A 72089-nucleotide genomic window follows, 5' to 3' on the forward strand; every position below is an offset into this window, starting at 1 on the left:
CTCTTGTATTTCCTGCGTGCATGCCTCCCCAAATCTGCAGGTTTATGCGCTTAACGACAGATCCCGTGGTTTAAAGACGCTGGAACACATCTCTCGCCAAATTTTTTTTTGCTAAAAATTGGAGATCCCACCGAGCCCTGGAAAGTGCTCTGATACCACTTGTTATGCTCTTAACCTACAAAGTAATACCCAAACATAGAATATGCGAAGAAAAGATACCCAGAACACAGAATATGTGAAGAAAAGATACCGAGAACACAGAATAACAATGATTTTATTATTCAGAGAGAAATGTTCACAGGCCTCTTCGAGGGGGCAACCTCCAATAGAGCAGAGCTCGATTACAAAAACAAGACACGATACTCCTCGCAGGGAGTCTCTATCCTTTATATATCACTCATGCATGCAATACCACGGGCCAATACCGTGGGTTTTATTAATACCATCTATCTAATACTACCGCCCATTTGTAACTAACTGTGGTCCCGTCATTATTTGCGGGTTAACCACTTACAAATATTAATATGGGCTTTATTGATTCTTGACTAGGACGTGATCCCATGACATAAATAAGGGGGTTAGGGTGGGACCCTAACACGACTTGTGTACTACTCCCTTTGGCGGTTTTATTGTCAATTCAGGAATGATGGGTGGTGCAACTTTTGTCGAAGTTGTTGTCGAACTACTAGGTTGATCTTTATCCTTGTTGTTCGACAGCTGTGGATTCCCATAATCTTTGTTCCTTGTCGATATCAAAGCATCATTTTTCTGTTTTGAAACCGACAACATCAGCACTTGAGACGGGGAAGCATTTTCACTTTCAACTAGATTTGTTCCTGGATTTGGAAACGGATCAGTTAACACTGCGGAGGTTTTCGAATTCTTGAAGAATTTTTTAACCTCAGCTCTGTGTGGACAATTTGCGGTCCAATGATCCTCATCGCATATAAGGCATGGATTTTTTGGTTTCCTATCTCCAGGAGGGTTTGAAGAAGATTTTTCAGGTGATGATTCCTCCTGTTTCTTCTTCTTCCCTTTGCCTTTCTTCTTGCTCCCTGGTTGTTTGGTTTCTTTTCCTTTATCTGTCGATACGGAATTTACTTCCGAAGCAAGAAATTCATCTTTTGCATTTTGACTTGAAATCTTATGGACCTTTTTAGATGTAGCCTTTGTCGATTTCATGTCTGTTGTGCCAATCACGCCATCGCCGACATGAGAGTCATTGTTCGATTTAGGAGGAGGAGGAATTGAGAATTCTGGTCTAGGGGCGTCAGGTATTTTATCGTAGAGCGTGCCGGACTGAGTGTAAATCAAGTCCAGATATTGTGCACGAGAGATAACTTGCTCTTCTGTTACGACTCCTCCCTTTGCCACATCTTCCGTGATGGAAGGCAGTAATGACTTGATAAACCATTCAGCTAAGAGCTGATCAGGGACATATGTTTTTACCATTCTACGACGACATCGCCACTCATGTATATGATCAGATATGTGAGTGGCCGTTGTCTGCTTAAAGTTGGTAAGAAGTTCCGTTCCCGTTTCGTACCTTATTGGTAACTGAAAATGGGTTAAAAAGTTTGTGGCTAAGGTACTGAAGTTGTCGAACGAAGCTCTAGGCAATTCGATGTACCATTTTGCCGTCGGACCCGTTAACGTCCTCTGAAAGAGGCGAAGTCTTATCGAATCATCATTTAGGGTGTTTGATGAACACCATAGATGAAAGGTCATCACGTGATTCGATGGATCTTCACCCGGATTTCCATTAAATTTAGGAATATCTGATGGAAGTTTATGCGGAATCGCTGGCCACCAAGGGGCGTAAGCGATTGGATCGTTTGTTAACCGATTTAAATTAGGTAACTCTAAAGTTGCCACAAAGGGTAACTGCTGATTCAGGTTAGGTGAAGCATACCCAGGATAAGATGGGATTGCCTGAGTAGTTGGTCTTTGCATACCAGCATAATGCATTTGATGCTGGTATGTTTGGTAAGGTTGGTGGGCATGACCATTGTAAAATGGTTGATTTTGACCGTTTTGAATGTACGACTGTCCACTATTAGCAAAGATTTGTTGCTCAGAACCTTGGTATACTTGCTGGAATTGCGGTTGTTGGTATTGTACTAGCCATGGTTGTGAAGCCATGTGTTGTTGACCGATACTAACAGTTTGACCAAGATGAGGGGTAATTGTACCCGTCTGAACCTGTGTCATTCCACCAGTCGGCGATTGTGGTTGAGTCGCAGGGTCAAGGGGCTGTTGCATTACAACCTGAGAAACCTGAGGTTGGCATACAACAGGCATCGCTTGGACTTGCGACACCGTCACAATAGCTGGCGTAGTTGGGATATTTGACATAGGTAAGCATTGTTGCATTGAGTATACAACTCTTGGTTGTTGAGGTAGTATAGGTACCCAACCTCTTGACGTAATTCCAGTATAACCGGAATGTGGTTGTGAACTCCCGTATGGATATCCTCTCGGAGGGGATAATGAAAGGGTATACTGCCCCCCATATGGTGGTAATCCAGAACTCAAGGGAATTGTTTGCCCTTGGGGGCCGGACTGCCCAAATTGACCTCCAAATGGATCAACTTGTTGAGACTCAACATAAGAGTTTCCGGATATTATTCCGGATGAACAAACATGAACAGACCATACTGTTGAAATAGCCCCTGAGTGGACTCCTTCTAGCGGTTGAGAGCTAGTTGGGACAGATGGTATACTGACGAAAATTGTCGGAGTGATAGCAGGGATTTCTATCGTCGCTGTGTCAGACGACACAGTCCTAGATGTTGACGGTTGTTCAAACATTTGTAGTCTATCCAAAAGATTACCTAGCGATTCTATAGGAGCTTCCACTGGTGGTAGACTAACTTTTGATGAAGAAGGATATAGAGTGACCCCGACTCCAAATTGCATTGGAGCACTTGTTTGAGGATCTTCTACAATTTCTTCTATGGCAATCAGACCAGGTGGAAAGGGAACACCGTCCGGTCCGTAGAATATTTCTGGTACCAAAGAAGGTGTGAAATCGGCAACGACAGATGTTTGAAGAGCAAGACTCTCTGAACCAGTTGTAGATGGAATTGGTTCGGTAACACAAGTGTTTACTCTCAGACTAGGATCAATATCATTGTCCTTCTGTGGCTGCTGAACTTCTTCTGTAGAGGCAGGGATTCCAGAAATGTTTGGAGTAACCAGAGTATCTGATGTCGTTGGAACACTTGTTCTAACTTTAATAGGAGATTTGGAACCGGTTAAACGAGTTCGCTTTGTCCGTACTGGCTTCGATTCCGGAGACAAAGACGGTTGACTCGTAAGCCTCCGTGAACGACGGGGTTTCAATTGACTTTCTTCCATGATTGCGGATTACTCGATCAACTAAAATAAAGGGGAAGTATGTTTCCGATTTAAATGAATTTTAGACGCTTTGACACAACTGGTTTTTTTAGTTTTTAAGAGTCAAGAAAAAACAAAAGATGACTCTAGTCTCCTTCGATTTTTAATGAGCCTGGAGTGACAAGTGCTCAGATGGACCTTTTCCGTTAAGGAGTCTGAAAAGGAACGAAAGGGACTGCTCTGGAAGTCTAGGTAGAGGGAGTACCAAACCAATCGCAAAACTACAGAATACTTTTTACGGTACGGCAGTCAATCTTCCTGAATGCTGTGTTCAGTGCATTGCGATCGATAGGGCGGCAGACACGGCTTCCTATGGATAAAGGATTTAAGCCTATAGGGGTCTCCCAAAATATACTCGATGGTACGTGGGAGCACAAGTCCGTACTGGAACTTATCGTCTCAAAGTGGAGGAATCACCCAACCATCAGTGAGAACAACAGTTACCAGGCTTTACAACGCCGGAATACGTCTCTAGCCTAGACCTCTAAATGTTGTGCGTTAAGTTCCAAAGCGTTGTTAGATTCATTGAATTTATTTTAAGTTGATCTTGCTTATGAAGTTTGCCTTTCGGGTTCACCATGAGATGTAGATGTAATTCCTAAAATGCAACCTAAAGATGATAAACAAACTTTTTATTTCTTTTGTGCAATGAAAATCCTAGCTACTAAGGAAAAGAAAGACAGAACCTTTTCACAAAGAGCAAAGAGCACACTGTAAATGCACTTTCATAAATCAAGCCAAACAGACTGTCTATATGCAAATGCACATGCATGTATTTCCTTTCGACTTTCTTAGTATATGGATGCTAAAAAGAAAGTTGATGCACAAATCTGAATTTCTTTTCAAGCGACAAACATAAACAAGTTTCTTTTCGAAATCAAAAAATGGAGACGATCACAACACCTTACGATTTTGAAATGAATACTTGTTCTTGACACTAGAAAATTACAAATTCAGACCAAAAGCAATAGTAACAGGATAACCGACCATCAATAGCAATAAAACTCTTTCCTACGATTGAAATCAACACTTGCGACAGATTCAAATCAAAGGACGACAGTACGACTATGCTACTTTTGCAAAGGAGAACTGTAAATGACTCAACAAACACACAAAAAAATATACAGTTCTTTTGTACAAAGGAGGCGGAATAACAGCAAGGAAAAGTAGTTTTAGACAGACATATACTGACCACAGGCAGCAAAATTCAGGAATAGAACTGGAAAGGATGATCCACAGAAGCCACAACTGCACAGAGCTAGTCTGATCAGCGCACCTGTAATACAGGGATTCTGAAATGCAGCACAGGTTGTCCCTTCGAGAAGTGCGCTGAAATTCAGAATCTCTAAACAGTACCTGCACTGGGCCAGAAACGAGACTCTGTTCGGGTTCCGAGTTACAGTTTGCAGTTCAGTTCTTGGTTTTTGGCCGAGTAAAAAGCAATAAGTAATGCAACAATCAGGGGTAGATCTAAGGAGGATCTAAGAGCTATCACAAGGGCAGTCAGACAGTTTGTGAATCAGTTGTTTAAATCATAAACAGATCCAGTGAATGGATTAAAGCAGCAATTATCTACTTTGCATTCATTATGGAAAATGCAGTTCGAATGCTACTTGTAAGTTTATAAAACAAACAACAAAGAATGATAAACAAACAAACTACTTCCTCCCCAGCGGAGTCACCATTTTGTTACAGGGAAAAGTGTCTATATAAAACTGCTCTATCCCACTAAGGTGTGACAGTTGCCTTAGAAACAAACAGAGAAAAACTACTTTTGTTTTTCCTTTATGAATTATAGATAGAGAGGAACAGAAATACCAACCTTTGTCTTGCACTAATCCTTCGATTCGATCCCTCTCTTCTTTGATAGTCCTCAGCTACCTGCTCCCTTGCACGCCCAGCTTCACAAAGTACCTGTACGATCACAGAAGCACAACACTATACAAAGACATGGATCTATATTCATAAACAACTTAGGATCAGATTTAAATTGACCATACAAATGTAACAAGCATCAATGATACAAAAGCATGGAGGAAAACTCAAATAGCTTTTATTGATAAACAAGAAAAGATCCAGGAGGAGTTACAACCAATTTTTCTGACCCGGCATCAACCTCCCAGCAAAGAATCCCATCTTCACCTCAAACAAAGCATAGATCACCCAACAATCTGATGTTTTCCTCTAGAAACCAACAACAATTCCTTACAATATGCAAAATTCCAGCCTCTGGATCTCTGGGATGAGGGATCCATATATAGATATCTGTAAGGGGGATGAGTCAGCTTGTGATTTGATTAGTGTCTTCTCTCTGTCAGTTCTTGCTTCCACTTGGAGACTGAGGGCCTCTTACTCATCCTTGGTCGAATTCAGTGAGGCAAGTGTCACAGGGGAAGATTCTGGAAGCTTCCATTGCCTTTCCACCTCACGGAATGACACTGCCATTTGTCATTTCTCACCCATCGCACCCCACAGAAGGGACTTTTGAAATGCAATGCACCCTCACAGTGTATTGAGGTGAGATGCAACACACTTAGCCAATGGAGCAGCTGCAATGATCCTGTTTTAACCAATTCTGAGCAGTTTCTGGTGGAGAACTTCTGGGAGAAGCTGTAATTTGTTGACCTTGTTCCTTTAGGGGTTAGAAAAACACTTTTAGGGACTTAGGAGCCCTTGGTTTATGGATATTTCATGCTTGGAGTTGTAGGGCACAAAAATGTCTATAACAACAGAGCTGCAAAATTGTTTTTCAGCTACAGAATTGTTGTTCAGCTGCAGAATTTGGCAGTTTCTATAGTTAAAATCCTGAACAGACAGTTAAGTACACACAACTATGAATTTTTGTTATGAACAAATACCCAATCCAATCTTCAAATTAATCAATACCTCTTCCAGAGAAATTAGCAAATAGAACAATTTTTTATTAAAAAGGAAAGTTAATTCTGATCTGCTTATTTTTACATGTAAACCTTCTTTGGTTGAATAGTGGCAGAGAGATTTCCAGTTGTTGATTCCGTAGCCTTGTTTGTTGTTCTTGTCTGTACTTGTACACAATGATTGTTATGAAGGCGTAAACCACGATTCTGGTAAAATACAAATAACTGACAATAATGTAAAATTACCTAAAAAAGGGTCAGTTTTTCCAAGTTCCTAACTGCCTTCTTATCAGTCTTGAATGCTTCATGGAGATTCTTGATCGACCAAAAAATTGGAAGAATGATTGCACAGCAGCAGATAATATCTATAAGCAAAAATGCCTTCTCCCATGTAAATCAATCTTTTTTAGAAGGTCCAGTCTCAAAGATAACTATGATTGTAATGTTGGAGATTGTTGATAGGCTTCTTGGTAAGAATTGTGTTGTGGTTTTGAAATATTAGCCTTTACCTTACTATCTCCCTCTCCAATCTCAATGTTACTGAGACTATCAACACAAGCCTGAGCTTCTCCATGAGTAGAAAAATGAACAAAACCGAAGTCTTTACACTTGGCAGAGGCCATGTTCTTCAATAATTGAACTTTCTCAATTTGATCAAATTTCTTGAGTTCCTCTTTAACTCACTCTTCATCCCAAGATGCGGGCAATCCATCAAGGAATACAGACTTAACCTGTGCCATTTGTTCCTCATCAGGCTGAATGGAAGAATCAACAAATGCAATCTTTTCACTCTTGTCACATCTCGCTTTTGAAGATGCTTGTACGCAGTCATAGCACATTGGTGATTTTTGAAATCCAAGAAATATGGTATTTCTCAGTATCTCTGTGGTGGATCTAACTCCTGTAGATCTGGAAAATCAAATCCGTTGCATGGCCGCAACTGAAGCTTGTACATTTAATTGAAAACTGTTTTTCTCATGCAATCTCGCAAATAAGGCTCCAGAGAACCCCGAAAATATCTCAATTGGTTACGAATTTTGAGGAAATCGCCCATGCTAAACATAATCCACACTGTTTTGAAAAAAACCCATGTTTTATTTTTCTGAGATTCATTTTCATTTGGTCACCAAGCGTTTTAAAAATGACATTTTAAAAGCTGTTACGCATTCTGGCAAATGCTCATGTAACAAAATCACTTGCTGGATCTTTCATGTCCACCACCAAGCATGGATAAGGAGTGCATTAAATGAGGAACCATTAGAGATCTAAGTAATCTTGATAAGTATCAGGAAAATTTATTTGGTCAAAATAAGAAGAGGGATTTTGTATACCTTCCAGAGTGGAATTAAATAATGGTTGTTGCTTCTCCTACAAGAAAATTGCCAACCTCAAGCTGCTCTGGATTTCTTCTTTTTCTGAAATGGGTTTTGAAAATGATGATGGCTTGGAATAGTTGGAATCAGTATGCAATCTTGAAATTAAGTCTGTTGAATTGCAATTTTTCCAATGGTGGTTGATGGAGAAAATTGGGTTGAATGTTGTATTCTGCACTAGAGCCTTGAGGGTACTACCACTGAAAGGGGTGGTTGAGTTTTGGAAGAAATCTAGGTTCCAGAAATATATATTGGAATTCATGGGAACCGTGTTGTAGCTTGTTGTTGAAGGTCCCACTTTTTTCAAATGGTCAGAAGATAGTTTGCTCTCTTCAGTGCCACTATGATCGATTGAAGTTGAGGTAGGATTATTCTCTATCACCTTTTCATCAATGGTTTCCATTGGTACATCATTGGAGCTTTCCTTCTGCTCTTTCTCTAATTTCTAGCACTAATATTTTTGTTGTATATTCGACAGTGAACCCAATCGTCCAATCTTAAGCTGACTTTCTTCCTTGTTTGATGGACGAGGAGCTATAATTGGATTCAGAATTTGGAAAATATAGGGAAATTTCCAAAGGATTTGGCTTCACATACAAGAAAATGAATGGCAAAAAAATTTAGGGAGAACTAAGAAATACGTCAAATGCCCAACAACAAATAAAAATTTCATCCCCATTATATAAGAATTCTAATCCCCAATTTGAAGCAAGATTTATATATATGTTTTTATTATGACGAATTTAGATTTTTATTTTTGAGCTAATGCACTTGATTTTCTTTATAGGCCACACAAGAACCTTCTTTAGTTTGTCAATTCTTTTGGGAATGAAAAACAGAGAAGAGAATTGATTTCAGAATTTTCATCTTTCCTTATTCAATTTTATTATTATTATTATTTTTTTATTTATTGAAAATCTAACATTATTTTATTTTTTTTAAATCAAAACATGTTTTTTTATTGAAATTATTTTTGTGAGGTTAATGAAAAAAAATGCAAGAAAATAAATACAAATCAAGAACTTAAAAAAGCTTGATTTTATTTTTCCTAATTTATCTAGATTTTTTTTATTTTTTTATTTTTTTAAGTATATGAATGTTTCCAATGGATGCCCACGGGGCTTTGGATTGACAGTGAATGGGTGTACTATTAAGGCACTCCTTGCGATAGGTCACTGGTTCAAATCGCCCGTGGGTAATTACCTACCAAAAAAAAATGTTTCCAATGGATCCATTTACGGATTAGAATTTCTAGAATGTTCATATCCAAATTTGCAAAATGTACCTGATTGTGCATAAGGACATGAAAAATAGTTTTAACCTTTAGATTTGCCGCAAAGGTCTCTTGAAGAACGCATGAATGTCATCGTGCAATCACGTTTCGATACCATTCCTCAATTTAGTCCTTGTGCTCCAAAGAATGTTTGATTTGAATTCTAGATCCTTTGTCCATAAATGGTTAGTATCGAAATGATTTATATTTGTTTTTATAAAAATGATATGAAGCTAAATTATTTATGCATCTACATGCTTTAATCATTCATCTAGGAACAAAACTGAAAAATGAACTCTAGACTGAAAGCTAGTTCCTATGGACACGTCCCCAACAATGATGCCAAAATTTGAGGCAAATTATTTACCTATCATTTAATTTTCAACCCGTGGGTTTCATAAAACTTGTGAAACATGCGTGCACTATATATGTTAGAAATTAACTTTCAATTTAGATCAATATAACTATGAAACCAAATAATGACAAACCAAATTCACCTATTCTAATTCAACAATCAAGTCAAAAGAAATTATAATACAACACACAAAATTGAAATCTTAATCTATCACACTTGCAGGAATTGAAATCCTAATCTACCACACTTGCAGGAATGAAATCTTAATCTACGACACTTGATATGAAAATGGGGCACTTAGGCTTCTTGTCTAACTTACAAGAACCTTTTCCACTTCCAAAGCTTAAATGTTCCCAAGTCTTATTGATTAACCGATGTGGAATTAAAAGTGCTTGAAAATATAGGTGTATGGTGGTATTTGTTCCTTTAACTAATTATATGCTTTAAATTTTGTTGTCGTGTTGTACGTTGATGTGCTTAAACTAATACATAAATACATATAATAGTAAATAATGCAGCAGTAAACAAACACATAAGACAACAATTTAATTTGGAGTTCACCCAAAACTCTCAAGCTACATCTCCTTGAGCTCTAGTCAACTTGACTGGGCTCTTTGGGACTATGGCAGGTCATTTTTACAAGCTCTTAGCTCAAATCCATTGTTTTACATAGGAACAATGGGCTTAGAACACCCTCTCTCCCTAGCTCTTGAATCTCTCGGCTTTTTGGCTCTCGGCTCTCACTCTTGCTCTTGGCTCTAGCTCTTGGCTCTAACTCTAACTCTGGCTCTTTAGCTTTGGCTTCTTTGACCCTCTGCAATTTACATCCCTCTGGCTTTCCACTTGAACTCCAAGTGACTCCCTTGGTTGCTCTGCGCATTCGCTTTTTCTCCCTCGGCCTCCTTTTGCTTTTGCCTTTTGCTTTCTATGATCCTGCTCTCAATTGAGCTCTTTCAGACCTTTGCGCTGCCTGATTATGCTTGGTTTCAGCAACAACTCCACCAACCCCCTTCTATCTCTAACATTCATGGCTTTTGAGCCAACTCGTGTTGTCTGTTCATTTCCTCTTCTCGGGCTCTTTGGCTTCCGGCCTCTGTCTACTTGAATCCCCTTCTAAGCGTTAGCAATCATTACATAACGTCTTCAGGGAAGGTGGCCACCTGTTTTGCAATGGAATGGGTCATCAATGCCCTTGAAATCCCAAAAATGGTTGTTTTCTGTTTACATAGAGAAACACTACAAAACACGAAAAAATCCGCCAAAACACTGTTCATCAGACTTCAAATATTCATAAATTCGCACTATATTCCTATCGGGTCTACCTTTATATCGTGATCGCATCTCCACCATTGATCTGAGGGATCTTGATCCAACGACTGAGATTCATTTTGGGCGGCTCATTCGTACGGGGGTTAACCGCCCAAAAATGGTGGTTTTATCTCTCCACGTGTCGTTCAGTGGATGGGATCGGGCGGAGCACGGTCAAAACCGCTCACTGCCTACGACCCACTCGAAATCCTGCTTGTTTCGTAGTTTCCCTTTGTATTTTAAAAATGCATTAAAACATAGGAAAGTCCCATAAAAATGGATTTAGACGGACTTGAAATATTATATATTTTCATTCACAAACCCTTTCGGGTTCGGTTTTCATTGCAGCAGCGATTCCCTTCGTATTTCGTTTAATAAATGAAATACGCGAAAATACATAAAACCTATCATTTGACAGATCTCAGATTTTATGGAATATCGTTTATAGCTCCATCAGGTCTGGCTATTGCATCGCGCATATATATATCTATATATATATATATATATGTATATATATATATATATATATATATATATATATATATATATATATATATATGTATATATATATATATGTATATATATATATATATATATATATATATATGTATATATATATATATATATATATAGATATAGATATATATATAGATATATATAGCCCCGCTCCTCTATGTAGCTCCGATGTGATATTGCGATGCGACTTGTCGCAATCGCATATCGCATAAGCCCGGGGTCTTTCCATATGGTATGGCCTATGCCAATGCCGATTGCGATCCACCGATATCGGTGATCGTGATATCGCATCGGCCCGGTCCTATCATATGTCTGCCTCCGATATCCTCCACTTGCCACCACCAATTGCGATATGCCGATCGGATCTAGACCGTTGATCGGCCAGATCTGACGGCTCCTGTGCATTGTGCCTTTGACTGCCGATAAGCCTGTTTTCCACTATTTCTTCATGTTTTTGCCTCCCAATAGTGTTATCCACCTTTTTTAAAGGTTCTCCCTTTGCGCTAGTTTTTGGATTTTTGAAGACTTAGAGGGTTTTTAGGACCCATTTTTAGGGGATTTTGCCCTTTTTTTTAAGGATAAAGGGCAGCTTCATTTTATGATAACTTCCGCATCCTAAGTCCATTTTTTCCCATTCAAGTTGCACAGAATGAGACGATCTATGCAATGGGGCTAGTTCCAGGAACTTCCTTGGACTTTCATTTTTCCTCTGTGAGGAACACTTAGACTTAGGAGTCTATCCAATATCCGTTTTGGATCATGCCTTCCCACTAAAAGAACTTTTGGTCTCCAAAAGACTGATATACTAATCTGAAAAGTAAAAGAGAGTGACTCACCCTCTTATTTCAACCTCCCTACACTTTGCCTTGCATAGTGCCTCTGAACCAAAGTTTCTGACCACTTCCCTTCTTGGATGGGCTGGTCTTCCTGGGAAGAGTTGTCTTCCTCCTTGCCTTCCTGCAGAACCTCTGTTGAAATGGTCATAGAAGGTGGTTTGAACTTCTTTGCCTTCATCATTGATCCAAGGTGGCTCAAACAAATGTGAATTACACCTACTCCACAAAAATTTCACTTGTACCTATTTGACAAGCTGTCAACAACAACTGTTAACAACAACAAAAATACAGACAACAATTGGATGGTCTAACTCCTACTTCATCAAAAGAAACAGATTTCACATCTTGTGAACACCTCCATGCCTTACATATGCATACAAATGATGGACTAGGTAACAAGCCTACAAAGCATGCCTTTCAGAGAAATGACCCTTCAAGTCAAGCATGTAGAAAAAGACTAGTTGACTCTTTTTCAAAAGATGAAACACTTCATTATTACCTCCATCTTGGAGACCAATCAACTTTTTCCAAGTTAATATTGCATTACATGCATGTTTACAACAAAGTAATCAACCCTTCAAGTTAATTACAGATACATGTTCAAATACAAGGAAAACATCAACATCCTTGTGTTCATACACATCATGCTTATGCATGCATTTCATCCTTCAAATTTCACTTAAGCACACCGTACTTTCGAAGTTGAAATGAAATATAATGTTGCAAAAACAAAGTGAGTCTCCTACTCAACCTTTTTCCATTCACCTTCTTGGTAGAAACCTGCAACTTGCATCTCGTCAACCAGAAATGAAAATAGATGCATCAATAAACATGCAACCTTAATTTGAAAAGAACTCTAGCCATTTATTACCAATCCATTTCAAAGGTCCTCCCTTTGTCTGCACATCAGCATCAACATGTGAATCATCCTGAGACACATCAATCATGGAAACTTCCTTTCCATTTCAGCCATCTTCTCTTTCCACCTTCTTCAACTTTTGTGGAAGCATTGTTGGATTCAGAGTCCAACACCTTTCAGCAAGATGCCCTTGCTTATGGCAATAAGTGCAGCACATGTGCATCCTCTTGACAACATGATTTTCCTTGTCCAATGGACCTTTGGCTTTTTGCTTCTTTTCCTTCAAAAGTTTCCTGTATGTGGCCATTCTCTTCCAACATCTAGAAACATGATGGTTATCCAAACCACAAAAGGAACACGCAATTCTTTTCCCATGCTTATGTGGAAATTTACCATGCTTTGCAAAATCAAAAGGAATATGTTTAGAACCAGATTTATACCTACCTCTTTCACCTTTATTTCCTTCATGAGGAGGTGAAGCAAATGAAGAAGTGGCTCCCTTTGGAACCCCATCAATCTATTCAAGGTTGTTAGAGTCTCCCCAACTATCTGGTTCAAGTGTGTGATTCTGAACACTTGCATCTTGCAAATGATGTTTCAAGCTACTGCATTCCTCCTTAATACAACCTTCACACTCTTGCAGATCTGTAATGTAACTTGTTATTGGAGCTGTTTCAATGGCCTTCATGGAAGCTTTGGAACTTTCTCCATAAGCTTGTCCATAGCCAAGACCCAAATACTTAGGCCTTTCCTTAACCATTATTGGTTCAACAATACGTTGTGCATGCTTTACCAAGCCCTTTCCTTCATAGCCCATCTTGGACATTAGCTTGGAACCTATGCCTCTAGTATGTTTTTCAAAATAACCAATATAAGTATTCTCAGAAGAGTTTGAAGACAAACCGGAATGGTTTACCTCTTCTTCAAGCTAATACTTGACCAAGGCTTCTTTGGCAATAAATTGTTGTGACTCTAACTCATGCATCCCCTTTAGGTTCATATTTGCAATATGAAGTTGCCTCTCCATTTCCTGTAGTCTGTCAGAAAGCAACTGCTTCTCTTCCTTCATGGAATTCAACTGCTCTCTAAGTATGTTGCTCTTTCTTCCATCCTCATACATTTCTCTCACCTTGTCCATCATGATGAACAAGTCTTGCTTCATGTCTCCATCAAAGAGTCTTGTGATGGAGAAAGAATTTGAGGATACACTTGAGGAAGTTGTCATTATGCCAATGAACAAAGAACTTCAAACAAGATTAATAAGGAGCTTAATTAAGCAATGTTTTGCAGTAAACCTCTTGTTCTTTCGAGATTGCTTTGAGGTCCTCTGGTATAGAAGAATGCCTTCAGCCCTTCTCCCTAATTGTCCTTCCTGGACTGTACTATCAATAGCTTTCCCTTCACCTCTGCAAACTCAGAAAATATTCAGTATGCAAACAAGCATACAATCAACCTCTGACTGTTTAAACACTTTTTAGACAAGCAACCTTTGCTCTGTCAATCAAGCATTCTGATATAACCTCCTTTGAAGGTGGGTTTAATCAAACTTAGCCTCCAATACCACCTGATTTGAAAATGGGGCACTTAGGCTTCTTGTCTAACTTACAAGAACCTTTCCCACTTCCAAAGCTTAAATGTTCCCAAGTCTTATTGGTTAACCAATGCGGAATTAAAAATGCCTGAAAATATAGGTGTATGCTGGTATTTTTTTTTAACTGATTATATGCTTTAAATTTTGTTGTTGTTCTGTAAGTTGATGTGCTTAAACTGATACATAAATACATATAATAGTAAATAATTTAGCAATAAACAAACACATAAGACAACAATTTAATTTGGAGTTCACCAAAAACTCTCGAGCTACATCTCCTTGAGATCTAGTCAACTTGACTAGGGTCTCTGGGATTATGGCAGGTCCTTTTTATAAGCTCTTGTCTCAACTCCACTGTTTTACACAGGAGCAATGAGCTCAGAACACCATCTCTCCCTGGCTCTTGAAGCTCCCGGCTTTCTTGCTCTTGGCTCTCACTCTAGATCTTGGCTCTGGCTCCTAGCTCTAGCTCTGGCTCTGGTTCTTTAGCTCTGGATTCTTTGTCCCTCTATAATTTACAGCCCTCTAGCTTTCCACTTGAACTCCAAGTGACTCCCTTGGCTGCTCTGAGCATTCGCTTTTTCTCCCTCGGTCTCTTTTTTCTTCTACCTTTTTCTTTCTACGCTCCTGCTCTCAATTGAGCTCTTTCAAACCTCTGCACTGCTTGCTTATGCTTGGTTTTAGAAACAACTCCAGCAACTGCCTTCTATCTCTAACATTCATGGCTTTTAAGCCAACTCGTGTTGTCTGTTCGTTTCCTCTTCTCAGGCTCTCTAGCTTCCGACCTCTGTCGACTCGAATCCCCTTCTCAGTGTTATCAATCATTGCATAACGTCTTCAGGGAAGGTGGCCACCTTTTCTGCAACGGAATGGGTCATCGATGCCGTTGAAATCCCATAATGGTCATTTTCTATTTACACAGAGAAACACTGCAAAACACGGAAAAATCCACCAAAACATTGTTCATCGGACTTCAAATATTCATAAATCCGCACTATATTCCTATTGGGTCTGCCTTTATATCGTGATCACATCTCCACCATTGATTTGAGGGATCTTGATCCAATGGCTGAGATTCATTTCGGGCGGCTCATTCGTACGGGGGTTAACCGCCTGAAAAGGGTGGTTTTCTCTCTCCACGTGTCGTTCAGTGGATGGGATCAGGCAGAGCACGGTCAAAACCACTTACTGCCTACAGCCCGCCCTAAATCCTGCTTGTTTCGTAGTTTCCCTTTGTATTTTAAAAATACATTAAAACATTGGAAAATCCTGTAAAAATGGCTTTAGACGGACTTGAAATATTATATATTTTCATTCACAAACCCTTTCGGGTCTGGTTTTCATCGCATCAGCGCTTCCCTTCGTATTTCGTTTAATAAATGAAATACACGAAAATACATAGAAACTGCCATTTGATGGATCTCAAATTTTATGGAATATCATTTATAGCTCTATCAGGTCCGGCTATCGCATCGCACATATCTAGATATATATATATATATATATATATATATATATATATATATATATATATATATATATGTATGTATGTATGTATGTATATAGCCCTTCTCCTCTATGTAGCTCCGATGTGATTTTGCGATGCGACTTGTCGCAATCACATATCACATAAGCTCGAGGTCTTTCCATATGGTATGGCCTATGCTAGCACCAATTTTGATCCACTGATATCGGCGATCGCGATATCGCATCAACCCGGTCCTATCCTATGTCTGCCTCCGACATCCTCCACTTGCCACTGCCGATTGCGATATGCCGATCGGATCTGGACCGTTGATCGGCTAGATCCGATGACTCCTATGCATTATGCCTTTGACCGCCGATAAGCCTGTTTTCCACTATTTATTCATGTTTTTGCCTTCCGATAGTGTTATCTGCCTTTTTTAAAGGTTCTCCCTTTGTGCTAGTTTTTGGATTTTTGAAGACTTAGAGGGTTTTTAAGACCCATTTTTAGGGGATTTTGCCCTTTTTTTTAAGGATAAAGGGTAGCTTCATTTTATGATGGCTTTCGCATCCTAAGTCCATTTTTTCCCATTCAAGTTGCAGTAGATTCAGAATGAGACGATATCTACAATGGGGCTAGTTCCAGGAACTTCCTTGGACTTTCATTTTTCCTCTGTGAGGAACAATTAGACTTAGGAGTCTATCCAAAATCTGTTTTGGATCAACACTTGTAAGAATTGAAATTTAATGAAATAAAATCTACTCTAAGGGATCATGTGTGCATTATCAAATCAGGATCCTATGAAATGAATAATCAAAACCACATGACATGAAATGAAATAAAAAACAATCACTAGGATCTCTACACGACCTTTATGTGCTTCTTTCGAAAAACACATAAAGAGCTAATGAGTGTTTAATCTATGAAAGAAATAAAAACAATCATTGTTAACCTCTCACATAGGAAAATATATGAAAGAAAATAAACACAACCACTCTTAACCTCTCACACAGGAAAAGATATGAAAGTAATAAAACTTAATCTATGAAAACAATAAATCTCACACATTGTAGGTGGCCAATCCAAAAGTATGAGAGATGGCAAGTTGAGAGGCTCCCAATGCAAGCATTACCAGAAAGAGGTGAACATCACTCATGAGCATGGTGCTAAATCTAAATTCCATTCAAACATGAGTAATATTAACTTGTACACCTGAGTATCTCCAACTTTACACATGCATTTGAAAGGAGAAGGCTCTCCTATTTATTCAAGAACATAAGAAGCTACCTCATTAATGGAGGTTCATTATTATCTCCCTATATCCTTAGAAAATCTCATAGAATTACAACTCAAATAGGTAATAATGGGACACATATAGAGTTACGACTCAAATAGGTAATGATGAGACACATATCCTCTTTGACCTTTATCCAAATTTTCTTCCATATCTTGAAGGGAATTAGAATTTGAGCATTGGAAGCCACATAAGGGTGCCTTGGAAGCTTCCGAATGACCTACACATGTCATTGAAGTCAAGCCACTTTTAAGTATTAGCAAGTATATGTCATTTTTCTAAGTTTTAACCATAAATTCACTTAAAATATTAGAAATCATTAGCTTTTGGAAAACACAAAGGTAACCCCATGTAATCATGAAAATGGAGGCTAATGAAAGATTATATCTCTATGGAGTCGCGACATGTGAGTGAAATGGTGGCGATAAAGGTGAAAGTGGATGATATTTTGAAGACATTTTGGAGACTCTACATACCCCCCAACTGACATTATTGCGTGTCCTCATGCAATCTAATCCATTTCCTAATCGTGATTTTCTTTTGAATGAGCTTGGATTATATCAATTGTCCTTAAACTTTGCATTTGAAAATTTCATTTCTTTTTGCAAAGTATTCCTTATCATACATTGAATTGCAACATGTTTGGTTGGTTCTTGTGTGACAACCAAATCTTAATTGGTATTGGTTCTTGTGTATTAATACCTTGTTTCTTTTTGGTTCAACAAGATTCATTGAACATATGCATATTTAAATCAGCCATATAATATGCTCATCATTTAGGAATTTATTTGCAAACCACATAACTTTTGAACCATAATGCAATCATAATGATTAGGACAAGTATGTTAAGATGAAATGAAGTGAAATGGAATGAAGTGATATGAAAAGTGATCATAAATGGAAGTCCCTAACCCACCCGCCCCCACCCCCCCCCCCCCCCCCCCCCCCAAACTAAAGGTGTTTACGTTTTTTCTTTTTTCATATGAGAAAGGAAATATGGTGAAGTATTTTCCAAAAAATTATAATTTTAGTATTTAAGGAATTCTATGATTAAAAGATAGAAAAGAACATATCTTTACTTACCTAGGAAGTGGACAAACTGTGCATATTAGAGAAGTTGTAACTGTTGCTGGATCATGGAATAAAATTTAGAATTTCATCTACTTCTTGGTTGCATAAATGGTAGATGAGGTGGTGAAAGTGGATTCTTTATTGCTGCTGCTAAATCTGCTATATTTGCTACAAAATGCTGACATGATATAGTATTCACCTGCTACAAAACCTGATGGTACAATTCTTGTCATGCGAATAAATGTGTTTTTGTTGAGCATGAAGAGAAGTCGTTGGATTACCGACCATTGATGAATGCCATTAACCAATGTGAGGCAAACTCGCCATTAATGTCAACGAGTTCCAAGGTACCTAAGTACATCTTGGAAAGTGCCAATATATGAGTTGATTTCAAGCCACTTGCAAGATCCAATGATCAAGGGACATGGATGTATTCCCATGATTGACGACTTCAAGGTACTAATAAGGATTCTAGCCTTGAACCTAGATAATGTGTTGATGTCGATAGGCCAAGACTTGTTAGAAGGGAGGCATTAATGAATACCCCATCATATAACGTGAGTATGAAATGATGATTTTGGAAGGACTATAGATGAAAAGTTGCTTCAAGTAGGATATATTTAACGAAAAGGAAAATGAAAAGAGTGTAAACAAGTGACCGGAAAGCAAAAGGACAAATCAACATGTAAGCGAGCTGAATGTCTCTATGAATGGAAATTATGGAAAATTTGAATGGAAAATATAAATGGAAACATGTGACTCTTTCAAGGAAAATGGTAACAAGGATGTTTAGTGAAAAATGCTTGAATAGCTTGTGAGTTTGGAGAGGAAAAATGATGGCATTTATGAATGACGGAAATGGATTTAATTGGTTCATGTTTCTTGAAATTGGTTGTAGAAAATCAATAATGCATAGTTGGCTTCCTTCAATTCTCCGATTGCCCTGGAACCTGAAAATAATCATGGCACTAACATTGCAACAAATGTAAGTGTGTTCAAAGAGAAGTGATCAATTTTCTCTAGGTACATACGAAAAATTTGCATAATTGACAGGTTCATGATGTGTTTTCATTTCAAAAGGTTACTCCAATTCCACAATTACGATAATAAATTTGATTTCTAAAAAAAATGACAATATGCACACACAAAAGGTACACATTGAAACTTTATATTTGGAACCAATTTAGTGTGTATGATATCAACGACTTTGCTCTTGTAAACAAATTTTCACTTGGGCAATTTTTACGGAAGAAATGATAGCACATTATGAGGATACAAAAAGCAACACTTTTTTTAGCCAATTGATAAACCTCAAACAAAAGGGTTCAATGATGTAGCACATTGAGCCTTTTAGGACTTCCAAAAATTGAATATAAGGGTAAGAGATATTCTAGAGGAGCATAGGATTGATGTATTCATAGGGACTTTAAAGGATAACATCCAACATGAGGTTCACCTTTGGGAACCTGATTCATTGGAGAAGGCATTTAGGTTGGCAAGAAAAATGGAAAGCAAAATTATGGAAACAAGGAAGCCTACCACTCACAACTATAAATATGGAAGTGTTGTTTCCCCTAGCCTTTCACAACCTACAAGGTTGACACCACAACAATTGGAAGAAAAAAGAGAAAAAGGGATTTGTTACAACTGTGATAGAAAATAAACTAAAGGTCATAAGTGTACTGAGAAGAAATTAATTTACATAGATTGTGAAGAGGAGGAAGAAAAGGAACAAGAAACATCAAAAGAAGAGGATATACACCAGGAACAAACCCTAGAGAAAGAAGAAATGAATCTGACCATATCTTGTAATGCATTGGTTGGAATTACCACTCCTCAAACTATTAATATAGAAGGACATATCAAGAAGAAAAAGGTAATAGTGTTGATTGATTCAGGCAGTACCCATAATTTTATTCATTGTAAGATAGCCAAGGAATTGAATTGATTCCTATATCCTGCACCAGAGTTTCAAGTGATGGTTGCAAGTTGAGGAACCATAAATTTCTCTGGAAAGTGCCATAATATCAAGCTATCCATGGGAGAATATGTATTGAATATCCCAATGCTTTCCATTCCAATGGGTGGTGTTGATGTTGTACTAGAAGTCCAATGGCTATAATCCTTGGGTACAATAGCTTTTAATTTTCAAGAACTTTCATGAAATTTTGTTAAGAAGGAAAGGAAGTTGAATTAAGGGGTATCACAGGGAAACCGGGAAATATAATCAGATCTAACGGAATGACAAAGCTTCTAAAGAAAGAAGAAAGAGGCTTAATTGCACAATTACGTTCGCTAGAGGTTCCCACATGGAAATCATCTATTTCTCCAGATCTCCAAAAAGTCTTGGACAATCATTCCAAGGTGTTGGAGACTCTCAAAGGCCTCCCACCTATTTGTGATCATTATCATGCTATTCATTTTCCAGGAAGTGTTCCTCCAAACATCAAGGCTTACAGATATCCCTTTGCAGAAAAGAGTGAAATTGAACATATGGTTGCAAAAATGTTAGAGGCTGGTATAATTCAACCTAGTCAAAGTTCTTTCTCTGCTCTAGTAGTGTTGGTGCATAAGAAGGATGGATCATGGTGCATGTGTCTAGATTATAGAGAGCTCAACAAGCTCACTATTAAAGATAAATTTCCCATTCCTCTAATTGATGAATTATTGGATGAATTGCATGGAGAAATTTACCTCAGCAAGTTGGACCTTCATTCAGGATATCATCAAATCAGAATGAAGACTGAAGACATTTTGAAGACAACATTTAGAACACATGAGGGTCATTATGAATTTTTGGTCATGCCTTTTGGACTTACCAACGCACCTTCTACATTCCAAGGTTTGATGAATTCCATTTTCAAACCCTTCCTTAGAAAATTTGTGTTAGTATTTTTTGATGATATACTAATCTACAACAAGTCTTGGAAGGATCATGTTCAACATGTTGATAGAGTGATCAGACTATTGGACGAGAAACAATTATATGAAAAAAACTCCAAATGTTTCTTTGGAGTGGTGGAATACTTGGGTCATATTGTACCTCATCAAGGTGTTAAGGTAGACCCTCAACAAAAACAATTTCTCCAACTCTCAAAGGATAACCTCACTTTGGGACAGAATCGAATGAAACAACAGGAAGATCAACATCACAACAAACGAAGTTTTGATATAGGCGACTGGGTATTTTTATGAATACAACCATACATAAAAATTTCCCTCAAGAAAGCCAAGAAGGATAATAAATAATCACCAAAGTACTATGGTTCTTACAAGGTGCTGCAAAAGATTGGTACTATGGCATACAAATTGGAGCTTCTTGTATCTTCCCGAGTGCCCCTAGTTTTCCATGTTTCATGCTTAAAGAAGTTTATAAGTGACAAGCTCCTAGTTCAAACAATATTGTTGGAACTTGATGAGGAAGGAAAAACCATATTGGAACTAGAAACAAGAACCCAATAGCTACGAAATCGATCAATTTTAGAGTATCTCATCAAGTGGAAGAAATTACCCGCTGAAGATTCCACATGGGAGGACAAAAATTTTATACAGAAGCATCGAGAACTACGCAAGCGTTGATGACAACACTTTTTGAAGGAGAGGGGTATGTTAGGTCCCTATTCTACTAGTGTAACCCCTTATTGTTATTAGTGCAGCCCCCTTATTATATTGTTGTGCCCATGTAATCCACATATTGTTATTATTGTGCCCCATAGAAGCCCACTATTGTTATTATTGCGCCCTTACATTATTATTGTTATGTCGGCTCTGATTACATTATGAACCCTTAGACTCCTATATATAGAGAGGAGGTCTTGTCACTTCTATCATCCAAGAATTGTTCATTTGTGTAAGGCAAATGAGGTTGCCCCCTCGAAGAGGCTGAGTTTTAAGGAATTGATCTATCTCTTCTATCTTTTTGTGAGATGGTTTCATAACACATAGTATTTCATAAAGATAAAGAAATATTGTTTGTGAATGCTAGATGATTCCTGCAAAACAATCTTCGATTAAAAAAATTCATCAAGTGATCTTGCAGATAAAGTGCCTTCATAGTTCTTCTTCTTTCCTACATCATGCTTGAAAACATAATCATTAGAAAAATCCAATGATAAATTTTGATCATGAATTTATGATTAGAATGCATTGGTGACAAATAGATCATTGAGTTAAATACAGAGCTGCAAAATTGTTTTTCAGCTGCAAAATTGTTGTTCAACTGCATAATTGTGCAGTTTTTGTAGATAAAACCCTAAACAGACAGTTAAGTACACACAACTATGCATTTTTGTTATGAATAAATAACCAGTCCAATCCTCAAATTAATCAATACCTCTTCTAGAAAATTAGCAAATAGAACATTCTTTTATTAAAAAGGCAAGGTAATTCTGATCTGCGTATTTTTACCTATAAACATTCTTTGGCTGAATAGTGGCAGAGAGATTTCCAGTTGTTGATGTTGTAAACTTGTTTTTTGTTCTTGTCTATACTTGTACGCAGTGATTGTTATGAAGGCGTAAACCACGATTCTGGTAAAATACAAATAGCTGACAACAATGTAAAATTACCTAAAAAAGGGTCAGTGTTTCCAAGTTCCTAACTGTCTTCTTATCAATATTGAATGCTTCATGAAGATTTTTGATCGAACATATAATTGGAAGAATGATTGCATAGTAGCAGACAATATCTATAAGAAAAAATGCCTCCTCCCATGTAAATCAATCTTTTGTAGAAGGTACAGTCTCAATGAAAACTATGTTTGTAATGTTAGAAATTGCTGATAGGCTTCGTGGTAAGAACTATGTTGGGGTTTTGTAATATTAGCCTTTACCTTAAACTTTCTCTCTCCAATCTTGATGTTACTGAGACTATCAACACAAGCCTGAGCTTCTCCACAAGTAGCAAAATGAGAAAAACCAAAGTCTTTATGCTTGGCAGAGGCCATGTTCTTTGATAATTTAACTTTCTCAATTTGATCAAATTTAATGAGTTCCTCTTTAACTCGCTCTTCATCCCAGGATGCGGGCAATCCATCAAGGAATATAGACTTAACTTGTGCCATTTGTTCCTCATCAGGCTGAATGGAAGACTCGGCAAATGCAATCTTTTCACTCTTGTCACAACATCTCGCTTTTGAAGATGCTTGTATGCAGTCATAACACATTGGTGATTTGTGAACTCCAAGAAATATGGTACTGCTCAGTATCTCTGTGGAAAATGTACCTCCTATAGATCAATAAAATCAAATTTGTTGCATCGCCGCAACTGAAGCCTGTACATTTAATTGAAAACCATTTTTATCACGCAATATCACAGATAAGGCTCCAAAGAACCCTGGAAATCTCTTAATTGGTTAAAAATTTTGAGGAAAAAACTAAATATAATAATAATTCACCCATTCTGAGAAAAACCCATGTTTTATGTTTCTGATATTTGTTTTCATTTGGTCACAAAACATGTTTTAAAAATGATGTTTTAAAAGCTGTTACGCATTCTGGCAAATGCTCAGGTAACAAAATCACTTGCTGGATCTTACATGTCCACCACCAAGAATGGATAAGGAGCACATTAAATGAGGAACCATTGGAGATATAATTAATATTGATAAGTATCAGGAAAAGTTATTTGGTCAAAATAAGAAGAAGGATTTTGTATACCTTCCAGACTGGAATTAAATAATGGTTGCTTCTCCTACGAGAAAATTGCCAACCTCAAGTTGCTCTAGATTTCTTCTTTTTCCAAAATGGGTTCTGACAATGATGATGGCTTGGAATAGCTGGAATCAATATGTAATCCTAAAATTAAGTCTGTTGAATTGCAATTTGTCCAATGGTGGTTGATGGAGGAAATTGGGTTGAATGTTGTATTCTGCACTGGAGCCTTGAGGGTACTGCCACTAAAAGGGGTGGTTGATTTTTGGAAGAAATTCGGGTTCTGGAAATATATATTGGAATTCATGGGAACTGCGCTATAGCTTGTTTTCGAAGGTCCCAATTTGTTCAAATGGTCAGAAGATGGTTTTCTCTCTTTAGTGCTGCTATGCTCGATTGAAGTTGAGGTGGGCTAATTCTCGATCTCCTTTTCATCAATGGTTTCCATTGGTACATCATTGGAGCTTTCCTTATGCTCTCATTCTAATTTCTAGCACTAATATGTTTGCAATATATTCAATAGAGAACCCAATCGTCCAATCTTAAGCTGCTTTTCTTCCTTTTTTAACGGAAGAGGAGCCGTAATTGGATTCAGAATCCGGAAAATATAGGGAAATTTCCAAAGGATTTGGCTTCACATACAAGAAAATGAATTGCAGAAAAAAAGAGGAAGAACCGAGGGAGACTTCAAATGCCTAACAACAAATAAAAATTTCATTCCCATTATATAATAATTCTGATCCCCAATTTGAAGCAAGATTTATATATATATATTTTTATTATGACAAATTTAGATTTTGATTTTTAAGCTAATGCATTTGATTTTATTTACAAGTCACACGATAATCTTCTTCAGTTTGTCAATACTTTTGGGAATGAAAAACAAAGAAGAGAATTGATTTCAAAATTTTCATTTTCCTTATTCAATTTATTTTTTTTTACTATTGAAAATCTAACATGAATTTTTTTTTTTAAATCTGTTGTGGCCACAACAACCACCCTATTAAAATTTTCCCTGGTAGCAATTTTGAATGGGTCTCCTAGAAGTTGATCTTGCACACCTCTGAATGATCTGTTTTATCCCAGGGATTTTAACTCTTTACCAAGTCAAATCTTCAATTTTTAAATGGTTAAAGCCCCCTTAATAAATCCCTGCCACATGATTCATCTATAGCCCTCTCTAAGCCCTTCATTCATATCCTCATTGAGACTTTTTCAATCCACGAAACTTTCTATCGCATCATTATTTCCATCATAACTCTTTACAGTGGAAATACTTCGCAAAACATGCACAAATCACCCCTTTTCTCCTATCAGCATCAACACTAAGGCATGATGTTCATCGTTATACTCCAGACCCGATGACATTATTAACCATATTTTATATATATCAGGTTTGGAACCATATCGCATATCACAATCGGTGGGGTCCGAGGTTTTTATATAAGGCGCATCGTTGTCTTCCGGACCTGACAACATTATTAACCATATTTCATATATATTGGGTCTAGAACCATATCGCAATCGGCGGGATTCAAAGCCGAGCCATAAGGCCAATGCGATATAGTGGACCCGACAGGGCTATCAACTACAATACATACATTATCAAGTCCGCTTCCCCAATCGCTTATCGCTATCGGCAGAACCCAGGGGTTATATATATAGTGCGCTATGATATATTGGACCCACCGATAACTATGAATTCGAGTATATATTATTTCAAGTTTGTCCTTGTGGTCAGATGTGGTTTTCCTGTGTATTCCCTTGTATTTTCGATAAAACGTTCCGGACCCAGTTTTCAAAGGAGAATGTTATACTCCAGACCTGAAAGGATTATTAACCCGGTTCATATGTATTTCAGGTTTGCCTCCCCAATTGCTTATCGCAATCGAAATAGTTCATTTTTTATACATAAAGTGATTTGCGATATGGCAGACCCGCCGATAATTATAGGCTCAGGTATATAAGATTTGAAGTCCAGCTGTGCAGCCCGACCGCGGGATTTTCTGTGTTGTCCTGTGTATTCGATAAAATGATGTGGTCGTGGTTTTTAATGGACAATCCCATATGGTAGACCCGATAGGGTATAGGTTCCCGCCTTTAATATTTCAAGTCCGGATTTTGGATCTGGTTATGTGTTATGCAATGATTTTCAATGTAAATCGGATTTACGCTTGCGGGACTCAATCAATGCATGAATTAAAAAACCAGGGGGCGATTCTTTCACACTTGTTCCTTTTGATGTTATAAACGTTTGATGAAAGCAAGATCTGTGTTCTTTAAGAATTTTTTATCATATTTGAATAATCATAGCTGATATGAATTATTTATGCAGGCAAATTCGAGTAGACCCGGTAACGGATAAATGTAAGTTATATTAAGATGACACCTCTACACCACCAGTGTCGATATTGCAAAACACACTCTGCAAAAGGGAATACGGACCACCATAGTGCATAATGGAGGCACTCTCTGAGTTTAGTAGAAGCACTCATGACAGTGTTGATCCATCAAGATGTCATCACTTCCAAACACACCTTCAATCATGCTAGATGTGGGATGATAGGCGCAATGTTTTCAGTTTCCTTCAGGAAATAATAGGGGATAACATCAGCTCTATATAGGTGCAAAGATATGACACTCAGTCATTCTCTTTCAATCAACATCTATTCATTCCCTAGGAAACGAAGCACTCCAACAGATATACCCTTTTCGTGTTAGCGGTTACATTCACTGTGCTACGTCAGCACATTCTGATTTGCATATTGAAAATAAAATGGGAATTAAAGAGATTAGGGGAAGACGAAGGGTCATGGCCTGAGGCATAAGTATTACTTCCAGATAGGATAGGAGGGCTTTTTGTTTGGAGAGAACAACTTTAATTTATTGTGAATAAAGAATTCTGTTTGGTTCAAGAAGGAGCATGTTGTTTCATATTGATTTTCCTTTTCTCTCATATGTTTAGAATTAGTGTGTTGTTTTTGGCATAAAGATAAATGTGATTTTCTTTATGCATATTGATAACAAGCAGTTCATGGTTATTCCTGGTTGTTTGAATATAATTCAATAGCATTGTTAATTCATGAAAGGTTGTTGATTCGAGACTTTGTTAAACATCGGTTGCAAGCGTTATTTGTAAGGAAAGGAATGTATATTCCTGTATGAGTAATTGGATTGCAATTAGGATTTAATACAACCTTGTTCTTATTGAGCCAATAATTGATTCATTTGGACTTGGAATCTATATATGATTTTTAACCTCCTTTTGTTATGCTCCTGCAGGATAGATTAGGATAGTTGGACTAGCTTAAGTAGTTAAAATTAGTGTAGATAGGATTTGCTACTTATAGGTTAGCTATTTCTCTTTGTTGATTTAATTGAAGTCTTCCTCCAAGAACCAATCTTTCAACACACATAACAGTTTATGGGGTCCTTTAAAACTCGTCGGAACTAGCCATTCCAAACGAAAGTAGATCTAATTGGGGTCTGCAATCGGGTTAGTTCCCCTTGTTGGTATAGCGAAAATTCACCATGTCAACAAATTGGCGCTAGAAGGAGGGCCTGAACCACCGTCCACAACTTTTTATGATTTCATCTATAAATGTCATGGATTCGAAAAAATTAATGCATGGATTGTAAAGGTCGAAAAGATACTTCCATTTGGAAAAGACTCATTTCGAAGAATAGACACTGCGGGAGTATCGTGTCACTCAGTAAAAACCAGTTAGAGTACTTACTCAGGCTTATGCTCGTTCCCTCTCTCAGCTCCCCATCTTTCACTCTTTACCTCTAACAACTAAAAGAAAGCCAAGGATCTATTCCATAAATGAAGACACCTCTGCAGCCCCATCTCTTGAAGATATTGTACTATAGTCCTTGCAAAGTATAGACACTCCCTGGGAAGAAATTCCTGAAGATTCATTCTCTGAAGGTAATCCCTGGCCTGATTTGGGAAATCCTAATAAAGAACACCTCGAAGACACCTTCAACCAGAACCTCCTTATCCATAATATGGCTAACATTCCTCTTCCAGGTGAGAATTAGCTTGAACCGGGTGGGAACCAACTCCCACCTCCTCCGGGATCACTCCCTCCCTGGATCGCTCAGTATGTTGTAGCGGTACCTGGGCAGCAACATCCCTTACTTAAGAATGCAGAAAGAGTACTGCCTAAATTCGACCTTGATAACCATATTCACTCTTTCTTCTTGGTCGTGTTCATGTTGGGAGTAACCGATGAAGATATAGTATGTCAGCTATTCCCTTTTACCCTGATTGGTGTAGCTTCCACATGGTACTTTAGCTTGACAATAGGATCGATCACCCCGTGGGCTACCTTGCAACAAGCCTTTTTAGACAATTATGGTGATGAAAAAACACCTACGGCATTAGTTTTAGAACTATCTCGTTTGAAAATGGAAACTAAAGAAAAGGTCAAGGATTTTAACATCTGGTTCAACTCTTTGTTCAATAGAATCCCAACTAATGCCAGACCTACTAAGGAGGTGCTCATGGAATTCTACATCACTGCTCTCCCTGTTCCTACCGTGATGTGGGTCAAAAGGATTAACGCACAAACCTTATAGGGAGCTATCGATGAAGCAGTAAAAGTTGAGAATGAAATTATCAATCTCACAGCATGTCATCATACAACCGGAGAAAAGAAAGCCTCTCAGGCATCCAAGAATAATAATGGGAGTGATAACAAAGGGGCTAAAATCAAAGAAAAGGATACCACATATGTAGAAGGTTTGCATCAAATCATTAAGAAGTCGACAAACACAGTCATTGATATGAAAATGAATTCTGGAGAGAGTACAAGTGGGAATGGAGGAGAGTATAACAACAAAAAATCTTTCAAACCTTTCTATCATAAGAAGACAAAAGGTGGTCATGGTCCACTTGCACTTCCTACTCCACCCAATGAAGGGAATTTAAATACAAAAGAGCTGGCTCTTATCGGATCTCTCCTTAACCAAGAAGAACCTATAGTGGAGCTAGAGCCAGAATAAGAAAAAGAGGAAGAATACCAAGTAGAAGATCCCTTGGAAGAAGAATCTCAAATCATTGTATTGTGGGATTTCTACACAAATGAGAACGATGACGAAAAAGGAGATAGTATGGCAAAAATCCACACTAATGAAATCCATACACGAAGTAAAGGGCCACTCGCGGGCATGATGAAGCCTGTAGATCAGACAAAGAAAGATGTTCTCCCTGTGAAGGTATCCGCTCCCAAGGTCCCTATTGAGAGGAATAAACCTAGTGGTGATTCCAAGAGTACGCCAGTCATGAGCTATCCTTAGAAAGAAAATGCATCTCCAAATGTAACGAAGGTGACTCACAATGGTAAAGTCCCACCTAAGAATGGCAAAACCAGTATGTTTACTTTGCCCTATCCTGTTTATAACATTGATTACAATATTCTGGATGATCTTAAGAAATCTTGAGCTAATATCACATATTTTGATTTATTAAAGTTAATGTAGCAGAGAGATCTGCTCTTAAAAGCTATGAATGAATGAAATTGCAAACCTCCCACCATTCCGAGTAGCCAAATCCAGAAGTCAGTCTCCAAACCTGTTAGTACTCCCAGTACAGCCCAAAAGCTAGTAGCCATGGAAGCCACCCTATCAAAAATGAATCAAAACCCCCAATATGTCAATGCAGCCATGATAGGAAGGAAATCAAAATCCATGACTCCCCCTTTCCTTATCACATTTGAAATCTTCAACATGAACGTACACAATTGCTTGGTAGACTCAGGTGCCTCATCCACTGTGATGCCTTACACTGTTGCTAAAAGACTTCATGCGATACCTAAGAAAATTGGAACTCGAATCATGCAATTAGACAGGACAAATGTGAAAGTAATTGGGGAATTGAAAGATGTATTGATTCGGATGACTACTAAACCACAGTACACACAAGTCATTGATATAGTTGTAGTCGACATACCCGAGGCTTATGGACTGCTGCTAAGTAGGGACTGGTTAGCAAAACTGAATGGATACTTCTCAACTGATTGGTCCCATCTCTTGCTGCCTCAGAAGGGAAAAGGTGATATGGTGAGAGTTGATTGAGAAAGATACATGAAGTATGTAGTGATGGAGCTAAACGATCCCAATGAACCTGTAATGTTTACCAACTCTATCCTTGGGAATTATAGTTTCAATGTTTGTGCCACAGAAACCTATTTTGGAGAATTCCATGCAGAAACAATTGAAGAAACTGCAATAAACACACAGTTGGAAGCTCTCCCTTGTAGTCCAACTGATGAACCACCCTGTAATATAGTAGATGATAGAACTAGTTTCGTAGGAAGCAATTCATTTGATGTAACATTAGACTCTATATTTTGGACACTCTATTTTGATGGCTCTAACTGCCTTGAAGGTGCAGGTGCTGGGAGCATTCTCATTGATCGACAAGGGAACCAACATCTGATGGCCAACCGGTTGGAGTTCACATGCACCAATAAAATGATAGAATATGAAGGCTTGTTGCAGGGCTTGAAAAGGGCCATTGATATGAAGGTAAAAAATCTTAAAGTTTTTGGTGACTCGCAGATAATTTTGGACCAGGTAAGGAAGAGGATACACTACAATTCACCACACCTGGTAAGATACCAACATGAGGTATGGAACTTAATTGATAGTTTTTATTCCTTTAATATCACATACATAACTTGAGGACAAAACCAAGATGTCGATCTAATGGCTGGTATGGTTGCAAAACTTTTGCCTGATTTTAAATTAAATAAGAATAAATGTTATGTTGAATTGTTTTTCAGACCATCCATGCCTGATAACATCTCAAATTGTCAGGTGTTCAAAGATGACGAGAAAATCTTGGAGTTCTTGCACTACGAGAAGACATTCAAGAATGCAATCATTGATGAAAAGGAGCACGACAGAACTATAAATGAGAGGGAAGATGAGGAAAAGGATCAGTCCAATATGATTCCCAAGTCAGTTGTCAAGATGGAGGACTTGTATGACCTGCATGGTAAATTCAAAAAGCCAACTAATTGCAAAACACATAGCTCATACATGAAGTATGAATCGGTCAACCTTGGAACCAAAGAAGACCCAAAATCTATTAATTTGGGCTTGGGGTTCTCTCCACAAGAAAAGGCTGCATTGGTCAAGCTATTTAAAGAATACAAGGATGTCTTTGTTGTTGTGTGTGGAGCATGATTGTTCAGAGGTCTTTGTTTCAGCCGGATGTATACCCCAGGAAGTTTTGTACACCCCTCCACGCGGGGGGGTGCGGCGGGGAATTTTCCCCCCCGCGGGGGTCCGGGGGGGCCCATCCCCCTCGGTTGGGGGGTCTGGGGGCCAGCGGTCCCCCGACGGGGGCTCGGGGGCAGCGCCCTCGAAGCCAAAAATAAATGTAAAATTGCCTTGTAAAAGTATAGTAATTTCTAGTCAATCTGGGCCGTTCATTAGGCGGATGATCTGACGGTAGAACTTATGTTTAGTTTAGGGTTTTTTTCCCTAGAAGGCAACCCCTCTCTTTGTATGGGGGCATTATATTTGAGGATGTGTGATAGATGTGTATTCTGTGTGAGCGAGAAATAGAGAGGTGAGACTGTGAGAGAAAACAGAGGATATTACAAGGGATTTGCTGTAGGTTGTGTCTCTTCATTTTGCTAGATAATAGAAAGGAAGGACTGGCTGTTCGGGGTGGATGTAGCCCAAACTGGGTGAACCACATATATCTGTGTCTCTCTTGTTTTGTGCATTTTCTGTGTTTATATTTCTGCAATATTTTATGTGTTCCATTGCTCCGTAATAAATAATTTTCTAACAACTGGTATCAGAGCCGAAGTTCTATTTGGCTGATAAACTCGTAGGAAAGAAGGGTTCCTGGTTCGAGTGGGAGCAATGGCGGAAGATGGTAAGTTTAGGGTCGAGAAATTTAACAGCCAAAACTTCTGGCTGTGGAAGATGCAGATGGAAGATTATCTGTATCAGAAAGATCTATACCTACCATTGGGCGGAAAAACAATGATGCCGACGGGTATGAAAGACGAAGAATGGAACCTTCTCGATAGAAAGGCACTCGGAACAATACGGTTGTGCCTTGATGCGTCAGTCGCCTTCAACATTTCGAAGGAAACCACGACAGAGGGTTTGATGAAGACGTTGTCGAAACTATATGAAAAACCCTCGGCCTCAAACAAGGCATTTCTTATGAAACGGTTATTTAATATGAATATGTCGGAAGGTGGATCTGTTGCAAACCATTTAAATGATTTTAATACAGTTACAAGTCAGTTAAGTTCTGTAGGGGTAAACTTTGATGATGAAGTTAGAGCTCTGTTATTCTTGTGCTCATTACCAGAAAGTTGGAATGGTTTGGTAATGGCCATTAGTAACTCCATTTCTGTATCTAGTACTTTAAAGTTCGATGATGTTTTCGGTGCTATCCTTAGCGAGGAAATGCAATGGAAAAGCTCCGGTGAGACATCGGGAAATGCTTTGAGTGCAAAGTCCAGAGGAAGAAAAATGGAAAGAGGAAAGAGCTCAGGATATCGCAGTAAATCAAGGAAAGGCAGATCCAAGTCCAGATCGGGGATAGTGTGCTGGAAATGTGGAAAGAAAGGACACCTAAAGAAACACTGTAGATCTCGGAAGGGAAAAGAAGGAGATGCACAGCAAGAAAACAATCATGAAGCAAATGTGACAGGTGAGGTGTTACAAGATGATTTGATTCTTTCTTTCGAAAATATTACTGATTCCTGGGTGGTAGATTCAAGGGCTTCATTCCATGCCACACCTGATAAGAAATACTTTCATGACTATGTTCAAGGAGATTTTGGACAAGTTCGTTTGGGTGATGATAAACCCTGTAAAATCGTTGGAATGGGTAAGGTTCTTGTAAAACAGCAGAATGGAAACCAATGGCTATTAAAGGAGGTAAGGCATGTTCCAGATCTAAAGAAAAATCTGATTTCAACAGGGCAGTTAGGCGGTGAAGGTTGTGTGACAACTTTCACATATAAAAGTTGAAAGGTCACCAAAGGAGCCCTGGTAATAGCAAAAGGCGAAAAGGTTGGTACATTGTATTTATGCAATGGTATTTCTAACTCTGTTAATGCTTTAACTTCCAAAGAAGCAGATGCAGCATTATGGCATCATAGGCTCGGACACATGAGTGAAAAGGGGATGAAGATTCTTCATTCAAGAAATCTGTTGCCGGATTTTAAGAATGTTGATTTGGATTTCTGTGAAATTGCATTTATGGAAAACAGAAGAGAGTCAGATTTCTCAGAGTTGGGAAAGAAAAGAAGAATGAAAAATTAGAGCTTGTGCATACAGATGTATGGGGACCTGCTCATGTATCATCTCTCGGTGGCTCTCGTTATTATGTTACTTTTATTGATGATGCAACTAGAAAAACTTGGATTTACTGTATTAAGAATAAATATGATGTATTTGATACTTTCAAGAAATGCAAAGCTTTGGTTGAGATTGAGACAGGAAAGAAATTAAAGTGTCCTAGATCAGAAAATGGAGGTGAATATTGCAGCAAAGAGTTTGATAGGTAATGTTCAGAGCATGGAATTCGTAGAGAGAAGACAGTTCCAAGAACATCACAAGAAAATGGTGTGTCAGAAAGGATGAACAGAACAATAATGGAGCGTGCAAGGTGCATGAGATTGCATGCAGGATTGCCTTTACATTTTTGGGCAGATGCTGTAGATATTGCTGTTTATCTAATAAACAGAGGGCCTTCAAGTTCCTTGGATGGTGGTGTTCCGGAGGAAGCATGGACAGATAAACAGGTAAACTACTCTTTTTTAAAGCCTTTTTGGTTGTGAGGCCTTTGTCCATATTGATAAAGAAAATAGAACAAAACTTGAGGCAAAGTCAAAGAAATGTACCTTTATTGGATATGGTGTTAATGATTTTGGTTATCGCTTATATGATTATGAAAATCACAAAATCATTAGGAGCAGAGATGTAATATTCAATGAAAAGGTCTTGTATAAGAATCAATTGCAGGAAAAGAAGTAAGAAAAAGAAAACAAGGAATACATAGTTCTTGACGAAATCACTGAAAATGTAAAGGTGCCTGAAAATAATAATAATCAACAACCACAACAACAGAAACCACCACAACAGCAACAGGCACCCCAAACACCCGAAAGTGGTGTTAGAAGATCTAGCAGGATAAGTAGACCCCCTGAACGTTACTCTCCTTCATTATATTATTTATTGTTGACTGATTCTGGTGAACCCGAATGTTATGAAGAAGCAGTGCAGGTAGAAACTAGGAAGAAGTGGGAGCAAGCCATGAAAGAAGAGATGGACTCCTTAGCACATAACCAGACTTGGGACTTAGTCAGGTTGCCTGCAGGTAAAATAGCATTGCAGAATAAATGGGTTTACAGGCTGAAGGAAGAAGATGGAGGAAAACAGAGGTATAAAGCTAGACTTGTGGTGAAGGGGTTTGCACAGAAGAAAGGTATTGATTTTGATGAAATATTTTCTCCTGTTGTTAAAATGACTTCAATCAGAACTATTTTAAGTCTTGTAGCAGCTGAAGGTTTGCATCTTGAGCAGTTAGATGTAAAGACAACCTTTCTCCATGGGGATTTGGAGGAAGAGATATATATGCAGCAGCCACAAGGATATGAGGTGAAAGGGAAGGAGAAACTAGTGTGCAGGTTGAAGAAGAGCTTGTATGGTTTAAAACAGGCTCCAAGGCAGTGGTATCTAAAATTTGACAAGTTTATGTCTGAACAAGGTTATACTAGATGTCACTCTGATCATTGTGTTTATTTGAAAAATCAAAATGATGGCAGCTATATTATATTGTTATTGTATGTAGATGACATGCTTGTTGCAGGATCTAACATGCAGGAAATAAATGTGCTCAAAATAAAATTGGCAAATTCATTTGCAATGAAGGATTTGGGAGCTGCAAAAGAAATCCTTGGTATGAGAATAACTAAAGACAGGAAAAATCGTAAATTAACATTGTCTCAGAATGAGTACATACAAAAGGTGTTGAAAAGATTTAACATGCACAATGCAAAACCAGTTAGTACACCTTTTGCTAGCCATTTCAAACTTAGCAAGGAAATGTGCCCAAAGACCCAAGAAGACATGGATTATATGTCTAAAGTTCCATATGCATCAGCAGTTGGAAGCTTAATGTATGCAATGGTCTGCAGAAGGCCCGATATTGCACATGCAGTGGGAGTTGTAAGCACGTACATGACCAATCCACAAAAGGAACATTGGATGGCAGTGAAATGGATTCTCAGATATTTGAAAGGTACCACAAATCAAGCATTATTCTTTCGTGGTTCAAACATCTCCCTACAAGGATATGTTGATGCAGATATGGCAGGTGATAGAGATAACAAGAGGAGCACTACAGGATATGTATTTACTGTTGGAGGAACAGCTGTCAGTTGGGTTTCAAAAATCCAAAGTGTTGTTGCACTTTCAACAACAGAAGCAGAGTATGTTGCTACTACAGAGGCTAGTAAAGAAATGATTTGGTTACAAAGGTTTATGGGTGAGTTGGGTAAGAAGCATGATATGGGCACGTTATACAGTGATAGCCAAAGTGCCATTCATCTTGCAAAGAACTCAGCATTTCATTCCAAGACTAAACACATACAGGTCAAGTATCATTTCATACGATCAGTGTTGGAAGATGGAGAGTTGAAGCTGGAAAACATACACACTAGCCAGAATCCTGTAGATATGCTAACAAAAGTTGTAACCAGGGAGAAATTGAGAACATGCTCAGTTTCAATTGGTCTTCAAGGATGACGATGAAGATGAGAAACAACCAGGTCCAAAGAGGAGTCATTGTCCAGCAAATGAAGCAGCAGTGGAGTTGCTACAATCATTCTCCAAGTGGGAGATTGTTGTGTGTTGAGCAAGATTGTTCAGAGGTCTTTGTTTCAGCCGGATGTATACCCTAGGAAGTTTTGTACACCCCTCCATGCGGGGGGGTGCGGGGGGGACTTTTCCCCCGCGAGGGTCCGGGGGGACCCATCCCCCCCGACTGGGGGGTCCGAGGGCCAGTGGTCCCCCGACGGGGGCTCAGGGGCAGTGCCCCCGAAGCCAAAAATAAATGTAAAATTGCCTTGTAAAAGTATAGTAATTTCTAGTCAATCTGGGCCGTTCATTAGGCGGATGATCTGACGGTAGAACTTATGTTTAGTTTAGGGTTTTTTTCCCTAGAAGGCAACCCCTCTCTTTGTATGAGGGCATTGTATTTGAGGCTGTGTGATAGATGTGTATTATGTGTGAGCGAGAAACAAAGAGGTGAGACTGTGAGAGAAAACAGAGGATATTACAGCGGATTTGTTGTAGGTTGTGTCTCTTCATTTTGTTGGATAATAGAAAGGAAGGACTGGCTGTTCGGGGTGGACGTAGCCCAAACTGGGTGAACCACGTATATCTGTGTCTCTCTTGTTTTGTGCGTTTTCTGTGTTTATATTTCTGTAATATTTTATGTGTTCCATTGCTCCGTAATAATTAGTTTTCTAACATTTGCATGGACCTATGGAGACCTAAAAACCTTTGATACTAGCGTTATGCAACATATAATTCCTTTGGAAAAGGAGGCTAAGCCCTACCAACAAAAGCTTCGTAAGATGCATCCAAGCCTAGAACTATTGGTGAAGAAAGAATTAAACAAAATGTTGGATGCTAAAATCATCTTTCCGATCAGACACACCCGCTGAGTAGCCAATCTTGTGCCAGTAAGAAAGGAAAATGGAGATATCAGGCTATGTATCGATTTCAGAAACCTAAAAAAAGCATCACAGAAAGATAACTATCCTGTCCCTTCTATGGAACACATTATTTAGTGCGTTTCTGGGTCTGAAATGTTGTCCCTATTAGATGGTTTTTCAGGATATAATCAAGTGTTGGTATCTAATGGGGATCAGCTGAAGACAACCTTCAACACTAAATGGGGCATTTACGCATATTGTAAAATGCCTTTTGGACTTATTAATGCAGATGCCACATTCTAGAGAGCCATGGATATAGCTTTCCGAGGATTGATCAATAGATCAGTAGTAGTGTACATGGATGACATTACTGTGTATTCATATCACAGAAGGGATCATATTTATCACCTGAAATAGATTTTCGAAAGATGCCGAAGGTATGGAATATCATTGATTCCCAAGAAGAGCATCTTTGCAATCACAAAAGGAAAACTACTGGGTCATATCCTCTGTAAAGGAGGGATTGTTATTGATCCTGAAAGAGTAGAGACCATCATGAGAATACAACCCCCTACAAATAAAAGGGCAATGCAATATTTCTTCGGGAAGATTAATTTCATTAGGAAATTTGTTTCAGGGTTTGCAGAAATAGTGCGTCCCATGCAGATAATGATGAAAAAGGATGTTGTGTATAAGTGGAGCGATGAAGCTAAGAAATCATTTCAGTGAATCAAGTAAGCCATCGCAGAAGATATTGCATTGGTCAGACCCAATTTCGGAAATGAATTCTTCTTGTACACTTTTGCTTCTGATCTTTCATATGCCGCAATCCTCACTCAAAAAAATGATGATGGCAACGATGTCCCTAGTTCAGGGAGTAGAACTAAACTACCCAGACGTGGAAAAACAAGGCTTTGTGGTTTTTGAAGCCATAAAACACTTCTGCCCTTATTTATTAAAGACCAAGACTAAAGTAATCGTTCCCCATCCTGCTATAAGAGCCCTCTTCGTGCAAAAGGAAATGGGTGAATGGAGAGGGAATTGGATAACTGCACTTCAAGAATTCGACCTCGAGATCGAGCCGGCAAAGATAGTTCGAGGGCAAGGATTATGTAGGCTAGAAGCAGAAGCCTTGGAGGATAAAGAAGGGGCATCTGAAAAACCAGAAGCGCAGAGCATGCAAAATGAACAAGTAGAGCTCAGGGAGGAGCCCCTATGGATTAATGAGACGTTGATATATGAACGCAAAGCGTCAGAAGCCCTTTTGGATCCTGATTCATGGTATTACAACATACGCTTATATCTCACATGGGGAGCGTGCCCTGAGCACATGGATGCATCACAAAGGACAACACTCAGATTGAAATCTAATCAGTATCACTTGGCCAATGACACATTATACAAGAAAAATTATGATGGAATCTGGTTGAGGTGTTTGGAAAAGGGTGATTCTGATCATGTCTTGAGAGAAATGCATGATGCCCTAGCAGGTGGTCACTACGTGGAGAGACCACTGCTCACAAAATATTAAGAGCCGGATATTATTGGCCCATAGTGTTCAGAGACTCGCATGCCTACGCTCACAAATGCAAGGTGTGTGAAACCGCCACAGGATGAGAAAGAAAGCTAGCTATTCCCCTTGGGCCCGTTATGATTTATCGCCCATTCCAACAATGGGGCCTAGATATCATAGGCGAGATCACTCCAAACTCTTCACAGCATCATAAGTATATACTCACAACAACTGACTACTTCACCAAATGGAGCGAAGCCATCCAGCTTTGGAAGGTAAACGAAGACAAGGTAATATCATTTATTGATAAATTCATTATCAACAAGTATGGCATCCCTGAGGCTCTCATATTTGATAATGATTCTTACTTTTCATCACTAAAATTGACTGAATTTGCTATTGATAAATCAATTCACATAAGGTATGCATCAAATTATTACACCCAGGGAAATGGAGTTGCAGAGTCTTCAAATAAGAACCTCATATGCATAATCCGTAAATCTGTCGCTGACAACCAGAGGAACTAGCACAACACTCTAACAAATTCCCTTTGGGTCGATAGGGTCACCCCAAAAGTGGCCTTAGGAAACTCCCCATACTTCCTCGTCTATGGACAGGAAGCCATCTTGCCTCCAAACATTACCCTTCCCTCTTTACAGTTCTCCCAAGCTTCAAGAGGAACCCCTTCAACCTTACTTCAAGAAAGGATCAACCAACTGGTGAGGTTGGAGGAATTGAGAGATAAAGCTAGAAATAAATTCAGAAATCACCAAATGATTGTGAAGAGGTGGTTTGATCGCCATCTAGCAGGAGATAAAGATTACCAAGTAGGAGAGCTAGTCCTGAAATGGGACAAGTTGAATGAGCCAAAAGGTAAACACACGAAATTCCAACACTTATGGCTGAGCCCATTCCAAGTTGTGGAAAAAAATGGTCAAGGAACTTACAAGTTGAAAACTTTACAGGGAGAAACTGAAAAACTCCCTATTAATGGCCAACATTTAAAGAGATACTTCCAGTAGCCACCGCATGGTGGTTACCTCCTAAATAAGTTAGGATTCATTTTATCTTTTTTGTTAGTTTAGTTACATTTCCGTCTTTTCCTTTCTTGTTTTTCTGCAAAGTTTATTTTCCTTCTGTTTTGAATTGTAGTCCTTTTCAGCCAATTGATTTTAGTCCTCTAGTCTTGTTTTTACCTTTCAGATTTTCCTCATTCGCCACCTTCAGCTTTTGCCTCCTTCATTAACCTACTGATGAGTCTGTTGATCCTAAATCCATCATTACCTTGCAAATCAAACAAATTTTCAATGAGCCCATGAGAACTGGAAAATTAGAGGTGGAATTCAAACCGAAGCCACTCATTAGCATCTATTGGGAACTAGGCGAGATCTGTTGATAACATGGATACTTGGATCATGTAGGGGAATCTTTATAAAACAAAAAATGTGTAACTACAGCTAGACGAGCATGGAGGAACACTACATTTTAAATAAATCCCACTCAGACCTAGCTTATGCTTTCTTGCAAGGTTTGCAGTTATTATCCATTGGTGCCATCCACCACACTAAATTCTCCAATACCTGTCATCTACAAGTAAATCTCCTTTCATGGGCTAAACTCACTGTCATATACCATGTGGCAAATCCAATTGTGCTCTAGTCCTTGTGCCTAAAACTGGAAGGACTTATTTAAAAGAAAATGAAATGTCAAGTCCTTGTGCCAATCTGGAACGACAGGTTATTTGGGAAGCCGATTAGAGTAAGAACTGTTGTTGGGCTCAGAGTACTGGTTGACACAGCAAGCCCAACCTTGCTTAAGCGGTTTAAAAATATGGCATGATCCATGATTGCACCCCATTCAATCATATGAAAATATAGCACCGAAATTCTCATATAAAGTGCAGCTAAACATATCTACATCAAGTTTGATGAGCAATAAAGAGTTGAGGTACACACCTAAACAGGTATTGACAGACCAGTGATGGCCCCGAAAGGATTTTTGAAAGTAGGAAACAGGTAAAGGAAGGTCAATAAATTCCATAATATTACCATTGGAGAATGCCTGTCAAAACCCTATCAGTAAGTAGAAGTTATTTGTCTTTATCCCACCTGAAGTAATTAATGTTGAAGTGGAACCCATGCTTGTCCATCTGTACAATTTACATTTCAAGTTTATCTTAACACCCTCATGTTCTATTGATCCAAGGTTTATTTGGAAACAAAGATAACTGGTTCACCTAGCAGTTCGCCATTTGTTGTGGCCACAACAACCACCCTATTAAAATTTGTAGAAATTCCCACCTGTAGATCACCTTATAATGCAATAGACTAAACCAAAATACTTGATCTACTTCTACAACCAACTTAGCGGAAGCTTAATCGAGCATGAGCAACATCAATAAGAACACATATAACTGATAAGAAGGAATCAATCACACATAACACAAAAGATATAACTTGGGGAAAGCCTCAGCCTAAAACCCCAACTCTGTATTATCATATAAGTGGAAATATAGCCAGTATTACAAAAAGAATCAGCTCAAAAGCTATCCTACTCTCTCTGCAATACCTTTGATGCTCATAGATAGTCAAAGGCCTCTATCTAACCTCTGGTCTGCCCTCCAAACCTCCTATTTCTTTTCCCAATTTTGATTGGGGTCCAGTGCAACCACTTGTGTGAATTTCCCTCTTCACACACTCACTAACCTTCGATCCAACTACGATGTCCCGAAGGAGATAAATCCTCATCATGGATGAGCTTCCTTTATAGGAAAAATATTCATCCAAATGATAGTACAATGTCCCTTCTCTGATCTCAAATGGGTCTCTATCTGAACTGACATGCATGAATTATTCATGAAAGAATCTTCAGTTATCTGAAGTACAACAGTTATATGCTAGCATGCATTAACTAACTGAACTCACATTAATTTAAACAAACTGTTTAAATCAATCTAACTGGACTTGACTCAGTTAACTGAGCCAACTAATTACAACTCAAATCAGAACCAATCCTTATCTCTTTAACTGATGGATAAATTTCTCAATTAATAGAGAAACTATTGCATGTCCTCACATAGACTTCATGTTTGATTTTTCACAACTAATTAACTCATGGAGAATTAATTAATTTATTTTCAAATAGATGTTAAGTTCAAATTCGAATTTTACTCCCTATTTCTAGTCCAGGGACTGACTCAAATAGGAATCCATCCTGAACTGCTAAAAATAGAATTCTATTTTTAGCATAGAAAATTTTAGGGGCGAATGTTCGCCCTTTAGCGAAATTAAGGGTTTTTAAATTTTTAGTGGGCGAATATTTTGTATCATAGTACATTTTTACAAATCACCTCAAATAGCCCACCTTATTTTAAGGGAGAGGGTAAAAAAGGTAAATTTAGCCCTTGAAATTAGGAGTTAAAACCTTCCATTCGCCCATTTTCAAGAATAGATTTTATTTAAGTGAATCCATTCGCCCATTTTCAAGAACAGGTTTTATTTAAGTGAATCCTATGGGCCAAATACCATATTTATAAAAGAGGTATAGTAAATTAATAAAAATATAAAGAAATGAGAGATATGGTAAATAAATAAAACATTTTTTATATTTACTCCATAAGTCACCTTATATACATGCAAGGGTGTAAACAAATAAAAGTATAAGTAAAGTGGAGGTATGGTAAATAAATAAAACGTCTTTTTATACTTACTCAAAATGTATGGTAAATAAATAAAAATATAAATAAATTAGACGTATGGTAAATAAATAAAACCTCTTTTTATATTTAGTCCATAACCCTCATTCTATTTATGAAGGCTTAAGAAAGAGGTTTTATTTAAGTGAATCCTATGGGCCAAATACCATATTTGTAAAAGAGGTATGGTAAATTAATAAAAATATAAATAAATGAGAGGTATGGTAAAGAAATAAAATATTTTTTTATATTTACTCCATAAGTCACCTTATATTTACGAACAATCAAAAAATGTGTTATATTTAGGTGAAACCTATGGGCAAAATACTATGGGGCAAATATCATGGACTAGATTGTTATTAATACCATGCAAAAAAACATTATTAACCCTAATATTAGTATTAATAAAAATAAAAATAGCACATGGTATTGACCCATGGTATTCACCAAAATGGCACATGGTATTGACCCATGGTATTCACCTGGAATGTAGCCTATTTAAATGGGGGAATTAAACCAGCATAGATCCATCTATACTCTAGATCTACTAATCCCCGAGAAGTATCAAATATCATGATATGCAAACTAGCATAGAGTGAAAAAATATTTGATCCCTCTCGGAGTGGATCAAGAGTAAAAATGGATGTTGTAATTTAATGTATGTTAAACATTTTAGCTTGGTTAAAATAAAAAATAAAATAAAAATCAAGTATTAATTTTATTATTTTTTATAAATTACTAATAGTAATTTTTAAGCTCCAGGTTTATGATAACCCATGGTATTGACCCATGGTAATACGAAGATCTTACAAGATTTTATAATTAAGTAAAATATTCGCCATGCATTCGCCAAAAAATTATATATACATATTATATTATTGATAAAATCACCTTCCATTTTTCCTATATACCATGGAGATTCGCCCATTTATTATACATATAAATTTAGGGGGGGTTCTTAAAATTTTCCCTGATTTTTAGCACTTCCATTTTTCATTCCCTGTTGCTCAATCCAACACTCGTACTCAAACTGCTATTTTTAGCACTTCTATTTTTAGCATTTCTTGTTTCCATTTTCAACACTCCCTCTCAACAAGAAAGGCTTCAACTCAAACCCGATCCTGTACCTTTGGAATGTTCTACATGCAACACTCCTACCAAGTATGGTTGCTCTAGCAACTCTTGGAACAAAAAAAATTCCCAACTGACCTCTCTGTTGGGCTAGAAACATACTCTGATGTTGAAGCTCTACCTGCTGTTGACAAGTTCTCCCTCTCTGACCTCTGAGCTACTACAATACTCCATGCATCTCGCACCGTTGCACACCTCTCTGTGCCATCCTACGCTGGTGCAACACTCCCATGCCTCTCACATTGTTGCAGCCTGCTAGCTCTACATGATCTTGGGACTCCTGCACTGTAGCTCTCTCTTCCGCTCCATTCGCATTTGTCTCTACCCAAGCAGTCAGTCTTGCTACTCCTCATCAGGGCTCCTGTAGCAAAGTCGAATAAAAAAGGTTGGGTACCTCAAGGATCCTGCCCCTCCTCCTTGGGACGATCACTCCACATCGCCCCACCTCCTACCTGGAGGTATGGCTGCATGTGATCCCTCTGCCCACCTGGCTCGAAGTTCCCCCCTACTGGAGGTCTCTACATGAGTAGATGTCTCTACTCGATCTCCTCTCAGATTCTCTAGTTTTGGCTGCTCCACAACCTCTTGAAGCCGCTTCACCAATCGTGGCTCCTCCACAATCATCCGACACTTCTTCTGGTGCTGCATGTTGAGAGGTAATGTACTCTCCCTCTCAATCACCAAGTCTCCATTATTTTCCTTGCTCGTCAAGGCTTTGCATTCATCTTGAACCTCAAGAGCATACATGTTCTTGACCTGTGAACCGATCTACTTCACCTATCTAGTGATGATTTTTCTAAGGAAAACCTTTCCCTTACTGAAGACTACATCATAGCCTCTGTCTTCCAGCATCGTGATCGACACCAAGTTTCTCTTCAGTCCATGTACATACTTTACATCAGTCAAGGTAAGGTGAGCTCCATGCTCCCTCTGAAAAATAACCATGCCTACACCTAAGACACTATACTTTTCATCATTACCCATCGCTATGAGTATCTGGAGATATTTCTCCTCCAAAGTATTGAACAAACTCTTGTCGTTGGTCATGTGGAAAGAAGCTCCACTGTCAAGAAACCAACTACTTCTCTCCATGGATGAAACCATGCATGTGAATAGTGTGAAATCCAACTCGAATTGTGAGGCTAGTGCCTCACCTTCTGATCCTTCCATGGATCCCTTCTTGGATTTCCTCAGTGGACAATTTGTAGCAAAATGGCACACCTCATGACAACGAAAGCATCGCACTATCAATTTGTCAAACTTCTTCCCTCCATGGGAAGAACTAGATGGGGAAAGAGAATCCTTATCCTTCCCCTTCTTCACCTTACTCGCTAAGGCACAGTTTTCTTCATCCTCCATGGATGAAGAACCATCTCTGGTGCTTCTTCTTATCTCCTCTTGCATCAAATCCAGCCAACGTCGTTTCCAATCTGGCAGTTTCTCTCTTCCATTAACCAAGTCCTGGTAGCTATGCCAACTCTTAGGAAGACCGAGAAGTGCAAGACTCACCATGTCATCATCAGCTGTCATGATCCATACACTTCCAAGCTCATCCCTGCATGTGGTGAGCTTGTTCAGATACATAGAGATCGTGTCACCCTTTTCACACTTGATCTTTCGAAGCTTGTCTTTCAGTGCCAACTTCATCTGATCACTGCTATTCTTATATAGATCTTTCAATGTTTCCACATCGAAAATGGTGTCTCCTTCCCATGGAGACTCGAGACTATGTGATCTCGAACTCCCTCCAAAAGGATTCACCTTGCTCTAGCCACACATTTCTTCCATTCAGCCAATTCAACAACACCATTCGACTTGGGAACTTCTTGATCAAAGAAGTCCTTTAGACCATTATCCTCTAGTACTGTTTCCATGCGATCCTTCCAAGCTATATAATTCGAACTACCATCAAGGGCATATTCAAGTCTCAAGCCATTGAACGCCATAGGTGAAATAGAGATGTGATAAGAACTCGATTTCTATATTCAGGAATCACAAACTTCAACTTCTCCCTTCTTGTATATTGTTCTTCCTTGATCACTTGTGCTCTGATACCATGTAGAAATTCCCACCTGTAGATCACCTGATAATGTAATAGACTAAAGCAAAATACTTGATCTACTTCTATAACCAATTTAGTCGAAGCTTAATCGAACATGAGAAATGTCAATAAGAACACATATAACTGATAAGAAGGAATCAATCACACATAACACAGAGGATATAACTCGTGGAAACCCTTAGCCTAAAACCCCAACTCTTTATTATCATACAAGTGGAAATATAGCGAGTATTACAAAAAGAATCAGCTCAAAAGCTATCCTGCTCTCTTTGCAATACCTCTACTACTCACAGACAGTCAAAGGCCTCTATCTAACTTCTAGTCTTCCCTCCAAGCTTACTATTTCTTTGCGCAATTTTGATTGGGGTCTAGTGCAGCCACTTGTGTGAATTTGCCTCTTCACACACTCACTAAACTTTGATCCAACTACGCAGTCCTGAAGAAGATAAATTCTCATCATGGATGAGCTTCCTTTATAGGAAAATATTCATCCAACTGATAGTACACTATCCCTTCTCTGATCTCAATTGGGTCTCTGTCTGAACTAACATGCATGAATTATTCATGAGAGAATCTTCAATTAGCTGAAGTACAACAGTTATATGCTAGCATGCATTAACTAACTAAACTCACATTAATTTAAACAAACTGTTTAAATCAATCTAACTGGACTTGACTCAGTTAACTGAGCCAACTAATTACAACTCAAATTAGAACTCATCCTTATCTCTTTAACTGATGGATAAATTCCTCAATTAATAGAAAAATTGTTGCATGTCCTCACATAGACTTCATGTTTGATTTTTCACAACTAATTAACTCATGGAGAATTAATTAATTTATTTTCAAATAGCTGTTAAGTTCAAATTCGAATTTTACTTCCTATTTCTAGTCCAAGGAGTGACTAAAATAGGAATCCATCCTGAACTGCTAAAAATAAATGCTATTTTTAGCACTTCCATTTTCCATTCCCTGTTGCTTAATCTAGCACTAGTACTCAAACTGCTATTTTTAGTAGTGCTATTTTTATCACTTCTATTTTTAGCATTTCTTATTGCCATTTTCAACAAAATTTTCCCTGGTAGCAATTTTGAATGGGTCCCCTAGAAGTTGATCTTGCACACCTCCGAATGGTCTATTTTATCCCAGGGATTTTAACTCTTTTCCAAGTCAAAACTTCAATTTTTAAATGGTTAAGGCCCCCTTAATAAATCTCTGCAGCATGATTCATCTATAACCCTCTCTAAGCCCTTCATTCCCTCATCGAGACTTTTTCGACCCAGGAAACCTTCTATCGCATCATTATTTCCATAATAACTATTTACAGTGGAAATACTTCGCAAAACATGCACAAATCACCCCTTTTCTCCTATCGGAATCAACACTAAGGCATGATGTTCACCGTTATACTCCGGACCCGACGGCATTATTAACCATATTTTATATATATCAGATCTGGAACCATATCGTATATCAAAATCGGTAGGGTCCGGGGCTTTTATATAAGGCACACCACTGTCTTCCAGACTTGACAACATTATTAACCATATTTCATATATATCGGGTCTGGAACCATATCGCAATCGGCGGGAGTCAAATTCGAGCCATAAGGCCGATGCGATATAGCGGACCCGATAGGGATATCAACTCCAATACATACATTAACAGGTCTTCTTGCCCAATCGCTTATCGTAATCAGCGGAACCCAGGGGTTATATATATGGTGTGCTATGATATACTGGACCCGCCGATAACTATGAATTCGGGTATATATTATTTCAAGTCCGGCCTTGTGGTCAGATGTAGTTTTCCCATGTATTCCCTTGTATTTTCGATAAAATGTTCCAGACCCGATTTTCAAAGGAGAATGTTATACCCCGGACCTGAAAGGATTATTAACCTAGCTCATATGTATTTTGGGTCAGCCTCCCCAATCACTTATTGCAATCGGCAGAGTTCATTGTTTATACATAAAGCGATTTTCAATACGGCGAACCCACCGATAATTATAGGCTCAGGTATATAAGATTTGAAGTCTGGCTATATGGCTCGGCCGCAGGTTCTTCCGTGTTTTCCTTGTATTCGATAAAATGTTGTGGTCACAGTTTTTAATAGAAAATCCCATATGGCAGTCTCGATAGGGTATAGGTTCCCGCCTATAATATTTCAAGTCTGGATTTCGGATCCGGTTATGTGTTATGCAATGATTTTCAATGTAAATCGGATTTACGCTTCTGGGACTCAATCAGTGCATGAATTAAAAAACCAAGGGGCGATTCTTTCACACTTGTTCCTTTTGATGTTATAAATGTTTAATGAAGGCAATATCTGTGTTTTTTAAGCATTTTTATCATATTTGCATAATCATAGCTGATATGAATTATTTCTGCAGGAAAATTTGAGTAGACCTAGTAACGTATAAATGTAAGTTATATCAAGATGACACCTCTGCACCACCGGTGTTGATATTGCAAAATACACTCTACAAAATGGAATACAGACCGCCATAGTGCATAATGGAGGCACTCTCTGAGTTCAGTAGAAGCACTCATGATAGCACTGATCCATCAAGATGTCATCACTTCCAAACACACCTTCAATCATGCCAGATGTGGGATGATAGGCACAGTGTTTTCAGTTTCCTTCAGGAAATAATAGGGGATAACGTCCACTCTATATAGGTGTGAAGAGATGACATGCAGTTGTTCTCTTTCAATCAACATCTATTCATTCCCCACGAAAAAAGGCACTCCAGCAAATATACCCTTTACATGTCAGCGGTTACACTGACTGTGCTACGTCGGCACACTCTGATTTGTATATTGAGAAGAAAAGGGGAATTAAAGAGATCAGGGGAAGACGAAGGTTCATGGCCTGAGGCATAAGTATTACTTCCAGATAAGAGAGGAGGGATTTTTGTTTGGAGAGAACAACTTTAATTTATTTTGAATAAAGAAGTATGTTTGGTTCAAGAAGAAGCCTGTTGTTTCAGATTGATTTTACTTTTCTCTCATATGTTTAGAATCAGTGTGTTGTTGTTGGCATAAAGATAAATGTGATTTGCTTTGTGCATATTGATAAAAAATAGTTCATGGTTATTCTTGGTTATTTGAATATAATTCAATAGCATTGTTAATTCGTGAAAGGCTAATGATTCGAGACTTTGTTAAAGATTGATTGCAAGCATTATTTGTAAGGAAAGGAATGTATATTCCTGTATAAGTAATTGGATTGCAATTAGGATTTAATATAGCCTTGTCCTTATTGAGCCAGTAATTGATTCATTTTGACTTGATATCTATAATGATGTTTAACCTCCTTTTTTTATGCTCCTACGGGATAGATTAGGATAGTTAGGACTAGCTTAAGTAGTTAAAATTAGTGTAGATAGGATTTGATACTTATAGGTTAGCTATTTCTCTTTGTTGATTTAATTGAAGTCTTCCTCCAAGAAGCAATATTTCAACACATATAACAATTTACAGGGTCCTTTAAATCCCATCGGAACTAGCCATTCCAAATGAAAGTAGATCTAATTGGGGTCTGCAATCAGGTTTGTTCCCCTTGTTGGTATAGCGAAAATTCGCCATGTCAACAAAATCAAAACATGATTTTTTATTGAAAATATTTTGTGAGGTCAATGAAAAAAAATTCAAGAAAATAAATAAAAATCTAAAGATTTTAAAGTCTAAAAACTAAAAAAAAAATGCAATCAAGAAGCGTTGAGAACGGGTACCCTAGGGGTCAATTTTGGGTTAAGCACCCAAGTTTTGGGGGAGAAGGCCCAAATTTTGTGTAAAGAAATGTAAAGTCTCCACATTTTGTGGTCGCGGAGCACGAAGATGTCTAAAGTTAAAAAAAATTTCCACCCTTGGTTTAGATAAATTGTGTCGGTTTTGAGATTTACCCATGGTTCTTGAACCATAAGATTGTATAAAAAGGGAACTCTTAGAAGATCTAGATAGACAAGTATAGTAAGGAAGTTACAAGTCATGAGTCATTGGTAAGTTTGGGTGAGCTAAGAGTGGGAGTCTTAACGTAGGAAGAGGCTCTGCAGCTGAGTGCACAGAAGCCTAGGGTGGAAGTCCATAGCTGAGTGCACAGACCCTTGTAGCTATGTGCACAGGGTGGGTAGAGTCTATACTAGGAACTTGAATCATAAATAAAGAGAAGTATTCTGGAATCACTATATTTTCTACCTATGATTATTGCATCCGGTTATGATATGTTAAGTTTTGGGTTTACATTATAATTTTAAATTGATGCACGAATGTATATATTTTCATCTGTTATTTGAACGCAAGTAATAATGTATCTTTACACGAGGGTAATCTTAATTGCATGATAAAGTTGGATAAACACTAAGATAATTACGGAAACGAGACAGTAACATAGTTACAGAGGTGCGTAAGTGGCTAAATCATTGTTCAAGGTTGCATGAAGGACAATCAGATACCTTCGCGGAGGTTCTGAAAGACGAAAGAGAAAATACATCAATAAGCCCTAAAGGCTTACCGATCTGGGCAAAGGCAGTGATTGAAATAGAAAACCAACACCAAAACCATCTCAAGGTGTGGAAACATGGTTCCGGCATCCCCCCATACTGGTTCAAGTGAGTTTTCGGTCCGCACTCCACAAACTGATGCTAAAAGGGACAGTAGTGTAGGGATTTTCTTGGATGCCTAATGATGAACCTGGGTCAGGGCCCATCAAGCCAACAAATGGTTCCATTTTCGGGACATTATGTACCCAACTTTGAACGAAGCAGCATTCTCATGGAGGCTCATAGAGGAGCTGTATGACATTATGCAGGAAAATCAACAATACAGAAGGTTCTGCGTGTTGGGTTGTGGTGGCCAACTCTGCATAAAGATGCGAAAGCATATTGTAGGGCCTGTGATGCATGTCAAAGGACTGGCAGGCCATATCGAAGGGATGAACTGCCTTTGATGCCACAGGTGATGCTACAACCATTTGAGAAATGGGTGATTGACTTTGTGGGTCCAATTTAGCCTCTAGGAAAGAAGACAGGTGCGCATTACATCACCACCATGATTGAGTACTTGACCAGGTGGGCAGAGGTGCAACCTGCGAAGGATTGTATAGGCGCGATGACAACAAAGTTTCTTTTTGAATACATATTGACAAGATTTGGCTGTCCAAAGATCTTGATGAGCGATCGTGGTACGCACTTTCTTAATGAAACAATCAGTGCGTTGACAAAAGAATTTTAGGTGTATCACCAGAAGAGTACGCCTTATCACCCACAGGCGAATGGGATGGTGGAAGCATTCAATAAGATACTGGAGAACGCACTAACAAAGGTCTACAATGCTTAGAGAAGTGATTAGGATGTGTGCGTACCAGCAATGTTATGGGCCTATAGAACAACTTGCAAGAAGTTGACTGGGAAAATGCCTTTCAAACTCGTGTATGGCATAGAAGATGTGATGCCAATGGAATACATTGTATATAGTCTGCGCATAGCGGCACTCATAGGAATGGCGGACCACGGAGCCCTGGAAGAGAGGCTCGCGCAGCTAGCAGAGCTTGAGGAGGACCGATTTCTAGTTGGATTTCATCAACAAGTTCAAAAGGAGTGTGAAAATGCATGGCATGATCGGCACATCAAACTACACACCTTCAAAGTAAATGATATGGTCTTGTTCTATGACAGTAAATTTGATAAATTTCCAAGGAAATTCAGGATGCACTAGCTAGGACCATATGTCATCAAGGAGATTACCGATGGTGGAGCAGTTCAGTTGGTCAAATTGAATGGAGAACCCTTCCCAGGGAAGGTGAATGGCAGTCGATTGAAGCCATACACCGGTGATCCAGCTAGGTGACTATACGAGGGAAGCACATTCTTAGCACTCAATGTAGCTGAAAGGAACCGCGAGACTATAAACTACACTGCTTGGGTTGGAGAGTTGCGCAATCGGGGAACTGCGCGAAATGAAGATATGTCACAATGCCCACAAAAGTGCGCAGGGGGCTGTGCTACCAAGGAAGCAACCACGTAGAACCTCCATAAAGTGACCATTAAAGTCACTATTCATGATTTTACGATGAAAAAACAACCAAATGGAGTGGGGGGCAGCATTTAAGTCAGACTTTATAGACCAGATCTCTGAAAATCTATCGCCAATCTAGCATTAATGAATCGATTTTGGGGGGAACAGTCGGATTTGAATTTGAAAGTGCCTATAAATTATAGGTGGCTTCCCAGCGAAAAAAACTTGGTATTTTGAGAAGTGAGTTGTTGAGCTCTTAGGTGGACATGTAGGAGGAGAGGAGCGCGGCTTTGACAAACAGAAATTACCCTCACCAGAGACGGAGGAAGAAGCAGATGAACAGATAGAGCAGGGAGGAGCAGACCTAGAAATGACTCTGTTCCATATCAAGTACACCAGGGGTCCAGAAAAGATAGGGCCATGGAAGAAGTCCAAAGCGAGCAAGACATCTTTGGATCTGATCACCCTGATAGACGGGGATATGAATGATATAGGGGATATAGTGTGGGATGCCACCGCAAAACTGTTGTAGTAGTTCGAGCAGCAGTAGCAGCAGGTGTTGGGTGCTATTCAAACGGGTCTGCGTGAGCTATAGATCCATGCCTCACACATGCAGACCAACGTGGTGCCCACCAGTGTGGCCATTGGCACCTCAGAAGCCATGGAGATGTTGCGTGCTAGGGATCCCCAAGCCATAGTGCTGCCAGACGGAGCATTAACGGCGACGACTAACGTTGACAAACCTGCTGTCAGCGCCCTCAAGGGTGTGGAACTTAATCTGGCAGTGCTTCCTAGCAAAGTGCTTTATCTTTTGCAGGATGGTGTGATCGCTGAGCTTCGGACCCATGATCACTGTGCTTTGCAAGTGATTAGCGAGAAAATGGTTAAAAACACTCAGATGGTTGTACAGCGTGACTTCACCATCAAACTTGTGTCCAACGTCACAGATAAGAATCAGCGCCTCATTAAGTTTATGGATGAAGCATGCTAAACTGTCCCGGAGTTGGACATCCCTGAGGCTGAGCCAGTCGATGTGCGGGTTCAATAACTCACCACGGGAGTGTGTGATGCACGCATAGAGTTGGCCAAGGTTCAGCTGGAGCTGAATCTCAAGATCACAGAGTTGCAGTTGAAAGCCCAACCTTTAACTCCGCTAGAAGTCAGGGAGCAGCACGCGACTGCTGTGGTAGATGCGATTGCAAGTGCAGTGACAGACTGCATGACACTTTTTGAGCAGTAGCTCAAGGTCCTTACCAACCTACAAGAGGACCCCAATGTACATAGGTTGGAGATAGAAGTGTGGGAACTGAAGCAGTGCTACGACAAGGTTAAGGCAACAGTGCGAACTGTTGTCATCACACAAAGGCTCGCGAAGCTATAGGAGGCCAAGGCACTGAAGGAATAGGTAAACGCAGCACAACACAAGTAAGCAATGATGAAGGTTCACTTGAAGCCTTGGTTAGATGAGGCCTATGAGATCATGACCACCATTGAAGGAAATTTGGCCAGTCTATAGGAGACTTAGCAGAAGCTACATACTGCTAGCACAGCGCCAATGACAGAACAGTTGGTTGAGGAGCTGAAGCAGGCGGCGACACAGTGCAACGCTGAGGTAGTAGTTGTCTAGGTCGAGCTGGGAGGTCTTCACGACAAGATCTCCATGCTAGCCAAGTGACTCAAGGGAGAATCACCATGTGTTTGTTGGGGGGCTATTGGGAACGAGTCCCTTGGGGGTCAATTTTGGGTTAAACACCTAAGTTTTGGGGCAGAAGACCCGAATGTTTTGTAAAGAAATGTAAATTCTCCACATTTTGTGGTCGTGCAGCATGAAGATGTCTAAGGTTAAAAGGGTTTTCCATCCTTAGTTTAGATAAGTTGTGTCGGTTTTGAGATCTACCCATGGTCCGTGGACCATGGGATTGTATAAAAAGGGAAGTATGAGAAGATCTAGATGGACAAGTACAGTAAGGAATTTATAAGTCATGAGTCATTGGTAAGTTTGGGTGAGCTAAGAGCGGGAGTCTTAGCGTAGGAAGAGGCTTTGTAACTGAGTGCACAGAGGCCTAGGGTGGAAGTCTGTAGCTGAGTGCACAAACCCCTGCAGTTGTGTGCGTAGGGCAGGTAAAGTCTATACTGAGAACTTGAATCATAAATAAAGAGAAGTATTCTGGAATCACTGTGTTTTATGTCTATGATTATTGCATCCGGTTATGATATGTTAAGTTTTGGGTTTAAATTATAATGTTAAATTGATGCACGAATGTATCTATTTCTATCTGTTAATTGAATGCAAGTAATAATGTATGTTTACGCGAGGGTAATCTTAATTGCATGATAAAGTTGGCTAACCACTAAGATAATTAGAGAAATGAGATAGTAACATAGTTACAAAGGCACATAAGTGGCTAAATCATTATTCAGGGTTGCACGGAGGACAATCGAATACCTTCGTAGAGGTTTTGAAAGACGAAAGAGAAAATACATCGATAAGCCCTAAAGGCTTATCAATCTGCGCAAAGGCAGGGATTGAGGTAGAAAACTGACATCACAACCATCTCAGGGTGCAGAAACTTGGTTCCTGCATCCCCCCATACTGCTTCGGGTGAGACTTCAGTCCGCACTCTACGGACTGATGCCGAAAGGGCCAGTAGTGTAGGGACTTACTTGGCTGTCTAATGTTGAACCTGGTTCAAAGCCCATCAAGACAACAAGAAGTTAAAAAAAGTGGCAATCAAGCTTGATTTTATTTTTCCTAATTTATCTACTTGAAAGATTTTTTTTTTTTAAGTATATGAATGTTTCTAATGGAGCCATTTATGGATTAGACTTTCTAGAATGTTCGTATCAAAATTTGCAAACTTTACCTGATTGTGCATGAGGACATGAAAAATCGTTTTAACCTTTATATTTGTCGCAAAGATATCTTGAAGAACAGATGAATTTCGTGGTGCAATCATGTTTCGATACCATTCCTCAATGTAGTCCTTGTGCTCCAAAGAATCTTTGATTTGCATTCTAGATCCTTTGTCCATAAATGGTTAGTATCAAAAAAAAATTATATTTTATTTTATAAAATGATATGCAACTAAATGATTTATTCATCTACATGGTTTAATCATGCATCTAGGAAAAAAAACGAAAAAAGAACTCTAGACTGAAAGCTAGTTCCTATGCACACTTCCTCAGCAATGGCGCCAAAATGTTGAGGCAAATTAACTACCTATTATTCAATTGTCAACCCAGGGGTTTCGTAAAACTTGCGAAGCGTGTGTGCACTATATATGCTAGAAATTAACTTTCAATTTAGATCAATCTAACTATGAAACCAAATAATGACAAACCAAATTCACCTATTCTAATTCAACAATCAATTCAGAATAAATTATAGTAAAATGCGTGGAATTGAAATCTTAATCTATCACACTTGAAACAATTGAAATATTAATCTACCACACTTGCAGGAATTGAAATTGCATGAAATTAAATCTACTCTAAGGGATCATGTGTGCATTATCAAATCAGGATCCTATGAAATGAATAATCAAAACCACATGACATGAAATGAAAGAAAAAACAATCACTAGGATCTCTACATGACCTTTATGTGCTTCTTTCGAAAAACACATAAAGTGGTAATGATTGTTTAATATATGAAATAAATAAAAACAATCATTCTTAACCTCTCACATAGGAAAAGATATGAAAGCAAATAAAAACAATCACTCTTAACCTCTCACACAGGAAAAGATATGAAAGCAATAAAACTTAATCTATGAAAACAATAAATCTCACACATTGTAGGTGGCCAATCCAAAAGTATGAGAGATGGCAAGTTGAGAGGCTCCCAATGCAAGCATTACCAGAAATAGGTGAACATCACTCATGAGCATGGTGCTAAATCTAAATTCCATTCAAATATGAGTAATCTTAACTTGTACACCCGAGTATCTCCACCTTTACACGTGTTTGAAAGGAGAAGTCTCTCCTATTTATACAAGAACATAAGAAGTTATCTCATTAATGGAGGTCCATTATTATCTCCCTAGATCCCTAGAAAATCTCATAGAGTTGCAACTCAAATAGGTAATGATGAGACACATATAGAGTTACAACTCAAATAGGTAATGATGAGACACATATCCTCTTTGACCTTTATCCAAATCTTCTTCCATATCTTGAAGGGAATTCGAATTTGAGCATTGGAGGCCACATAAGGGTGCCTTTGAAGCTTCTAAATGACCTTTACATGTCATGAAACTCAACCCACTTTTAAGTATAAGAAAGTATATGTCATTTTTCTAAGTTTTAACCATAAATTCACTTAAAATACTAGAAATCATTAGATTTTGGAAAACACAAAGGTAACCCCATGTAATCATGAAAATGGAGGCTAATGAAAGATTATATGGATATGGAGTTGTGACATGTGAGTGAAATGGTGGCGATAAAGTTGAAAGTGGATGATATTTTGAAGACATTTTGGAGACTCTACACCATTCTTTGACTCATACTTATATTTTTTATCTTGGCTTGTGTTTCTCACTTAATTCGTTCTCTAACCCACAAGCTGATCTCTTGACTTGGTCCCACAATAGTTCCGGGCTCGCCTCAAAAAAATGCCAGTGAGACTTGAGCTCTGGAAATTTGCAGTCATGGAGGGGTAGCCAATGCATTAAGCCCAGAAACTGCGCATACCTCATTATGCTAAGAAATTACGTAGTGCATGATTTAGAGAGTTTCCCAATCCTTCCCAGAGCTGTGCAATATTTCTAGGAAATGCATGGCAGTTTTCCCAAAAAGCAAAAAAGAAAAAAAAACATCCATAAAAAATAGGGATCTATTTTAGTAACCCGAAGGAGGCACTTGTGTTATTTTTAGAATCTTCCGCCAAGTATCACCTTTCCCTTATTTTAGGCATGCACATCATAAACCCTAACTTTGTCAAATCTATTTAATCGACACTACTATAGATCATTTGAAAATTTGATCCTGGATCTTTAGCATTCACGAGGAGATCAAAGAGCCTTCAGTGTGATCATCGTCGCTTTTCCGGGTGAATTCTTCTTTTCTCGTCCTTTGCCGCTTTTTATGTCACTTTTTGTTGTTTAGCTTGTGTGAGTGTTGTTTCACTTGTTTCATTGGATGAATACTACCATTTTGACTTGTTTTAGCTTGTAGAAGTGATATTTCAAATTATAGATTTCCTTTCCCGAGGGTTGTATGAGTTTTCATGTTTTTGCACCAATGGTCGCCATTGCGGTGAATCTCTTCACATTCTTCATTTTCCTTCAGTATAATAATTTTCCGCACTTTTTTCACATGCATGCATAAAAAATTGGTCATATATGCACTCAAATTCACACCATCCTTTAGATCCGCTTGTTTTTCACACTCCCCTTGTGTAGATATGGGTCCCCTTGCCTGGATCTTACTGTGCAGAGCTTGCACTATGCAATTTGGAGCCTCAAGCCTCTAAATTGGCTTTTGGAATTTTGTAGAGCATAGTCTGCACTGGATCTAACTAGGTAGTTCCAGGAGCTAGTCTCCTAGCTTGGCCACTGAGACTGTGTAATGCATAGTCTCTCCCAGGGCTTGGCACAGAATGAACTGCACATTGCGTGGTTCTATTCATCAAGCTCCCACACTGACTATTGGGACTACATAGTGTGTAGTTCCCATAGTCAGTGAGTCACCCCTGTTAGTATAAATACACAATCCTTCCCATCATGAAGTTGACTTGCTACTTGAAGTTTTCTTGAAGTTGTTTTTTCTTTTAGCTGACATTTTCTTGCCATGAGTGTCCTCTCTACCCCACAGGTAAAACAGTTGTTGAGCATCTCTCTAGCAGTCACAGTTAACATGGAATCCAAGAGAGACACATCAAAGGGAATCGCCAAGAGCAGTACTGGGGAGGTAGTTGAGAAAATATTAGTTGATTTACCAGTATACGCAGATACTCAGTTGTTTATTGAGAAGGGAACAATGTTGGCATGGCAGCAGATCAAAGAAACTTTTGCAAAGGAGTTTAAGGAAAACTTAGAGGACCGACATGTTTATCTTAGTATCCAGTGGTTAGGGTTATGCAAGGTTGCATGCAGGTATCCCACCTTCCCGTGTGCAGACATCATCATCTCAATTATCTCACATATGGATGAACATACCATGAGATTGAGCAATGCCCGTGAGAGAGAGATTTCCAACTTCAGAGCAAAGATATTTCAACAGATGTATCACTTTCTTCATCTGGTGAAGCACATGGACTCACCCTTCTATGCCACCCATATCTATGTGAACACGAGAGACATTATTAAGTGCTGGGTGAAAGAGCCATCGAAGTTTAGACAGACATCCACCCATGTTTTCTAGATGAAGTCCCTCAGGAAGGCTTACGAGTTCTTGATCATCTTTGCCTCTAGAATATATGGTCAAGAGAGCACAAAAACCTTTCTTGAAGGGTGAGTACTCTTACTGGACCAGTTGGTGAATGATGGGAATCCATTCAACTGGTCAGATTTGTTGGCTCATCAGTTGAAGTCCCATGTGGCTAAGGCTCAGAATCCACCCAAGAATGAGCAAGCAAGGTTTTACATGTCCGCATACTTACTAGATGCAATCTGTTCCTAGCAACAGTTCCCTGACAGGAGTTGGACATGGACACCAAAAGAGACTGTCGTGAACATATATCGCAAGTTTCTTTCTGACTGCCGCTATCGAGGAGTGATGGCAAGGCTAACTAACCATTTTATCATCACGTTATACAAGCTTATATTTGAGAAAGATCCACCTTGCATGTCTCGAGAAGAAATGGAGACGATAGTAAACATTGCAAATTGGTATGCCTCACCAAGTGGCACCTTCATCAAAGTGTTTGGCAGAGAGAAGCCTCCACATGCCCTACCAAGCTATGCCACTGACAAACTAATCATGCAAGAAGTTTCATACAACCTCGCTATAGGGTTGTCAGCAGGACTGCATAAGAAGAAGAAAGCGTCATGGCCTATTTTTCCTTTTCGGATTAGATTATATGAGATTACAAGCTTGAAAGATGCAGATGTCGAGGCTAAGGACATAGTGAAATTTGAGTTTGGCAGCAAGGACTTTAATCCATATGATCCCCATGGTATTTGCACGGACCACTAACGAGAGTTTACTTTCTGTGGATCAACGAGACATTTCATTTACCAAAGGAGGATCCTTGGAGGTAATGCTATAATGCCTCTGGACTCATTGATTTGGTTAGTATAGCAAGAAATTGGAAGGATTATCTACAAACAATAACAGAACCAAAAGAAAAAACACTAGTAGCAGAAGGAAACCATCCAGTGAAATACAAGGGAAACAGGAAGACTGTTGATGATCGAGAGGGATAGAAAAGTTTAAAAATGAAGGTAGATCCTATCCTCAAGAAGGCAGCTTTGGCATAGAAGTAAATAGGGAAAAACGGATGAAGAAAGCAGAGCAGAGGCTATAGGAAGAAGAATTGAAGTTGCAGGAGATGGGGAAGAAGCTAAAGGAAGAACAAGAGTTGAGGAGGAGAGAAATAAAAGAGAAGCAGAAGCAGGAAGAAGAACAAAGGCAAGGCATGATGATAGAGGAAACAACTCCAATATAGATTGATGAGTTGAAACAACCAGCAACTAAGGAAGAGGGTGAAGATATGCAAGATCGAGAGCTTGATCAAAAGATTGAGAAATTGATTAAAGTGATAGACATGGAGTTGGAACAAGAGTCACAATGGCAAGACACTGAATTGATGCCAAAAGAACCATAGGTCATCCTTCAGTCTCCACCACCTCCTGTATCAGAACCAACCTTGAGTGAGTAAGGAGATGTTGTTATCCTTGATGATGATCCAGTCATGGATGTGTACAATATATCATTTGATGAGCTGTTGAAGAATATTGTACAGGCACGAAGGAAGCAATTTCTAGATGATCTCGCGTCACCTACATTCATCAAGGAAAGGGAACTGATGTCAAACACTAGGAAGCATCTAACTGCCACTGCCCAAGTTACCTTGGTCTATGTAGAAGCAACAAGCTCAAATTTCCAGTATCTGGCTGCCGATAATGAACAACTGGCGAAGAACTTGCAGGCTACCATGCAAGAGGCAGAACAACTTCGAGCATCAGAGGAGAATGCATTTTTCGCATTGGAGGAGATGAAGACAATGATACTTGCTGAAGTATAAACACTTGGTGACACCATGCAGAATCTCTATGAAAAAAATTTCACCATGAATAAAGTAGTTTTCTGTGTGCATGGCCTACAACAGTGAAGCAAAGAGTTTGTTCAAACTCTCAAGAATATACATGCTTCCATCACTCAGGTACAAGAGTGGACAATTCAGTACAAAGGGGCCTCACTTGACTTAGAGAATAAGATGAAGCCACAGGCAGAGCTGGAGAAAGCCAAGGTCTGAATGTTGATCCAGAACAATGAGAAACTTGCCTCATTCATAATTTGGGTCTTCCATAATTTGAGTAGTCAGGCTTGTCCTTTGGGAATTCTATAGTTGTAAGTCTCTAAATGAAAATAAAAATAAAAATTGGTTATCATTTTCAAAAACTGCAGTCACCATCAAAGTCTCACTCATGTTTTGGGCACATAGAGCTTGATTTTTTTTGGAGTTTCCCTTGGTCATTATTGTGAGGGAGTATAGAAAGCTCAAACATCCAAGTTTTTTGAATCTCCTTTTTTGCTGAGTTTGAATTGTTGATAAAATGGCTAAAATTACCACTTCATTAGAGTTATTGAGAACTCTAATCATGTCTACTATTGAAAGCACACTTAAAGTCAGCAAAGACACTCTCACAAATATTCAAAGCTCTCTACAAAATGCACAAGAACAGATTGATTTTTTGCAGCTTGAATCTCAGCTACAACAAGAGGAGTTACAATAGAAAAGGCATATTTGTGAACTTGTTCAGAACAATCCCTTATTTGACTTTGAAACAAGATCCTATCAACAACCAGCAAGTCATCAAGTTAGTAATGTTGAGTTTGATCCCCATCAAGTGCAATGTCAAGAGAAGTTTCGCGTAAAGATGCATAAATTCAACCTACACTTCCCAAGAAAATCATCAGACCTTGGGAATATATTGTCCACAACAAGCACAGAACATGTCTTGGATATGACAAGGATGTGTCCTTTCATATTCTAGATTACTCCAAGCCCATTCAATTTCAGAGTGTTGGATTCCTTCATGATAGTTCACCTTCAGCTATTCCAGATTCTACTCCTCTTCCACAGCAACAACAATAGATTGTGAAATGCCAACACTGTGACGGAGCTGGCCATATGAAAGATCATTGTTTTGATATTCGCCCATGTAAGCACTGTCATAAAACTAGTCATTCTTAAAACAGATGCTTCAAAAAAATGCCTCCTGCAAGAACAAAGATTCATCTTGGATGGATCACTTCTTGGCATTGGGCATCAAAAACCAAGAAGATATTTCATTCATATGTCTGAACTTGTTCTAGAGTATTGAACAATCTTGCAGTTGAATTTTCTCCATCATCTCACCTTGTATCTGAAAGGGGGGGAAGTGATGGTCACATACAAGCTTCAAAGCCACATCAAGCGAGCCTGAGCCACAACCTACCATACCAGATTCAGAGTTGTAGCCAGAGACAAAGATGTTGTTGAGCATGCCTTCAATTGGTGATGCCTCTTCAAAGAATTGGGGACACTTCCTCTAGTAGAAGACTTCATCTTCTTGCTAGTTTTGGAAGAGTTCCAAGAATTTCATTAAGAATTCCAGAGTTGGTGATAATCCTTAAACCATTACAGGTTGAGACCTCCCTTTCTAGGTTGAGGTTCTCCCTTTTATGCGGGGTGAGACCTCCCTTTCATGGCTGAAGGTTTCCCTCTTCAAAACATCAGGAGAACTTCTTCTAGCAAAAGACCTCAGCGTCATACCAGATTTTGAAAAGTTCCGGGAACCACACTAAGCGTTATATGTTGGTGGTCATCCTTAAACCACCCCCCTTATACCAACATTTCAAAGAGCACATTCAGCCTAGTGCTACCATGCATGTTTTGCACATTTTGTATTACAACTCTCTTCTTGGACTAATACATAACCCTTCGGATTAAGGGGAGGAATGTTGGAGACTTTATCCTCTATGGGTTGGTGTGAAATGTGAATAGCCACCGGAGTCCAAGAGACATTGGAATATGAATCCAAAAATCATGTAAAATGTATTATAAATTAACATCTTGTGAATAATATGTGCAATCTAATGCTTATCTTCTACATTCGTTGTTTTCATTCCATGTGAGTTTAACGCATCAATAGCATACATGCCTCATATGTGTAGTTGTATAATAATTTGGATGTCATGGTGAGAAAGCACCAGATCCCATCAGTGGGTTCCCTTAATGATGCTAAACCTAAGAAGCATGTCCGACAAGAGATCGATGAGTACTTGGAGCAACTAAGACAAGAGGCCACCAGAGAAGACTTGGAGTTGAACGCACACAACATCCAAAAGTACATCGGTGGTCCTGTCAAGGTCAATACCATGCTTCTCATGCTTTAGAACGAGTTGGATACAGGTTCCAAGATCATATACCCAAATGCCATGGATGCTAGAGTCCACTTCCAGAAAGACACCATCAAATAGTTTGGGGGTACCATCACATAGTACCAAGCTTGGCACTAATACGTGACCTATAAGCATCAAGTGGAGCTTGTTGAGTTGTTATTTCCCCAAACTCTAGAATCATAGTGTGGTGTCTTCTTAGACTGTCTCTAGCCTATTTTGTCTTATAGGGGTACATCTGGAAAATGTAATATTATTTGTAAATATTTTTTAAGTGAAATTCATAGTGTCAATATTGGAGTATGAAAAGTCATCATGTAATGTAATGTGTCACTTAGTGAAGAATTTGAAGATTCATGATGGAAGTCAAAGAGTCACAAAGGGGGATGTCAAGGGTCACCCCACCCTTTGTTATAAATAAAATCTCATAACTCATAGAGCAGGCTTTTGGGAGTGAAGTGTTTGGCTAGGCTTAGGCTTATAAAAGGATTGGGAGCATTGTGAAGAACCTTGGCTTCTCCATAGTGTAGAGTGAGTATACTTCTTTGGAGGAGCAGGTGTTCTTAATTGTAATGTTCCACTATTGGGGCTAGTGGTCGTCAATGGTGCATGTATGGATGGAAATTTCACGTATAATAATAAAATCAGAGCCAACACGCTTTCACGCATATGTTGTTAACATAATAAGACTATTCTTGTTATATTGGCAATGTATGTACTTATTTAACTTACGCATATACTTATGAACTAATTTGTATGCAGTTGTATGAATTTTATTGAATGTGTTGGCATTATGAAAAAGGTGTTGTCCTTGCTGGCAACTCACTCAGATGAAAGATCACAATACAACAGGTTAACAACAAATAATTGCATATCAGACTACACAGAATGAAGAAAGAGAGGTATACGCAGGTTCACCTTGACCAAGCTGCGTATACATGCAGGTTCATTGTATACAAGTCACGTATACGTACACATGCACTTTCATAGAAGGAAAAGTGTGTATACCTTGGAAAACTAAGTTTTTGGTCCGAAGTATTTGGTCCTGGTATTTTGATCCATGGTATTGGTACAAGGTATCTGGTCCGAGGTATTGACCCTAGGTATTTGGTCCTAAGTGGTCTTGGTTCATGGTATTGAGAAAGGCCTAAAACTATAAAAGGAGGAGAAGATCATTAGGCCAATGTGTGCAAGTATCAAATATCTGATGAAGTGTGAGACCTAGTATGTAGGTTATTGAGTTATGGTGCATTGTTGGATCTAAACCAAGGATGAACCTTAGCAGATGATGAGGGATTATATCTAATGGTGGTTCGAGATCTTAAGGTGTAAAATGAACTATCATTATGTGTTTTTGCTCATGTATATTCTAGATCTGAATACTGATGCATATATTATTCTGTAAATGATCTGATCTGGGTATAACTGAAGTCTGGAATAGATGCAAAATTTTGAATTAATATTTGCAGATGTATACGCTGGTTGGCTTTGAGAAAAGCACATATACACGTAGGTTTGACACATGGAAGTAGTGTATACCTTATAAAATATGTTTTAGTTTCTTCTGTTTGCTGTTGCAGAGTTATGGGTTCTGGTTTGGGTTTTGGTTACTATATTCTGGTAACAGTGTTCTGAATGATCAAATTGATGGGTTGTCAAAGTGATTGATTGATTTAGTTGTGGTTGGTTCAAAAAGTGATTGGTTGATGCAAATGTATTTGATGATTGAATTACAGTTATGATGTTGTTGATGGATCCAGTCTGAAAATTTATGAAACGTAGTCCCTGGAGGAAGATAGATGGTCGTAGCCTTCTGTAGTTCTGTGCCTACATACCAGCAAACGTATTGGCTAGTACAAGAGCTAGGGGGTTGTAGCTCCCTTCCAGTAGTAGCTGGAAAATGAGAGAAGGTTTCATCCTTCTTCAAGTAGAACCCTGCGTACTGGTATAAGTCTGCACCAGTACAAAATTATAAACAGATTTTCTTATTATTAAAAGAAGACTAAGACGACAGCAGCAGGTGGTTTTTACCCACATTGGGTTTCCACCTTATATCTTGGTGTTCATGTGTGATGCTTATGTGTAATGCTTTATTCTGCTTTTACTGCACTTTCTAATTAATATCTGACATACTGGTTAAAGTCTAATGCATGCTAAATTGGGTAAACCAAAAGTTCTCTGCATATACGTTGGTTTCTTTAATAACAGTCATGTGTATAGGATGGTTCACTTAGCTAAAGTAGCGTATACAAATCTGCTTATGGAAATGACATATTATTGAGTTACAAACACTGATTTCCCCCCTTTCAGTATTATTTCCAACAATAGGTATCAGAGCAGGTCCTTCGGAAGAAGCTTGATTGCTTGAAGGAAGATCCATCATCATGAGTAATCAAGAAAGCGGGGGATCCATCAGACCACCAATCTTTGATGGGAGAAACTTTGTTTATTGGAAGATAAGAACCACAGCTTATCTTCTATCACTTGGAATAGATGTCTGGGAAATTGTGGAAGGAGGATATACATTTCCATCGGCAATTCCTACAGATACGACAAGTAAAAAGCAATATGAAACCAGTGCCAGGGCTATCAATACATTATTGGGAAGTCTGTCACAATAAAAGTTTGTCAAAGTTATGCAGCTCAAATCAACCAAAGAAATATGGGACAAAATCATTCTAAGCTACGAAGGAGACTCTCAGGTAAAACGTGCTAAACTACAAACTCTTATAATTCAATATGAAACTCTTAAGATGCACAATGATGAAAGTATAGCTAGTTACTTCTTACGTATAGATGAGGTTGTTAATTGCATGAAGAATCTAGGTGAAGAGATAAAGGAAGTTACCTCAGTTGAGAAAGTTTTAAGATCCTTGTCTACTAAATTTTAATCAAAAGTATCTGCCATAGAAGAAAAACAGGATATACAGACTATTACTATGACACAGCTTCACGGAATCTTAACTGCCTTTGAGATGAGGAAAGGATGCCCATTAGATATGAGAGAAGCCGCATTTAAAGCCTCAACAAAAGGAAAAGAAGAACTCAATGAATCAGGACATATTTCAGAAGAATAATACGAAGTAAACTTTGTCAAGAAGCTTCAACGGGGTTCTGGAAGATTTATAGGTGAACTGCCTTTCAAATGTTTTTCCTGTGGTAGAGTTGGTCATTATGTTGCCAAATGTCCTCATAAAGATAAATATGATAAAGGGAAGGAATCTTCAAAATGGAATAGAAAACAAAGTGTAAGTAAAAAGAGTTACTATACTCATGAAGATAGTGATGGATTATCAAATAGTGATGAAGATGAAAATAGTAATGACTATAGACTTCTAATGGCTTATGAAGTGAAAAAATTTTGGATGCTTTAGAAGAAGATGACCTTCATGAAGAAATCTCTAAACTCAAAATTTGTTTAGAAGAAAAGAATATGATTATAGATACCTTGACATATCAACTTGCTGAAAGAGAAAAACACAATGAAAAACTAGAATGTGAAATTGTGGGTCTAAGACAGGATCTTGAGAAAACAAAATCTCTCAATCTTAGATTTGTTAAAGGATCAGAAACCTTAAATGAAATTATAAAATTGCAACGTTCTCCTCTGATAAATACGGGTCTTGGATAGACAGAAGAAGCACCTCAATCACAGAATCCATCAACCTCCACTAAAAGCTATCTTGATGCAACAAAGAATAGTGAATAGTATGACAATTGTTAGCAAAGGCATAAAGCAGATCACCAGGTAAATCAGGCCCAATTTCCTTCAAGGATGAACAGAAGTCACAACCAACCTCAGGTAAATCATACTCAATTTGCTTCAAAGATGAATAGAAATTACAATCACCGGGTCAATGGATTCGATAATCGTAGGAACTTCTTCAATGGTCAATGTTTCTCATGTCATAATTTTGGACACAAAGTTGCTCAATGTGTTGCTTACAAAACCATCATGACTAGAGAATCATGAAATTAAAGGAATGTGACAGGTATCAAGAAAAGTTCCTATAATAACTTTTCTATTCTTGAAAATGAAATAGAATGCTCAATCTGTAACAACTTTGGCCATGAAGAATCTAAATGCAAGAATATATTTCGGCAAATATCTCGAAAGGAGAAAACTCCATTAAATCCCAAAATATGGAGAAAGAAAGAACCGCAAACAGAAAGATGTGGTATAGCCTTGTATGCAGAAGGACAAGAAAACCAATGGTACATCGACAATGGATGCTCAAAACACATGATAGGTGACAAAGAAAACTACACTCATATAATGCCTTAGAAAAGGAAAAGAATGTCTCATTTGGAAATGACTCTCCAACTGTCATAAAAGGTAAAGGCTCTTTTTTCTTGAAAGAAAAAGTTAAAGCTGGGAATGTTATGTATGTTGATGGTCTAAAGCATAACCTGTTGAGTGTCAGTCAAATGTGTGATCAAGGAAATGAAGTGGTGTTTTGATCAAACAGATGTGTTGTTCGTGAGCTTGATACAGGAGAAACCGTGATCAAAGGTACAAGAACTCCAAACAAATTATACATACTCAAGGTAGGACAACAATAGTGCTATCTACGAAAAAATGATGAAAACTGGCTATGGCACAGAATATTGGGAAATCTAAGATTTTCTCAAATAAGAAAAGCATGTAGATTCCAAGTTGTTCGTGATCTTCTAGATATCAGCATTCCTAAAAATAAAATATGCAAACCATGTCAATTCGGTAAGCAAACCAGATCTCACTTCATTGAAAAAGAAGGGTCAGCTAGTAAGCCTCTTGAACTTGTTCATACTGATTTATGTGGACCATCAAGGAAAACTTCACCTCGTGGAGAAGAATACTTTATATTGTTCATTGATGATTTTTCTAGAATGTGTTGGATAGGTCTTCTAAAGCATAAAGATGAAGCATTTGAAAAGTTCAAAGCCTTCAAAGCTTTGGTTGAAAATGAATCAGATCACAAAATCAAATGCCTCATATTTGATCAAGGAGGGGAATTTACCTCGGATGAATTCTTTGACTTTTGTGAACAACATGGAATAAAAAGGCAGTTCTCCACCACAAGGACTCAGCAAAATGGAGTGGTATAAAGAATGAACATAACTGTTCAACAAATGGCTCAAGCTATGCTAGATGAATATGGAATCTTGCAACCTTCTGGGGTGAAGTTGCATTTTCCATCGTCACTACTCAACTAAGCAAATGTTTGGATAAACAGCACTCAAACTCCACATGAAATTTGGTATGGTAAGGCTCCTACTGTAAAATACTTCAAAGTTTTTGGAAGCAAATGTTACATCAAAAGGACTGATGAAAAACTTGGTAAGTTTGAACCCAGAGCAAATGAAGGTATTCTTCTTGGTTACTCTTCCCGAAGTAAAGAATATAAATGTTATAATAAAAGACTTGGGAAAATTATTGAAAGTATTGATGTTGTGGTTGATGAAGCATGCAAAAATCCAAAATAGATAAAAACCGAAGATTATGACAATGAAGAAGATGAGGATTATTTTCCCACATAAAATCACACTGATTCTGAAGAAGAAACCAATGAAGCACCAGAAGAAGAGATAACGGTAGAAGAAAAGACTCTGTCCAGGTATGTTCAGAAAAATCATCTAGAAACTCAAATTTTAGGGGAAAAAGAGGCAGGTGTGCAGACAAGAAGAACTATTACAGAAGCCTCAAGCTATCTAGCATTACTATCTTCCACCGAACCTCAAAATGTAAATGAAGCATGCAAAGATGAATGTTGGGTCAAGGCCATGAATGAAGAACTTGAGCAAATTGAAAAGAATAATACTTGGGAATTAGTTCCTAGACCTCATGATAAGAATATCATAGGAACTAAATGGATATTCAAAAACAAGCTGAACGAAAATGGAGAAGTTATTAGAAACAAGGCCAGACTTGTTTGTAAAGGATATGCTCAACATGAAGGTATAGATTTTGAAGAAACTTTTGCACCTGTTGCTAGACTTGAAGCCATAAGGATGTTTCTTGCTCTTTCTAGTTTTCAGAAATTCGAAGTATACAAATAGATGTAAAATCTACCTTTCTTAATGGAGACTTAGAAGAAGAGGTCTATATTGAACAACCAGAAGGATTCATTCTTGAAAATGATGCAAAACTTGTATGTAGACTCAGAAAGTCTCTCTATGGTCTAAAATAGGCTCCAAGGGCCTGGTATTACCGTCTTGGTAAATATCTCCACCAACAAGGTTTTTCAAAGGGGTCAGCAAATAGCAATCCATATACAAAGATTGACACTGATAAATTGCTAATAATTGTTGTTTATGTTGATGATATCATTTTTGGTAGCAATGAAGAATCCATGAGTCAGAATTTTGCCTCAGTAATGCAGCGAGAATTTGAAATGTCCTTACTTGGTGAGCTTACCTATTTTCTTGGTCTACAAGTTCAACAAAATAAAGACGGTATTTTTCTTTCACAAACCAAATATCTCAAACATATCTTGAAAGAGTATGGCATGGAAGATTCTAAACCAGTATGTACCCCAATGGTAACAGGATGCAGTCTCAGCTCAAATGATGAATCAACAGTAGTACATCAACCAACTTACTGATCCATGATTTGCAATCTGCTTTATCTAAGAGGTACCCGACCTGACATCATGCATGCAGTAGGAATAGTTGGAAGGTTCCAAGCAAATCCAAAGGAATCACACCTTCAGGCAATCAAAAGGATTTTCAAATATCTTCAAGGAACACAAAACTTTGGTTTATGGTATCCTAGAGATACAGATCTCACTCTTCATGCATATACAGATGTAGATTGGGAAGGAAGTGTTGATGACAGAAAAAGCACTAGCGGTGGTGCATTCTATATGTGTTCTAGGTTAGTGTCTTGGTTCACCAAGAAACAAAGTTCAATTGCATTGTCTATAGCTGAAGAAGAATATATGGTTGTTGCATCTTGCTGCACTCAACTACTTTGGATGATGCAAACCTTGCAAGACATTCAGATCACATGTACTCCACCCATCTCCATTCTATGTGATAATACAAGTGCCATCATTATTTCAAAGAATCCAGTCATGCACTCCAAGACCAAGCACATACCCATCAAATATCATTTTCTACGTGAACAAGTGATTGAACAAAAGGTCAAATTGGAGTATGTTCCCTCCAAAGAACAGGTTGCTGATATATTCACTAAAACACTGCCTAGAGAGATGTTTGAATATCTCAGACAAAAGTTGGGAGCAGTTGTTGCATCATCCTGCTGTTAAATTAATTTTTTTTCAAAGAAAGGTTGTTATACGTGAGTTTCATGAAGCGTAGTCGTGTACATACGCAGGTTTCTGTGGGCACAGTCACGTATATGTTGGTTTGAAGAAAAGCAGTGGGCCAGACTCAGAAAAAAAAGGGGTCTACTATGGTTCTGTCAATTATCTGCTCTGTTTGATGATGGTTACAATCTGCTAAAATATATTGGTCCTCATAAAGTTGTTGATAACTTGATGTATATCTGATTGATGATGATGTTTTAATATCTCTTATTGACATATGCAATGATCAGATCTGACAGTGAACAGGTGGAATAGGTTTAGGGGGAGAACATGGTTGATACTCACATATGTTGATTATCATGGTTGATGATATGGGATGTTCCCTAGTGATGATATAATGAAGGTTCTTGTGGAAAGATCATGCAGTTCTTGATAATGATGTCTATGGTGTTTTCACATACATATGATAGTGTGCTACCGCTTGGAGATATGACATATTCTTAGTTGATTCATGGAAGGTTATGATAAGGGAACGAAGCAAGTTGATCTTGATGAGATCAAGAGGATGAGTTGATATGGCCGACATACTTTGACACAGGTTGATGATGATGAACATATACAGGTTGTTGGTCTAGATGCTATTGACAGATGTTGCTGATGGTGCAGATCATATGATAGTTGTTGATGACTATCATGGTCTTGTATTAGATATTTGGTCTCTGTTATATATGTCATGCATATCTTTTAATGTAAAGGTCATGAAACGACCGGATGGATGATGTAATGTTTCTTTTTTTTTTCATGTATAAACAATTGGTATATCCCCACTTGGTTGGGAGATGGATGTATGTATGAGTCATTGGTGATAGGAAGGTCTGTATAGATTCATGTTATTCTTTAGAAAATCTTTTTGCAGACTTTTCTTGTACTCAGAGGGAGCATGGACTCGATCATGGGAGCTCAATCAATACACTTCAGCACATCAGAGAATTTAGCATGTACTCAAGGGAAGCATGACCCTTTGCCCTTGATGTCAAAGGGGGAGAGTGAATTGGTGTTGTTGTTGCCATCAAGTCCAAAGGGGGAGATTTTTGGCATTATGAAAAAGGTGTTGTCCTTGATGGCAACTCACTCAGATGAAAGATCACAGTACAACAGGTTAACAACAAAGAATTGCATATCAGACTACACAGAATGAAGAAAGAGAGGTATACGCGGTTCACTTTGACCAAGATGTGTATACATGCAGGTTTACTGTATACAAGTCGCGTATACATACACACGCACTTTCACAGAAGGAAAAGCTCGTATACCTTGGAAAACTAAGTTTTTGGTATGAAGTATTTGGTCCATGGTATTGGTCCAAGGTATCTGGTTCGAGATATTGAGCCTGGGTATTTGGTCCAAGGTATTGGTCCTAAGTGGTTTTGATACATGGTATTGAGAAAGGTCTAAAACTATAAAAGGAGGAGAAGATCATTAGGCCAATGTGTGCAAGTATCGAATGTCTAATGAAGTGTGAGATCTAGTATGTAGGTTATTGGGTTATGGTGCATTGCTGGATCTGAACCAAGGATGAACCTTAGCGGATGATGAGTGATTAGATCTAATGATGGATCGGGATCTTAAGGTGTAAATTGAACTATCATTATGTGCTTTTGCTCATGTATATTCTAGATCTGAATATTGACGCATATATTATTCTATAAATGATATGATCTGGGTATAACTGAAGTCTGGAATAGCTGCAAAATTTTGAATTAATATTTGTAGATGTATATATTGTTTGGCTTTGAGAAAAGCGTGTATACACGCAGGTTCAACACATGGAAGTAGCGTATACCTTATAAAATATGTTTTAGTTTCTTATGTTTGCTGTTGCAGAGTTCTGGGTTCTGGTTTGGGTTTTGGTTACTATATTCTAGTGATAGTGTTCTGAATGATCAGATTGATGGGTTGTCAAAGTGATTGATTGATTCAGTTGTGGTTGGTTCAAAAAGTGATTGGTTGATGCAGATGTATTTGATGATTGAATTGCAGTTATGATGTTGTTGATGGATCCATTCTGAAAATTTATGAAACGTGGTCCCTGGAGGAAGAGAGAAGGTTGTAGCCTTCTGTAGGTCGGCGCCTATGTTGGGTCCCTATAATACTAGTGATTACCCCATTATTATTGTAGTTATACCCCTTATTTATATTGATGTACCCATGTAGTGCCCATATTGTTACTATTGTGCCACATAGAAGCCCACTATTGTTATTGTTGTGCCCTACAATATTATTGTTATGTAGGCTTTGATTGTATTGGGACCACTTAGACTCCTATATATAGAAAGGAGGTATTTTCATTTGTATCATCAAAGAATTGTTCATTTATGTAATGTAAAGGAGGTTACCCCCTCGAAGAGGCTGAATTCTAAGGCGTGGATCTCTCTTTTCTATCTTTTTGTGAGCTGGTTTCATAACATTTGGTATCAGAGCTTTGGATTCTAGGGTTTCGCTGCTCCAAACAGGTCATCGTGGCATTTTCACTATAACTTGTTTTCTGTGACGTTTCAGAAGTCGCAAAAAACACCCATTTGAGAAGAATTGGCGCTGAACCTTGGGTCCGAATTTCAGAGCTTTTCTCGCGATATTTTTGGAGATATGAGCTGAGGAAGTTGGTCTTTTTGCAGACTCCTGAATTACATTCAAAACAGGTGACTTGGGGAAAATCGTCATAACTCTCTCTCTGAGGATCGGATTGAAATTTCGTAAAAAGGTACAGAAAGAGGACGGACTGTAGTTTCTTGTGCGTGTGTTTCATATTCAAAGGTTGAAACAGTGACTCGTGGCACGTCGTACAAGTTCGCTCTACTGAACCAGTCTAAAAGCAAGTAATTGTAGAAGATTTCACATAACTCTTCCTTGGAGAATCCAATTTGGCTCAGACCTGTGGCATTGGAAAGAGGACGTAGAAGGCTACTACAGGTAGCAATTTCAGAATTGGAGGATCCGAAATTACAGAGATACATCAGATTCAATATCAGGCTTCTATAAAGTGAAAAAAGGTGTGTAGTTTTTTTTTAATTTTTGTGTAAGCTTGGTTTAACGGAATTCAAAGGGCATAGTAAAACTTTATTATCGGTAACTGATGCCCCGAGGAAAGAAAATGCAAACACCTAGTAAGGAACCTAAAAGCTCTAGCATGACTCATGAAGAAGAGGAAGAAATGCTACATGATATATCAAAATTACAAGAACAAGTGCAACAAATGTCACGCTCACAAAAGCTAACAGAAGCTAAGATAAGTGG

At 38.4% G+C, this 72089-nt stretch overlaps 2 pseudogenes; both read right to left on the reverse strand.

The window, feature by feature from the left end:
* Nucleotides 1–7532: 7532 nt before the first annotated feature.
* Nucleotides 7533–23380, reverse strand: LOC149233509 (uncharacterized; annotated as a pseudogene).
* A 431-nt stretch (nt 23381–23811) lies between these two features.
* LOC149233510 (uncharacterized) lies at nt 23812–51657 on the reverse strand (annotated as a pseudogene).
* Nucleotides 51658–72089: the final 20432 nt, after the last annotated feature.

Source organism: Pinus tabuliformis, chromosome J (genome assembly GCF_031772625.1).
Source record: "Pinus tabuliformis cultivar Carrire ecotype Pingquan chromosome J, CPIR1, whole genome shotgun sequence".
NCBI classification, from domain to species: Eukaryota; Viridiplantae; Streptophyta; class Pinopsida; order Pinales; family Pinaceae; genus Pinus; species Pinus tabuliformis.